Source organism: Pelobates fuscus, chromosome 5 (assembly GCF_036172605.1).
Source record: "Pelobates fuscus isolate aPelFus1 chromosome 5, aPelFus1.pri, whole genome shotgun sequence".
In the NCBI taxonomy this organism is placed as follows: domain Eukaryota; kingdom Metazoa; phylum Chordata; class Amphibia; order Anura; family Pelobatidae; genus Pelobates; species Pelobates fuscus.
The window spans coordinates 195,631,743-195,703,831 of NC_086321.1; the positions used below are offsets into that span (position 1 = coordinate 195,631,743).

The 72,089-nt window shown below is 40.5% G+C and overlaps 1 protein-coding gene across 2 annotated transcripts; it reads left to right on the forward strand.

Annotated features, from left to right (window-relative positions):
* Nucleotides 1–18,292: 18,292 nt before the first annotated feature.
* On the forward strand, nt 18,293–38,256 carry NFIL3 (nuclear factor, interleukin 3 regulated). Of its 2 annotated transcripts, none has more exons than XM_063457162.1 (2): nt 18,293–18,785; nt 36,405–38,256. In XM_063457162.1, the coding sequence occupies exon 2, from the start codon at nt 36,563–36,565 to the stop codon at nt 37,946–37,948; it is 1,386 nt and encodes a 461-aa protein (XP_063313232.1). In that variant the 5' UTR covers nt 18,293–18,785; nt 36,405–36,562; the 3' UTR covers nt 37,949–38,256. The 2 variants fall into 2 exon arrangements, with proteins under 2 accessions (XP_063313232.1, XP_063313231.1); XM_063457161.1 differs by having other exon boundaries at nt 18,293–18,740.
* The last annotated feature ends 33,833 nt before the right edge of the window (nt 38,257–72,089 follow it).

The following is a 72,089-nucleotide window of genomic DNA, read 5'->3' on the forward strand; positions in this document are numbered from 1 at the left end:
TTTGAACCACAGAAATTGGAGAATTTGCGATGGTTCTAGCGCTGATTTGTCAAGATTTACCATGAACCCTGAGGACTCAAGGAAGTCTACTACTTTGTTAGTTTGAGAACGTAGTCTTCAAAAACCGTGTTGCAAAAGAGTAGTAAGTCATCCAAATAGATTATGCATCGGATCCATAGAGATCGTAGTCATGCCATGACCGGCTTCAGCAGTTTTGTGAAGCACCAAGGAGCCAAGCTGAGTCCGAAAGGTAGGCAGGTGAACTGGCATGCCTAATCGTGCAAACGGAATCATACGAATCCTCGGCCTGTCTACGCTATCAGTACCAACAGGTAGGCATCCTTGAGGTCCAGTTGAGTGGACCAATCGTCTTTGACGAGCAAATCTCGAAGTAGGTGTATCCCTTCCATCTTGAAATGGTGGTATACAACGAATGTGTGATGGACCGCCTGGCACCCCGAGTGGGTACCTCCACCAATCGCTGCTTCCTTGTAATCCTTGAGCACCATAAGCACCACACCAGTTACCATAACCACCGTAAACCCCACAAACTGCCGCAGCTTGGTTAGGGTCTTGCTGTCCTCCACCCACCCTGGACCCAAGACCAGGATCCAGCTTCCAGTGGGTAGACCTCTCCTAGTCCAGAGAGTATAGTGATTGTTGCAATCCCCAGAGTGAATATAGCTCTCCAATCCCCATCCCTCATGAGCCTAGACTTCATGAAGTGGTAAAGTGTTCTGTTTAATGGGAACCACACACCGCATTTTATGTCAGTCCCCATTTAAGGGGTTTCCTCAAACATATTCCAGGGGCATTCCCCACTGGACCTAACAGCAAAAACATACACATGATTACATTGGCTCTCAGGTCCAGGACACTCCCACATAAAACAAGATAAACCCTCCTCTGTGCCTGGGAGATAATTGAGTCAGGAACTGTACTAAACTCAATTATCTCCAGGCACAGAAAACACACATTTTACAACCTCCCGAAAGTACCCCCAAAACACATGAAAACCCCACAACAGTCACATCCCTTGATAGCCCCGATCTGGGGGACCAACATATCCAAAAATCACCCAGATCAGTTCAGGGGTTTGGGATTTCCATGGAGGTCATAATTTGACCGACCACACACAAGGCTCCTGCCCAAAAGAGTTCCATGAAATCAGACTATGCGGCCGGTCTCTTTCGGGAGTACAAAATACAACAATACACCAAACAGAACTGTGCGTACGTGTGCTTGCCTTGTGTCCCTCGTTCGGGAGTTTGCTCCCACCGAACGCCGCTCTTCTCATACGAACGTTACCGAACATACTTGGAGATGGAAGTCCCAGCGGTGTTCGCACCATCGAGTGTCCGATTTAGGTTCCATACACTCAACGACCAAACACCGCTATACGCGTTTGCGGGAACAAGATGGCCACCACCTCGTGTTCGTCAAAAAGAATGGCGGCCCCTCAGCCGACCATTTAGAATGCTGCAGTTAACAAGCTCAATAAGGTTAATAAGCAGCACACGTCTCCCATGGGTGGTCCAAGAGTTCAGGAGTTGGTATACGAACAGAATACTCCTGATCCATTCGGTAAGTCCTATATACCGAATCAGACAAGGGAAAAGGCACAAACAAAGCCTTTCCACGGTCTTGAACCAAAGTCTAATATATGGGCCATAGTCCTGGAGCAAGAGGCTGGCAAGCAGGCACCTCCAAGAGCCCGCAACGAGGTTCAGTTCTTAACAGAATGAATTGAGCTGTCGTAGGTTGATGACCAAACGGAAGTCTCCTGTTTTCTTTTGCACCAGGAAAATGTTGCTGAAGAAACTGTCTTCGTCTTGAGCGTATTGAATCGCACCTTTTGTGAAAAGAGTTTGGATTGCGTAATCGATCAGGTCCTCGTGGTCCGTGGAGGTCCGCAGCGGAGGTGGTGTCTGCATCTGGTGTGGTAGAGTGTGGAACTCGATGATGTTACCCTGAACGCTTTGTAGGATCCATGCGTTGGATGATTTCCCAGTCTTGTAATTGAAGGGATAACCTGCTTGCAGTTAGTGTAGAGACATTTGAATGGAATGGTGGACTCTGTGGTAGGGCATCCTTGACCACTGCCTTGGTAGCCTCTGGTTCTATTAGTGCCCCAGTAGTAGGAGGAGGTCTGGTAGGTGGACTTAGAGTAGAAGGCAGAAGATGGTGGGTAGGGTCTGGAGCCTACATTCCAAAATCAGCTCGTGGCTCGGCCCTGCTGCCGACCAGCCCCCCCAAAATGCCTGTCTCTTCCCCTCTGTTAGTATCCAGATTTATTAAATTGAAAAAGCCTGAATTATAAAAGGGATTTTCAGTCAAAATGACAAGACCAGCAGCCATTATAAAATACAGTGGGAAAGGAGCAAGTGTGATGCTGCCAATGAGAAATGATGTGAACATGTGTTGGTGAGGATCCCTAACACTTTCCTGTGTTGTATCACTTACCCGGTGTTATTTAGTTGGCTTATCCAGTTTGGCTATTTTAACTTTCAATATGAAATTAATGTTGAATTCTCACCTTAATAAGAATTCAAAGCTAATTCAAATGGAATTTTGCATTTAAGGCCAGAGTAGCCAAATTGAAAGCTTAGATGACTTGATTTTTCCATTTCAGCTATTTTGATCTTAAATGTTAAATTCTATGTGTTCAAAGACCAGTTGAACTGGTTTTAACTTACATTAATGTAAGCATTACTTTGATATATATTTTTTGTGTGTAATATTCATGTACATTATAATGAGTGAGTTTAAAGAGATATTTTCTAATGCATGCCATTCTATTAAAAAAAATCAATATTAAATGTTTTCAAATTGTAAAACTTTTTGTCTCTTAATAAATAATTTTTGAGCTTACAACTTGATTTTTCATCTTAACATTAATAATAATATTATCCATTAAAGTAGATGGGAAAATCGTTATGATATGCAAAGTATCCTTTTAGCCACAAGAGGGATCAGCCAGTGCTAACTCTATTCTTGGTGAACAGTGCAGATCAGGCAATGTATGTTTACCTCTTTCACTGCAGAGAATAAAACAAAGAGGGCTTTATACAAGTGTAGTAAAAAACTAAACAAAGGTAGAAAGTTTGAACAAAGCTAAACAAAGGTGGAAACCTAGAACAAAGCTAAAGTGGAACAATTGAACTAGTTTTACAGCAAATCTTGCAAAAAGAAGGGAGATTTTACTTAAATGAATGACGGTGTCAGTGCAATGGCAGGCTTCAAGGGCTGTGCTAGGCAGGAAACACAAGTCACAATGCTTATGTCAATCTCCAGTCTTTGTCACACAAAATTAAGGCAGATCAGCTCTAATTTTAAGGATCATTCACACCTTTTTATGTTATTATTTTTTTATTAGAAAGAAAAAGAGAAAATGGAGAGGGTAACCTGAAAAATTCTATATAGGGTTAAAATGTAATTGTTTAATAGGTAATAATTAAAAGTCCAAGTGGACAAAAAAAACTAGACAAACACCACTCTTATGGATCAATAATATGTGGAAAGTAAGAGTGACAAGAACATACACACACATACATAAAAATATATATATAATAGAATAAATATATATATATATATATATATATATAAATATATCCAGTTGCAATATATATATATATGTAATAGTATATATAGATGAATATAGGCTACGGTCTGCCCACACTTATATCCTGATCAATGGAAACAGTTGGTTCAAAAAGTGTCAATATTAAAGGTTAGTATAAAAGTCTACTCGGATATCCAAAGGATAAATATTGTTCAATAATTTATTAGTTCGGTGATAAGAAACTAGGAGTGAGGAGTTATTCTATTATATATATTTATATATATATATTGTTTATGTGTGTGTATGTTCTTGTCACTCTTACTTTTGACATATTATTGATCCATATCCATTGAGTGTTGTTTGTCTTGTTTTTTGTCCACTTGGACTTTTAATTATTACCTATTAAACGATTTAATTTTATCACTATATAGAACCACTTTGAATGCAGTCTCCCAAGCCATCTTTCTCGCATATCTTAATGCTAGCTCCAACTCGTTTTATTAGACCTTATGATACCCAGCTGCCTCTCTCCACATCAGCCCCATAAATTGGTGAAACATAGAAATTGCTGAGCATGCACTGTAGGCCCACAATGCTTCTCTTTGGGAAGCATTCCAATGGACCAGAGATCATCAGTACTTGTTGATCTCATGGTGGGAAGTGGCTCCACTGAGAAGACTGCACCAGAACTGGATTACAGGTACGTTTAATGGCATTCATGACATTTTTATTTTAAATCTAAAGTAAAAAAAATAATAATCTAACTTTAAAAAGAAGCCTCCCTTAATATTGATTGTCTCTTTACTTGATTGTTTGGTCATGTTTAACCTGAGTATATCTTACTGAATGCAGTTTCATGGCATAGTGTATACTGTTTATTTTCTCCCAGAAATATTTTATACAATAGAGACTGTTTAATGGGAAATACAAATTCCTTAGTGTATGACTATCCTGTTCAATAAGCTATACGTCACTATAACAGTGAATGGCTGCTCTCAGTTCCATATTTGGCAAGTAGTTTGTACATCTACTCTACCTAGAAAATGACTAATAAATTTAATTCAGATGATTTTGCAAAATTTATATATTTTTTGTGATGTATGTATTTTCAGATTACTGTTTAAATCATTGCAAATGGATCATGTTTAAAAAGATCCTGGAAATGATCTGCTAGTATCATAGTAGAAAAATCAAGGTAATATACAGGTTCTGGAAGAACTTTGACAGACATTTAGAATGAAATGAGTACACATCACAATGTATTTTTTTCATAGGATTCATCTTTACAGGGAGTGCAGAATTATTAGGCAAATGAGTATTTTGACCACATCATCCTCTTTATGCATGTTGTCTTACTCCAAGCTGTATAGGCTCGAAAGCCTACTACCAATTAAGCATATTAGGTGATGTGCATCTCTGCAATGAGAAGGGGTGTGGTCTAATGACATCAACACCCTATATCAGGTGTGCATAATTATTAGGCAACTTCCTTTCCTTTGGCAAAATGGGTCAAAAGAAGGACTTGACAGGCTCAGAAAAGTCAAAAATAGTGAGATATCTTGCAGAGGGATGCAGCACTCTTAAAATTGCAAAGCTTCTGAAGCGTGATCATCGAACAATCAAGCGTTTCATTCAAAATAGTCAACAGGGTCGCAAGAAGCGTGTGGAAAAACCAAGGCGCAAAATAACTGCCCATGAACTGAGAAAAGTCAAGCGTGCAGCTGCCAAGATGCCACTTGCCACCAGTTTGGCCATATTTCAGAGCTGCAACATCATTGGAGTGCCCAAAAGCACAAGGTGTGCAATACTCAGAGACATGGGCAAGGTAAGAAAGGCTGAAAGACGACCACCACTGAACAAGACACACAAGCTGAAACGTCAAGACTGGGCCAAGAAATATCTCAAGACTGATTTTTCTAAGGTTTTATGGACTGATGAAATGAGAGTGAGTCTTGATGGGCCAGATGGATGGGCCCGTGGCTGGATTGGTAAAGGGCAGAGAGCTCCAGTCCGACTCAGACGCCAGCAAGGTGGAGGGGGAGTACTGGTTTGGGCTGGTATCATCAAAGATGAGCTTGTGGGGCCTTTTCGGGTTGAGGATGGAGTCAAGCTCAACTCCCAGTCCTACTGCCAGTTTCTGGAAGACACCTTCTTCAAGCAGTGGTACAGGAAGAAGTCTGCATCCTTCAAGAAAAACATGATTTTCATGCAGGACAATGCTCCATCACACGCGTCCAAGTACTCCACAGCGTGGCTGGCAAGAAAGGGTATAAAAGAAAAAAATCTAATGATATGGCCTCCTTGTTCACCTGATCTGAACCCCATTGAGAACCTGTGGTCCATCATCAAATGTGAGATTTACAAGGAGGGAAAACAGTACACCTCTCTGAACAGTGTCTGGGAGGCTGTGGTTGCTTCTGCACGCAATGTTGATGGTGAACAGATCAAAACACTGACAGAATCCATGGATGGCAGGCTTTTGAGTGTCCTTGCAAAGAAAGGTGGCTATATTGGTCACTGATTTGTTTTTGTTTTGTTTTTGAATGTCAGAAATGTATATTTGTGAATGTTGAGATGTTATATTGGTTTCACTGGTAAAAATAAATAATTGAAATGGGTATATATTTGTTTTTTGTTAAGTTGCCTAATAATTATGCACAGTAATAGTCACCTGCACACACAGATATCCCCCTAAAATAGCTAAAACTAAAAACAAACTAAAAACTACTTCCAAAAATATTCAGCTTTGATATTAATGAGTTTTTTGGGTTCATTGAGAACATGGTTGTTGTTCAATAATAAAATTAATCCTCAAAAATACAACTTGCCTAATAATTCTGCACTCCCTGTAAAGATTGAAAATAAAAAGGTTCCAGGTTTCCCACTTTACACACATAGGTTTCAGGGAGTCTCTTTTTACATGTTAGCTAGCAGACCTTTCGGAAAAATGTTCTCTTTGTTAGTTGGTGAGAAGATACTTTTTTGTCTGTTGTTACCTCAGTAATATTTTTCTAAGGAATGTAGAAAACCTCCAGGAAGGCACAGATCTGAATCACAATTTAACACTGCTACCCTTTACCCTCCTATCAAATTTAACAAAAAAATCTGAAGAGCAATTTATTGATTACTGACTAATGAAATCAAGACATTGACCTTGAATAGACAGCATATATGATTAAAAATAAAGAAAAATCTTTCATTTAGATGAATGGTAAAGCTCCCCTAAAAGGATTTAAAAACGGATTCAATAAAAAGGTTCAGTTAAAACAACAGTAAGAGGACAGTAAAATAAAACTTAAGGAAAGTACAGCGCTGCGGAATTTATTGGCGTTAGATAAATAATAAGGAAAGAGCAAAATGATAAATTTCTTACATTCCAGCCCAAACAAGGAGATATGCGTAACATCACATTAGACTGCTGATGACCTTCTGATCTTAGACCTTAGACATTTGTCAATTGATTTAAAAAGTGATTATTATTTTTTACAAGCCCACAGGTCACACTGTGCTTTATCAGCCATCAAGCAGTCATGTAATGGATATGTAACATCTACTCCAGATTGTGTAGAACTGATGAAATATGCTCTAATTGACTAGCTTAATTAGTAATCCAGCCACCACATTCTGAGCTTGCTGGATGTTTCTGCACGAACAATCCAGAGAGATATCTATATCAAAAGGAGTGTTGGGGACTTTACTTCCATGCCTGCTGCTCCAAGAATTCCATTTTCTTCCATCCTTTTGAAAATCTTATACAATATTTTCTTTTTCTGAGCCTTAAGCTCTCCAGGTATTCCTCTGACACCCTGAACATGCATATCTTTATGTGACTGAACCTCAATATATTACGTTGCAATCTGTATCTCTCTGATATGCAAAATTCCTGTACCTAATTCTGCGAGGATGCATTGTGCATCTGTCTGAACTCCAGAAAACCTTATCCTTTATTTAACTCTCTGAACTTATTCAAGTGCATTGAGGAAAATGGATGATCCATAGTTTCCATGCCTGGTGTCACCAACAAAAGATGCCTTCCTAGTAGGGCCTTAAAGTATTGATAACATGATTTGACTTCAACAGAAAACCACGCTCACATGAAAAACTTAAAAATGACTTACACACATTTGACAAGGTCAATAAAAGGGTAATGAGCAAACATGGCTACATGTTCAGCCAGCATTTAGAACATGCACTATATAATAGCAATCCCAATTCAAGATATGTCTAGACATCATAATAAACCAAAATACCTGAGCAATGAAGTGACAGTGTTGTCTGTTTATATAAGAAATTATATGTGAAACTGTTGGACATTCACCTAATTGCGCAATTCACTTGTGTGCTCTAATCAGCAGTGTTAGTCATCAGGCTCCGTAACCTACAAATCGTGACCCAGTCCTCAAATGGCTGCAGAACAAAACAGGAAATTGCAAAGTGAAATGCAAACAGTGAAAGGATAAATTACTAAATTAAAAATGATCAGAAATTCAAAGAACATTAAAAGTGAATTTAAAATTTAAGGCCAACATAGCCAAAGTGTAAGCATAGTTGATTTTCCAGTTTACCTATTTTGTCCTTAAATCTAAAATTCACTTGGAATGTTCTTTTGATTTCCAATAAAAAATCGTGGCCTGTGGGCCGCATGCGGTCCACAATGAATATCTTTGCAGTCCAGTGAGCTGTAAGTTTGACATGTTAAAGGGACTCTCCAGGGAGGACATTTTACTCACCTCGTTCCAGCACCGGGAGCCTCGTGAAGCCGCGCCACCTATTTCGTCAAAATTACGAAATAGGCGGGCGCGAGCAGGGAGCAATCAGACGCTTCCATTTGGAAGCGTCATTGGTCCCTTGTGCGCATGCGCGGCTTCGCCGCACATGCGCACATACTTCAGAGGGCGGCATTCATGCCGCCCTCTGAAGTGCTGAGCGCACTATCGCGCATGCGCGCGGTGTGCGCGGCCGAGATGCTGAACTGAGTGACAGCTCAGCTCGCGGTCTTTGCCCGCCCCCTTCCTCCGCTGACAGGCTGGAGCGAGAAGGCGCGCACACAGTGCCTTCTCTCTCCTGAACATGTCAGATGTATTTTAATACGTCTGATGTGTACAGGGCCTTTTTAGGGCCCTGCGTGATAGGAAGTCCCTCTAGTGGCCGTCTGAGTGACGGCCACTGGAGGTATTCCTATCAATCAATGTAAACACTGTATTTTCTCTGAAAATACAGTGTTTACATTAGATTGCCTGCAGGGAGCTATAGATAATACCTGAACAACTACATTAAGCTGTAGTTGTTCAGGTAACTATAGTGTCCCTTTAAGGCATAGTAGGCACCTGCTTTCCCCACATTGCAGGCGCCTACTCTGCTAAAATTTACCCAGCCAGGAGGAGAGGACGCTGGTGGCAGCGCGGGAGCTCAGTCTGTTCTTCCTGATCCATCGCGAGCGCCCTCTGTAATGATGCCGGGTGCTGGAATATGATGTAATTCCGGCCCGGCATCACTAAACTGTGCGCAAAAGGGAGCAGTGAGGAGCAGGAGGGGAGACGCCAGGGAGATGCCCCACACCAGCTCCCAAAGGTAAGCAGCAATAAAAAAAATGATTTGTGAGTGTGTGCAAGAATGTGTAAATGTGTGTGTGTGTGTGTGTCTGTCTGTCTGTCAGTGAGTGTGTGTCTTTCAGTGAGTGTGTGTGTGCCTGTCAGTGACTGTGTGTCTGTCAGTGAGTGAGTGTGTCTGTCAGTGTGTGTGTATGTCTGTGTCTGTCAGTGTGTGTGTGTGTGTCTGTGTCTGTCAGTGAGTGTGTTTGTCTGTCAGTGAGTGTGTGTCTGTCAGTGAGTTTGTCTGTCAGTGTGTGTGTGTTTTGTGTTTGTGGGTGAGTGAGTGTGTCTGTCAGTGTGTGTGTGTCTGTGTCTGTCAGTGAGTGTGTGTCTGTCAGTGCATTAGTGTGTGTGTCTGTGAGTGTGTGTGTGTGTGTCAGTGAGTCGCATACTGGCAGCGGCAATATGAATGGAGCCTGCCTGCTGGCCAGTGGTGTATCCCGGTTTTGTGCTGCCCTAGGCAGGACAAAACTCAGGTGCCCCCCCGCGCCCCCCCACCCAACCTTTCCCCCCGCCCCTCATTCTAAATACACACACACACACACATTCACTGACAGATACGCATACACTAGCTAACAGAAACACACACTCGCTAACAGAAACACACACACACTAACAGACACACTCACACTCAGTAACAGACAAACACACTCACTAACAGACACACACTAACAGACACACACTCACTCACTAGCAGACACAAACTAGCAGACACACACACTCACTAACATACACACACACACACACTCACAGGCAAACACACTAACAGAAACACACTAACAGACACACACACTAACAGACACACACTAACAGACACAGAAACACACTAACAGACACAGACACACACTAACAGACACACACACACACACACACACACTAACAGACACACACTAACAGACACAGACACACACACTAACAGACACACACACACACTTACCCACCCACATTAACACATTTTTTTATATGTATTTAAACACCCCCCCCCCCCAGCCTCCTTACCTTTGGGAATGCTGGGGGGGGTGTCTCTTCCTCCCTGGTGGTCCAGTGGCTGCTGGGTGAGCGGCACTGCCTGGCGGGCGGGCGGCTGGCGAGGGAGCACTTCCTCTGAGCTGTCTGCTCAGCTCCCTCGCGCGCCTCAGAGTGAGGGAGCTGAGCAGACAGCTCAGAGGAAGTGCTCCCTCGCCGGCCGCCCACCAGCGCCGCCCGACCGCCCAGCAGCCCGCCGGCAGCCCAGCATGTCTGTTAGCCGCAAGGCTAACAAGACATTTTCCTTGGGCATTTGGGGGCGGCTTTTTTTGCCAACCCCTGGAAAAAGCCGCCCAAGGCAAATGCCTTGTTTGCCTCGCGGCTAATACGCCCCTGCTGCTGGCTAATATTTTTTTTTAAACAGGGACAGGGGTTTAGTAGAGGGGGGGACTGGAATTTAGTAAAGTGGGGGGGACTGGAATTTAGTATAATGGGGGGACTGGGATTTACTATAGAGGGGGGACTGGGTTTAGTAGAGGGGGGTTAAGGTTTAGAAGAGGGGAGCTAAGGTTTAGAAGAGGGGGATGCTTTTTTTTTATACTGTACTTTTCAAAATTAACCTACGTTGCTATGAAAATTTAAGTTTTGTTTTTCTTGCGGCCCAGATAAACTTAAACCTTGTTTATTTGGCCCGTACTAGCCTTTGAGTTTGACATTCTTGTATTACACTATGTCTTAATTTATTTAACAAAAATATAGCTATATTATTTATATATATATATTTATATGTAAAAAAAACTGATACAATTCGTATCTTGTAATACCTTTTTTATTGGACTAACAGAATGTTTTAATGACAAGCTTTCGGAAGAACCTCCCTTTCTCAAGTCTGAAGCATTTCTGAGCAAGACGACACTTAGAATTCAAAGTTATATATATATACATGTTGCTTATTCAGCTGTTAGGTTTCATATTGTATACTCATCCAAAATGAATGTACCATCCAATTTTAATTAAATTGTTTTAGTCAAATAATATGCATTATTGCATAGTAAAGTGCAGTGCTGCCCAACATGTATAAGCAAGGCTGGAGATGAAGGTTGAATACAAGATGGAGCAATGGTTCTTTGACAGGGACTCAAGATATGTGCATAGCATTATCTCATATCATATGAAACAGTCTTCAAGTATCATTAACACGATGAATGATTACTATTAATATTAGTGAACACTCCCACCCCAAAATAAAAAAGTGACCAAAAAGTAGATCTCCATCTGTCATACAACTCCCACAATGTTTTGCCAGCCAGGAATCTACTATTTGCCCTTCCTTGGAGGGTTGTATTTGTGAGCTGTGTTTGTGCGTTTGAATGTAAGCATGTTTTTGAATGAAGTGTGTGTATTTGGAATGGGATGTATTTGTATGTAGTTGCCACTGGAATGTAGTGGAGCGCTTTGATGTAATGTTTGTAATTTTATAGAATGTTTGTGTTTGATTGCGGGCTGTGTTTGTATGTAGTGTTGGTGTTTGATTGCTGAGATGTATGCAAATACACTGCCACATACATTCCTCTCTACACAGATACACATACACATTGACACATACACTGATACACACTGACACATATACACACACACACTCAGATACACATTAAAACATACACTGACACACAGATACAAAGATATACACATACTGACATATACACACACCGACATACAGATACACAGTATACCCACACTGACACATACACACACGCTGTCACACAGATAAACACATATACACACACAGATACAAACATATGCACCGCCCCCCAATCTAAATTTGCCCAACCCCTTCTTGTCAAGGCAGAGCCTCTTCTGTTTAAGACCAACACACACTTTGAGTGAAAGACACACACTGACACACCCACTCAGTGACAGGCATACACTCTCAGATAAACATACACTGACATACACACACTCACTGACTTGATACACACATCATGACTAATATGATACACTGACAGACACACACAATCACTCAGACACACTCACTGACTGACAGACACACGCACAGTCACAGACAATACACTGACAGACACACTCACTCACTGAGATACACTAACACACACAGCTTGATACTGACTCATACTCACATACATTGCCTCACACACATTTACAAATTGATATTTATTTTTTAAAATGTAATTTAAATCCACCATGCCTCATGACCCTTGGGAGAGCTAGAGTGGATTCTTTCCCTAGGGTCCTGTGGAGCTGATGAACGGGCTGCTGCTTGATCTAATCCGCTGCTGGGTTGTTGCTGGGTGTGCAAATGGACGATCAATGGAGACAACTTGGGCTCTGTAATCTTCCTCCTCAGCTCCCTTGCATGCCGCTTAGTGGTGCTGGGAACAGGAGTGGCATCTTATTCCAGTTCCGGCATCACTGCTGGGTGTGTGAGGGAGCTGAGCAGGAAGAGCTCAGAGGGTAGGTTTCCCTCACTGCCCGCCAGCATTAGTAGCGCCTGCCTCGGGGGGAGAGGGCCCTAGGAAGGCCAGCCAGCTCTTGGGCCCCCATGAAAGAGGCTATCAATCAAGGCATCTGCCAGGGCACTTGGGGAGCGGCATTTCTTTTTGCCCCCTGGAAGTGCCACCCAAGGCAAATGTCTTGTTAGCCTCGTGTAAGATACAACATGCATATACACAAACTGACACATGCACAGATACACACACTGACACATATATACACACATACATATCATATTTTTTATATATGTAGCCTGCCGGCCATCTGCAAGAGGGTGACTTTCCTGGGGAATTTGCTGCTGGATGAGGTTGATGGAAGTGCCATGTTGGAGAAGGCTTCTCAGCCCCCCTTTTTGTCTCATCCACCTCCCCTCTGCTTCCTACGCAGCTCTCTATGTGTGTGGCTGGAAGTGACCTGCACTCACCTTCTCCCAGCATCCCCAATATTACAGGGGTGCAGTCACGCTGTTAACGCACAGTGGCATCCCTGTTCAGCAATACCCATTGGGTAGCCCCATTTATATCCATATTCCTCAGTTAACCCTCTCCTTTACAATAAATATCACCATCTAACAATTAACCTTCTCACTCACCAATTTGTATAGCCATTTTATATATGCACATTGCCCAGTTAACTTTTTCTCTCTCTCCAATCTAGATATCTACATTCCTCTGCACACAAACATGCTACATACCATATATTCACACACTATGCACTCAAACACTCATATCTCATATACATCACTGTAAAGGGGGGACTTTGCATAATTTGCAAATAACCCGACAGTGACATTGCCGCTGGAGTTCCGGTGACCGTCAGGCAGGCAAAGGTGAGTTTAACTTACCTGAATCTGGCCAGGAGCCTACCTCACTGCTGTATTCAGCCATGAAAGGTGTGGCTAGGGCTGCAAAAACAAAGTGATTTAACTCCTAAATGGCAGAGAATTGAGTAGTAGGACTTCATTGACATGATCTATACACCAAAACATCTTCATTAAGTTAAAATTGTTTTGTTCCATTGAGTTTCCATTTCATATTATAGAAACAATTAAATTTTAGGGTACGTAGTGACCATACAAATGACAAAAAGGAAAATATCCATATACAATAACTATACCAATTGTCAATTGCATATTGTTTTTATGAGCCCTATTTTAGCTTTCCTTACAAAGTTTTCTATTAGGGTATGATGCGTAACTATGAAAATCTCTACCTGCTAAGTGCGAGGTGTCTTGGGATGACAAGATGCATGTAGTATTTTTTATTATCAACTATATTGAGGCCACTAAATTATGTATGTCACATGATGAAGAGAACAGTGCGTGACATAAATTTTCTTTTGGAATTAAATTACATCTAGTGAGTTAAAATAATTCAATTTTGTATGTGACTTCCAGAATACTGTATTAGACAATATTATTACTGATTTAAATTGAAAGGCATCATATTGATTAATACAATATATCTCCTTGATTCCTGTACTGTTCATTGATATGTTTTGATAAATAAAAGAATAAATAAGATTTGAATCTTATCTTTCAGCAAAACAGCTGCAAGTCAACAGTTTAAAATACTCTGTTAGAAAAAGCCTTTGTTCTGGCAACCAGCAGCTTGTTTTGGCTGATGAATATGCCTTACTCTTTTATACACAGGGATTATATTGAGCAATCAATTTCTTTGTGATGAAATATCAATGTGCATTAATGCTGATAACAGTGCAATAGCTATACCAGGATGTAGATATGAGTGTACACAATTTATGTGCACATTGATAAATGATATATATTGCAAAAGGGAGAAAGCAGAAGAACCTGACATCATATTTGATAGCTATATCTTATTAAATATTATATACAATTATTATTATTATTTTATTATTTAAATATTATATACAATTATTATTATTATTATTTATATAGCGCCAGCAAATTCCGTAGTGCTGTACAATGGGTGAACTAACAGACGCGTAATTGTAACCAGACAAAGGGACGCACAGGAACAGAGGGGTTGAGGGCCCCGCTCAATGAGCTTACATGCTAGAGGGAGTGGGTTATAGTGACACAAAGGGTATAAGTAGGGGTAATGAAATAAGTTGCTAGAAAAGTATTCACTGAGAACTTAGTAGGTTATTTTTGACAGTTGCAGGAAAGAAGTCATGGGGGGGAATGGGGGATGAAAACCTGCTAACAGTTTAGACCAGAGGTAGGCAACCTACGGCACTAGTGCCATGCACGGCACTCGAGGTGCCTTTGCACGGCACTCAAGGCTGCTAGAGCCAAACAGGCTCTGGCCTATCAGGAGTCCCAGTAAAACTTCAGATATCTGCTAATCCGAAAAGGTGATGAAGGACAATCCTCAATTTATGCATTGCAGCACGTACAGGAAGTGATCTCAGATCACTTCCTCCCAGCACTTATGAATGGGAATCCACACAGTAGTAGAGCAGCACGCAGTTGCAGCTCCTGTCTTTGACATGTACCTGGCCGGCCTGGTCCCCACTGGAACCCAGGGAAGTCACCCACACTGCTAGATATACACAGAAATGCAGAATAACCCTTCCCACCATACAAATAATACGGACAGCCCACACACAAACATACACACAATCCGAACAAACGCAACACCACTAACAATCCACATACATGCACACAACCCCACATGCAGCCTCTCACATGCAATACCCCAAACAGCCCCCACACACTACCAAACACACAATGTGACATATCCATCCACACACACAATTCCACAAGCAGCCCCCATACACAGCTTACATTCATATGTATCATACACAATACCATAAACTACGCATGAACATATACAATATAATAGCTCATATACGCAGGGCCGTCTTTAACGCGGGGCAAGTGGGGCAGCTGCACCGTGAGCCCCGCTGGCCTCAACTATTTCTCATCCCCCGGCCGGTAATCCGCACACTAAGGAGGCCCACCGGCTGGCCCATGCACAAGGGGCCACCCGGTGGGCTTCTGTCAGCAGGGGTCTGGTCGCGCGTTGAGGCGCTTTAACAGCGCGAGTGGACCCCTTCATTTTCAGCAGCAGGCTGGAAGGAAGGGACGGCCATGCATCACTTCCTCCCACAAAGAGAGGAGCGCGCGGGAAAGAAGAGTAGGCAGAGTGGAGGGGGGCTGGCCAAGAGAGCCAGACTCCCAACTCCCAACACCTTCAGCCACCAGCAGGAAAGGTAGGAAACTGGAGGGTGGGTTTTAAAGTGTAAATTTTGTGTGTGGGTGTGTCAGTATTTGTATGTCTGTGTGTCTGTGTCTGTCAGTATATCGGTGTGGGTGTGTGTGTGTGTGTCAGTATATCGGTGTGTGTGTGTGTCAGTATATCGGGGTGTGTGTGTGTGTCAGTATATCGGTATGTGTCAGTATATCGGGGTGTCTGTGTGTGTCAGTATATCGGTGTGTGTGTGTGTGTGTGTCAGTATATCGGTGTGTGTGTGTGTGTCAGCATGTCTGTGTGTGTGTGTGTGTGTGTCAGCATGTCTGTGTGTGTCAGCGTTGGGGTGGAGGACGTGATTGCACGCCTGGGGAGGAGGGAGGGGGGACAGGGTCCAGGGGGCCCCAACCAAATGCTTTGCCCAGGGTCCAGTCAATATTAAAGACGGCCCTGCATATACGCACATATACAACGATATACAACGTACAAGCAGAATACGGCAGCATACATACCTCAATTTAAAAAAAAAAAAATAGGACCGCACGCTACGGGACATCACAATCCTATATCGGCATGGTGCTGCTAAAAGGTTGCCTACCCCTGGTTTAGATGATATGATTTCCTGAAGAAGATTGTTTCCAAAGATTTTTTAAAAGAGTGGAGACTGTTTGAAAGTCTAACAGAGAAGGGAAGGGAGTTCCACAGAAAAGGTATAATAATAGCATTTAAAGCACGAGATGTGTTTCGCTGTGAAATAACTATGTTTCCTAGACACTGAAATTAAATCCATGACAAAAGCCAGGTAGACACAGCATTTAGCAAAGCAATGAATTGCTCAACCTCTGGGCACTCAAATACGTGGGCATGTCTTTCACTAATATTTATCAAATGACTTTATGTTTCCTTATAACTCAAAGTGATTAACAGGAATTGTACTCTTATGACACTTTCCCGTGAACAAAAAGTGAGTGTATCTGCATTACATCACCGCAGCTTCCCATAAACAATAGGAACCGGTGTTGTATGAAAAACTGCATGCCATGAAAAGGGGATTGCCTGACTTCTGTTTCTGTGACTTAACCCTCTGCCATCCCAGTGCCATCTCTTATTACCCTCCCTCTCTCCACCTAGCAGTGAAAGGAAAAAATAAATATATTTACTGCACATATCATCAAATACTTTACCTTTCCCCTGCTTTCACTCTGCTTCCTCCGCTTATCTGCTGTCCTAGGGGATTATCCACTAAACAATGCAATGTGTCTGCATAGTATCATGAAAAGAGTAAATTCATGAAGCATTACATTATGTATTCATACATGGAAAGCGTTAATTATCTAAACAGTGCATTAAGCCAACCTGAAAATAGTTTTTTTTTACTAAGACGTACATTATGTTGACTTCAAAAGGCTTATTCACTAAACAGTGCATTAAGGCAGTTTTCAGAATGGTTTATTCACTATATGTTATATTAGGTAGTCATGAGGTACATTTCCTGCAGAGAGGAGTGGCTCAGCCCCCGCATGTACAGAAAGACACATGCCCATGTGGCGGTGTATCCATTTATTGTATCCATCCCCATGAAAATGTGAACTTCGTAACATCATATGCAAAGCAGTATGGAAAAGTGTGTTACGTTCATTGTTTAGTGTGTTAAGCCTGTCCATGTTGACTTAATGTACTCATTAATGTAGTAACCCTTGTGGTGTCACTGTACATACATAATGCACAGTTTAGTGGATAGCCCCCTAAGACAATAGCGAAGCGGTGGGAAAAGCATAGAAATGGAGAAGATGAAAGTATAGCTGATTTTATAGAGAGAGAGGGGGCCAAGTAATATCATGACACTACTTAGCTGGTGATGGGGGGATTACAGAAATAGGACCAAGTTAGTCACCTTTTCACAGCATGCAGTGTTTAACACAACACCAGTTTATAGGCTATTACTTTCCATACAGCGTGTCACTCAGAGCAGCGCTGAGTATAGCTTACATTCATACCATGTAGGTAACGTTAAACAGCCATTTAAAGTGAAGCCAGCACTGAAAGGTATATATGGGGGGATAGATATAAGATCATCTGACTCTTAATTTTTTGTTTGTTTCTGCCTCACATTAAACATTAAAATGTGAGCGGCCGGGCTTGGAAATCAATGTTTAGCCAGGCCTTATCTACAGCAAACTGCCATACTACCATTTATACAAGCTTACATGGAAACAAAAGACTTTCATGGGGGAAATGCCTGGACTTGACTGGAATGCTACAGGGGGTTGAAAGGGGTCATGGATAACATTAGTGTGCTAGAAGTGACAGGGATGTGATGTTTTCTGTATGTTATGTATTGTATGTTTTCTAGTTTTCCGCTGGCTGACTACAAGGGGTTAATCTATCGCCTCTGTATCCCTGTCGGGCAGTTACGTAAATCCCCCTCCCCCTTCCCTCCTCCCTGTGACTCTGGTTATGCAATATACACAAGACAAGAGCTCCACGTTCTACAGTAACACAGTGTTCGCAAGCAGACTTCTCCATTCTATCCACACAACCGAATCCGCCTCGCCAGGCTCCCACTGCTGCCTTCCTATTGGCGACCGCTGACAGCCCCGGCTCTGTGATTGGCTGCCAAGAACTCCTGTTTGAGTCAGAGCGAGCCTGGAAGTGCAGAGAGTAACGCTGAGGAGTATTGACCTACTAACACAGATCTGTAGAGGAGCAGCAGGCTGGAGCAGGGACACATAGACACTGCACGGGAGGCGCTGCATCCCAGGGCTCAAGCACTCTGTGTGTGTGTGTGTCTGTGTCTTTTATTGTGTTTGTATTGTTCCTTCATTGATACAATGAACTCGGCTCATTGATACCCTGGCTGGACAGTGGATAAGTGAAGTGTTTCATTCAAACATCACCAGCTGCAAGGATACCTCCGCTCTGAAGCTTCCAATGAAGGTAATAGTAATAGTTGGCAGTGCCATCCTCAGTTCACTTTGTGCAGTGGGCATGCATGCTCTGTGTAAGTGTTGGTACCTGGCAGTGATTTATACACACACTCACTGGAAGTCCCTGGGAAGCTTTCCTTTGATACACTGCTTTGTTGCTAAAATCCTGCATTATTTGAATGGGAATGGATGTGGTAGACAATGAATGACGAGGCAACTCCCCCATCAGTGAGGTTTGTAGCAAGCATCCCATTCATCACTATGTTTTACAATGTGTCTTTAAGGGATGGCTTGTATGGGTTTGTAGCAATAATCCAATTCCTCACTGTATATTTTATAATGTGTGTGTGTGTGTATAAGTGATGGCTGGTATGGATTTGTAGCAAACACCCCATTTCTCTCTCACACACACAGACACACACACACACACATATTATTATTATTATTTTTTTATAATGTGTATATAAGGGATGGCGTGTATGTATTTTTTTTTAGCAAGCACCCCATTCCTCACTATAGATGTTAGTTTGTATGTAAGGGATGGCTGGGATGGGTGTAGAAATAATGTCTTGGACACATTGATTGACAGCCAGGTGTGTATAACCGTTAAGTGTGTATTTAGGCAGATGATAATGCATGGGTGTTTGTATTAAGCAATGTATCTGTAAGCGTACAACTGGGGAATACGCGATGACCCGTTAAAAGATCTGCATGGGTTTTTGTGAAATGATTGCCCTCCTTTTGTTGTCTGGGAGCCTGAGCAAGATTTGTATGACTTGTTCTTTCACATTGCATAATAATCCTACGAGGCGGCGGCAGGGGCTCCGGGCTGTGTGTTATTGTGTGTATTGATTGACTGCTTTGGTGCAGGGGATCCATCAGATCTTTAATGAAGTCCACATCCGCCATAGAAAATATTACTGATCACCTGGAGCACGTCTGCACTGCATCTCCCACTAATACCCCAAGTACTACCTCCTATAGAATGCACAGGACGCAATAGCATTACTGAGTATTTACACACAGAACGCGAGGAATAACGTGGAAAGCAGTGCAGGCTGATAGTGGAATAATGTAACACGCTGTGTCTATGAATTAGCTATTTATAGATACACATAGAAAGACATACATAAATGTGTGTGTGTGTGTGTGTGTGTGTTCATACACACACTCACACACACACACACACACACACACATATTATTGATATATAATATATAAAATGTGTTATTTTTTTTGTGATAGTATATTAAACATCGCAAAATAACCCAGGTTAATAGGGAATACATGTGTAAAGATATAGATAGATCGATAGATATATGCACAGGTAGACAGATTACTGTTGTTCAGTAATGGTGAAGCTGTCATTCCCCTGATTAGCCATGAGAGAGGTCCCTCTATCCAGCTGGGAGGCTGATCACGCACATGTTCCTGGAAATGTTGCATTATGTAACCTCAGATATTAGCTGGCTGTCTGGGCTCTGGGTAACAGGGGAGCTGATTGTGCGCTTTTTCAAGTTGCCTACAATAGAAACTAGGACGGCGCTCGATGCTAAAATCAAGTGGTCTGTGTTACAGAATTTTCTGCCTTTTCCATTAATACTCTCCGTACAGTTTAGACAATGGCTGGATGAGGTCATGTTTCTGACTGCAGAGTAAAAATAAAATAATGTGTGTCTATATTTAGCTCAGGCTTACATTGCACGGAGGGTACATTAATCTTGTGCCTTCATTGTTTAACCCTTGCTGTCTCCAGAGGGGTGTGGTAATCAACGAGTTAAGCTGTTGATGTACAATGTAACCAGAGACCCATTTCTGTTTGACCGATTTTATGCAATGTATCAGCATCATGTAAGGTGACACACAGCACAGAAGGGCTATTGCAGTGAAACACAGGCACGTGTCATTGTATAAGATGGACATTGACTACCAATCTGAAGGCTTTTTTTGGTGTATTTAATTATTCATACATTTCTCTGCTATCCCCTGGCTGACCTGATCACATGGTTAATATTTGTGGCTCACTCCTATCTTGTGATTGCCTAATTCAGAAAATGCTGGTGAAAACAGCTGGCTGTAAGAACATCTGTCCTTGGGCAATCCAGCTGAGGTTGAACTACAACTCCCAGCTTCTGATTGGCTTAGGCAAGGGGTTACAACAGCTGGATTGCCAGAGGTGGGCTTTGTAACCTGCCTGAGCGCACCAGCTGTGAATGTACCACCCTGCGTGTGACATTAGCCTGATCAATTCTTGTGCTATAAGAAAAAGATTAAAGACTATACCTAGATTGTAAGCTTGTTTGAGCAGGGCCTTCTTCACTTCTTGTGTCTGTCAACATTATTTTTATCGGTCAGATAACCACACTATATAATTGTACAGTGCTGCGGAATATGTTGGCGCTTTATAAAAGCTAATAACAATAATGATCTAATTAGTGATGCAGTCCTGGCAATGCTTCCCCGCCTGTGCCCATAATTCTGTAGATCGGGTTTGATTTCTGCTTGTTGTGATTGAAAGGGAACACGTGAGTTTAGGGAGGTAAGGGCGGCGCTGTGCTGGCCGAGCTCTTGGAATTCCTTTGTTCTCCTGCAGGGAAACAGACGGTCAGCATTGCCATGACTTTAATGTGTATCCGTGCAGTTAAGGACTGGGGTGGTCTGCCTTTTTGGATCTTTAGCATGTGGTGCAAAGTAGCATTTATGCAGAGATGTACTTGTTCATATAGATTTGTGTAAATTTAATTTGAATATAACTAAGCCAGTCTGTAAAAAAAATAGGTCATATTTTTTTCTTTTGGCTTCCCAGTCCATAGAGTTTATAATCTAAATAAAACAAATAAATGATTTCTAGCGCAAACGGGAGTATTGGTAGGCAGCTAAAACAACCCAAACCAGCGTCTCTTCTTAACTGTACTTTATAATCTAAAGCAAGGTTTCCACAAGGTAGATCCCCCTTTTGATAGAACTATAACTCCCATGATACTTTGGTTGCAGTAAGGCTGTCGGAGCATCAAGTGAGTTGTAGCTTTAACCCCTTAAGGACCAAACTTCTGGAATAAAAGGGAATCATGACATGTCACACATGTCATGTGTCCTTAAGGGGTTAAAGCAGTTGGGGCTCTGCCCTTTTGGCTGCCCTGATGTAAAGAATATTTTCTTAAAATTAGGATAATAGAATTGCTAAAAAAACAAACAAACAAACAACAACGCACCTTGTAAACGCAAAACAAAATTTTATCTCTGACGCTCAGATTTGTGAAAATTATCTATGTCCCAGACATACTTGAAAACAAAAGAAATCATTTACATTGTTAATTCTTCACATTTTCTAGTTTAGTACATATACCCATTTATTCTAAATAACATAATAGATGTATACATTTTATTATGACAATTCTTCCATTTGATCTGCTATTACTTCGTGTCTTCATGCTGTTATTTTAAATGTTTACGAAATGTCAAATTGTTATGTCTTTTTATTCACTGACAACAACCTCTCTACATAAAATTCTGTTGCAATTCCATGTGCATGATGAGTGTATTCTTGTCTGTATGTCACTTATGGGGTTAAATAAATGTCCACAAGTAGAAATTGTTTTACTGGGTCAAACAGGTTTTTAACATTATGTTCTCAAGACTGAAACCTGGATCCCTAGAACTCAATGGTCAACAGTCACTGACACAAATATGGTTTTAAGGATAGTATATAGCATATTGTGGCAATTACATGGTATTTAATAATGTAGATTTATTAAGAACTCTGGCCTTAGAAGTCAATATCTGATGTCCGTGCATTGAAGAATTATGAGTCGTATACTACATTCAGATTACAAATAAATGGCATCTAGCTGTAAAAAAATTGGAAAGGATGTGCGATAATATTATGACAAAGCAAATGCTGGCAGGCTAATATGTAAATTAACATCAGCAACTTAACACGCCGCAATGTAATATTATGTAACTGTGACAAATGCTACACGGTAGAATCTTTTATGGAACCTATTCATGTGTTCAAGCAAATTCACTCAGACACATGTGCTTTTATGTCTCATATTATTTTTAGTGTTTGATATCATTCCCTTTTTATCTGCGTGCAGATGCTCATAAATGCTGCCAGCATCCACGTTGTAGAACCACAGATTCTCTCTCTAGTGCTATTACAAGAAAATTCTCCTGTTGTCTATTAGCCAATATGCCTGTCAAGGATATCAAACTGTCTCTTGCGTGAATGTTAAGATGGAAGGTACAGTTTGTTTTCATTTGGCTCTGATTATGGTATGTAGTGAATGGTTGCTATAAACCTGCTAAAAGCTAGCACAAAAGCAACTCTTGGTTCTTAAACATGGAGAATTGACAAGGGAGTTTAACATTTTGGGACAAAATGGCTGAATTATTAACATTCTTCAATATAGCTCTTTTCCAGACCAGCTATTTTGGTATAATATTTGCAATTCCTTTGTAAGTTCACAATCACAACTATGTGAATAACCCAATTTTTAGCCATATTTAGGAGCTTCATATTCGTAGGGAATATAATGACATATTCCAATGTGCTAATTTAGATTTTATTATATATATATATATATATATATATATATATATATATATATATATTGCCATTAGTTAATTAGTTAATGCCCACATTTCTAGGAATACATGTTTTGTAATGTTTATTGTGGGATAACCTCGTTACTTGCACATGTAACTGATTTTCTAGAATTAATAAAACGTAATAATGATTTATTTCTAATTAAGCTAATCAGTGTTACTGTAATGATTTTTATTCTACAGTTTTCCTAACAACTAACTGAATTGTATTTACATCCTAAAAAAAGCAAAGAAAAGAGATATCCATCACTTTGTTAATATTAACCTTTCCATGCGTGCAGTTGACATGTCCACATGCATGGTTCTCCTGACATCTTCATCTACCATGAGTTGCATGACTGATGTACTCCAGTTCATGCATACTTATGAGACCCTCTTCAGGATTTCTCACGCATGGGTAATGCCATAAACTGCGACAGGATATGTATGTTCCCATCTGTCTTTGCTAGTGATATGATAGGCAGAAGATGTTCGAAGCTCCACCTTTTGACACATTATACCACAAGTCAGTTTATGCATAAGACAAAAGTAGTTCCTACTTTGTCTCATATATTTAAATAGCAATGGGATTTCAATGAAATTGGAATGTAGTTAAAATTAGTTTTTCCTACATGCCTTGTCTCTTGAGAAACTAAAATGTGATAGTGCCTCCAATTAATGTTGAAATCAATCCTTACATTTTTGGAATGTTAACAAACCTGTTTGAGTACAGGGGCTTGCAGTGCCAATTTGGCTGTCAAGGCATTATCTGAAACAGATGCCATAGATTGAAATGTTACAGTATTGCTATTTTATATATTAATAGTTCACTCATGACTAACCTGACCAAGTGTCGTAGCTGCTAATAGTGCATGCATGGTTTCAAAATTAGTTTAGACCTTTGGTAATTACCACTTTGATAGTGAAGTACTAGGTATAACTACAAATCGCACACTAACAGGCAGTTACAACCATTCTCCCTCCCCCAATCGACATTGTTACAACCTACAATTCCTGGCATACATACTCATATCTGACACCATCATAGTGAAGGAGGAAGCAGTTTTCAGGCAGGTAAATCTTTAAAGCTGTACATTTTGACAGCACAATGTGTAGATTAAATCTATACATATCTCTCATTAACACATCTTGTAGATGACTTGTACACTTTAAAGAATAAGATAATGCATCAAAAGAATGCTATGGATCTGTTCTGTTTTTTCACTTAGCATCAAACAGTAATGATCCGAAGAGCAACATATAGGAAAATAATCGAGGATAAAATAGCCAAAATGTTGACTACAGTTAAGTTGGAGAATTTTTCCAAATCAAATATTTTGGCCTAAACTTTGCAGTTTGATTTCTTTCTGTGAGTTGTGTTCAGTTGTTCAACAAGGCAGCCAGATCACATCACATAATACCTAATCATCAGAACAAGTAATAACATAAGTACATAGACTTGCATAACACGTATATATATAACCACCATCTATCCAATACAATTCATTGTTTACCATGTCTAGTGAATAAACGTCATCTGTTTGTATTTTTTTGCATTCAACAAAATTCCAATTTGTTATGAAAATCTGCTGTTCCCATTGCTGAAATAGTTGTTTTTCTGCCACATTTCTAACAAGTTTGTCACGGGTTTCATTTTTCTTTCAAAACTCACAGTGCACATATCATACATACCCAGAATATTTCTGTATAAATAACATATAACATAATATAAAGTAATGGTTCCCTGTTGCAGTTGCAAACAAAACATATGTAGAAAGTATGCAATTCTGTTTGTCTGAATGTTCAGTTAAATATACATAATTCAAAGACTGCAAGCAAGCTTGACCTTTCTTCCACATAGACGTTGATACTTTGCTCTCAATAATGGAACAAAACTATAACAAACCACATGACATTTAATTAGACAGTTTTGGATATAGTTGCTGTAGTAACGGTAGTTCAGTTTAAAAAGGTCCTTACGGTAAATATACTACATGGGTGGGAAATAGACCTGAAGTTGACATAAACATATAAAATACATACAGTAATGCATATAGACCTGTAGTTAGCAAAATCCTGACAACATTAACTTCATAAAAGTATGGATTGTCAAGAATTCAAAGTGAATTTAACATTTTAAATCACAGAACTGTCAATTTAGCTGGTTTGGGGAATGTTTCCAATGTGACTAAAATAGCAAGTTTGAATCCACTTTGAGTCCCTGACACTGTTAGATAATATTTTATTTAATTATGATTTTCATCAAAAGAAAGCATATGAATAAAACACAAATTCTTATACACGGCACAGACAAACCCCTACAAAATGTTACGCATGCCTAATTTTAGCGAATGTTTTTGAGATTTTGAAAAGGAGTAGGAACTGTTGCATCAAATAATTCTTATATCGTGTTTTATAAGTGTTTCACACATTTTAAACAGTGAACATTGTCACTCATTGCTTGAATGTATTAATTTGGGGACATGTAGACAGAGGTCTGCAACACTTTGCACTACACATGTTTACTAAAACACCAATAAATGAATGAATGGGTAAACAGAATAGTTGATAAATGTAGGCCTTTGCTTCATATAGTTGTCTGCATAAAGAGGGTGTTAGGTAACTCCAGTTCTAAGTGCCATATAACTAGTTGTGACATAACAGGCTTTGTTGCTTTTCAGAATCCGTTTTCCATTACAGACTGTTGGTTAGTGCTCAGGATCACCCTGTGCTAATCAGTTCTGAAATATGATCTTGGAGACAGGATAACACTGTTTGTTTGCATAGAGCGGGCAAGGCAGCCCTGGAGGAGGAAGCGATGCCTTGCCAGTCACGTATTCCCAGTGTTTGTGTGTAGTCATTCATTAACATTGCAATCCACCGATGAAGAGAGAGGAGAGAGCTCTATGTCTCCCCTATCGTCACAAAAGAAAACAGTTGAAAAACAAATTTGCTAACAATGCACACTTTAAAAAAAATAAATAAAATACAACCTTAAGTGAAGCATCCAAACTCGTATTAGTCATTAACTGTCAATAATTGTTTAGTTTTTTTTTTTTTTATGTAGAATAGGCCCAGCTGCTGCCTTTCAATCATTTTTGCACTGTAATGCTTAGCTTAGCTCAGCTAAGGGGTTGAGGAAGTTACAGTTTAATCAGAGCAGGTATACCACAGCTTGCTCAATCCGTGAATATTGTTTTATCCACCCAAAAAGCTAAAATGAGGGGAAAAGTTTTATTTTTGTATGTTTCACATCTGTTTTAGCACTTTGTTCAAGGTAATGGGAGAATTAACAATGTCGAGTCCTTTTTATAGGGAACAAAGGGATTTTTAAAACCAGAACAAAGTTGGAACATGAGTGTGTATTTTTCTTTGCTATTCAAAATAAATAAATATTAAAAATATATAAAAAAGAACAAAGAACATTGATTAGTATAGCCAGAACTGGCTTAAATTCAGGTACTAGTGGGCGAAACGAAATTTGCTTTATATTGTGCGAAATCTATGGGAAATAGTAGCCCTTGTCACGATGCAGATTTATAATAGAGAGAGAGATGTCTTAGTGTGAACGCATTATTGCCACTTCAAGCATACTGATACTTTTGCTGTTGATTCTATTTCCAAGAAGGGACATGAGGCCACGGCTGTAAACATCTCTGTTCCAGAACATCCAGTCCGGTATCAAAGAAAGTTTAAGTATTGCAAAACTACAGTCATCATAATTATAAGGCATTGGACACACAATGGCCTTGTTACAGCTCATGCAGTAAATGCTTTGAGCTGAAGATATTTAATAACAACTTGAGTACACTAATAACAATAATAGCAAAAATACAAGTTATGAGATCAGACAAGGCTGCTTCTTTTTTTTTTTCCATTATCTAATCTATGAGGACAAAAATGCTCCAGTGACCTATTAATAGAGGACTCTATCAATCAGATCTGACAGTTCAATAAACACAACACAAGTGTTCAGCACATTCCACAGTTTTCCTCTGAATAGATCTATTTACATGAGGAAAAAAATATTGTAAACTCAGGTTTTATCCTGCAGACCACATCCGTTTAGTTAAACCAGTAGTTGAATCACAATCATTAAAAGTTCTTTTTTTTTATTGTTTGTTTATTTCATTTACTTAGCAATGATTGCAAGCTGTAGCTAATGTAATTTTCCCAGAGATCATTTCATGACGCCGGCTACTAAACCTTTTTTAGAGGCCATTCTGGTATAAGTGGTTATGGTACACACATTTACACCCTAATTGTTTAGCTAATAGGACATTTTTTTTTACTGAGGTGTGTTGTAATGGGCATACAATGTTGCTGCATGATGAAAATTTGATAATGACTGAAATGTTAGTTTCTCTAAAATCTGAACTATCTGTCATGTAGAGGGAACAGGGGGATTTTCACCACATTAATACATGTAATCACATCTTCATTATGAATTACATCATTTCCTGTGATCATTTGTTGGCTAATTATAAGCTAACTCGGCTAGCCTGCATATTCTGCTGCCACTGGAGCAAATGGTTTCTAGCTCTCAGCATTTAAAAACAGGGTTTTTGTTTTATTATATGTAGGAGACATAGTGAGAGGGTAGGGGAATAATTTTAAGATAACTCCATGCCTTTTGGTAGCCCGTTATGTAAATGGTCAGTTAGATAAAATATTTTGTTAACACAAGATCATTTATAAAAATATTTCTGCAGTTTTAGCACTTAACCTGTGAGCTCGGTGATGCTCTGTTATATATCAATGGGTCGATTTACTAGTTACCATAAAAACTGAAGTAGCTCATAAAATTAGTTACTTTTGTAAGTGCTATTCACAGCTCTGCTCATGGGGTGATTTCTGTGTGTAGCTCACCACTTAAAATGTAAATTTTACCAGTATAAATACTGAGTTAGCACAATTCACGTAAAATACAAAAATAAAAACACATTGTGCAAGTGGTTAATTATAGCCTCAAATAGTAAAACATCATGACTGTTTGCGGTCATAATGCCATAACTAAAAAACATGAAATAAAATGATAGGTGTCTGGGGGAGCTCTCTTACCAATACTTGCTGAATGGCCAGTAGGGGATTTAGAAAAAAAATAAAACAATTAAGTATCCCCAAACATGAAGATTAAGCATTGGGTCCAGGCTTCTTCTCCCTCCACCCTGTGTGGACAATTGCAAATGGCCCTTGTACCTTCCTTTAAGTGGGGTTATAAATGGTCATGGACTGAATCTAAAGTCTATTTCCATTCTTCTTTCAATGTTTGGTGGGATGGAGGGTAGTAATGTCAAGGCTAGGTGATCCCAATAACAGTAACTCAATAATAAGTAAACCAAGAGATGCTTAGGAAAAAAACACCACACCTAAGCATTAGATGGTGGACAGTATAACATATAAGCAATTGCCCCATGGCTGAAGGGTTTGAAAAAGAAGAGCTCTTCAAATCTCTCTCACTGATGATGTCATCAAATCACATGTACGACAAGTTACAAATTAACTTCAGCCCACCAGATGCTGCAGGTTAAGTGGACTCTCAAGGTACCAGATGAGCAAGAATACATCTTACAATTTTACTAAATTATTTGCATGGTGTTAAAGTAACACTATAGTCACCTAAATTACTTTAGCTAAATAAAGCAGTTTTAGTGTATAGATAATTCCCCTGCAATTTCACTGTCATTTAGGAGTTAAATCACTTTGTTTCTGTTTATGCAGCCCTAGCCACACCTCCCCTGGCTATGATTGACAGAGCCTGCATGAAAAAAAAACTGGTTTCACTTTCAAACAGATGTAATTTACCTTAAATAATTGTATCTCAATCTCGAAATTGAACTTTAATCACATACAGGAGGCTCTTGCAGTGTCTAGCAAGCTATTAACATAGCAGGGGATAAGACAATCTTAATTAAACAGAACTTGCAATAAAGAAAGCATAGTAGGGCTCTCTATACAGGAAGTGTTTATGGAAGGCTGTGCAAGTCACATGCAGGGAGGTGTGACTAGGGTTCATAAACAAAGGGATTTAACTCCTAAATGGCAGAGGATTGAGCAGTGAGGCTGCAGGGGCATGTTCTATACACCAAAACTGCTTCATTAAGCTAAAGTTGTTCAGGTGACTATAGTGTCCCTTTAAATATGTATATATTTTTTTACAGACAGCAAAAAGCTTCTCCTTGTCTCCAGGGTTCAAAAGGAAGTGGTGATACACCTATTGGGAAATCTTTTATTTGTATCATAAATTCCTGCTTAGCAGCTGCCACTAACGTTAACTAACACAATAAAATCATTTTCAAGTGACTGAACAAGCCCGTTTCCTTCACTTGAATGAGAAATTACTATGTATTTGCATTATTGCATCATACAAGCGCCCCCTCACTAATTCTTCCAATAGTAGACTATGCTAGAACATGATTCATCGAAAGTTCTCAGACACTTCCCTGTGATTTCTGTGTAAAAGAATGTCATGGTAAAGTGTTTTGATGGTTCTTTTTTCAGTGCATTGAAAATAAATAGTCCTCTTAAAGAAATCTTTAAAGTTTCCTTTTATAGTTTGTCAAATCCTGCAGTCTAGTTCAGTGGTAGGAAAGTGGACGTGTGTGTGTAAAATATTTTATTTCTATATTTAATTTAAACAAAGGCAAGAAAAAAAAAACCATCATATATATATATATATATATATATATATATATATATATATATATATATATATATATATATATATATATATCTTTTTCATCAGGAAGTATTCGCCATTTCCCACCACAAAACCCATCTGACAAATTTGAGGTTTTGTATATATGTATCTAGTTAGTTACATGAAAAAAGAAATGACTGTTCAAATGTCATCAATGTCAATAAAACCTAAAATATTAACTACATCTCTTGTTTGTGCGCTTTTTAATGTCAGAAACTGCATTACAACCTTAGTGAGCAGTAGTTAAACCTGGCACCCCATCTAACTGTGATTTATCTGGGGAGCCAATAACAGCCATCACTACTCTAAGTGCTATTGGGATGTACTAAATATCATTGTTGGTGTCAAGGAGCAGTAGCATATGTAGAAAACTTGCTGATGTAATAGAAAAAACAGGGATGGACAAATTTTCTTGGAATCAGTTAAAACAGTTAGGAGGCAGGTTTTTTTTTTTTTTAACTAACAAAGCTTAATTTTCAGAGCAGAAAATAAAATTCTTAAAGTGACACTATAGTCACCAGAACCACTACAGCTCAATGTAGTAGTTCTGATGTCTATAGCCTGTCCCTGCAGGCTTTTCAATGTAAAAACTATCTTTTCAGAGAACAGGCAGTGTTTACATTGCTGCCTAATAACTCCTGTAGTGGTAGTCACTCAGACGGCCACTAAAGGTGCTTCTTAGTCCAGTGCTGTATAGTGTGCAGCAACTACATTCAGTACATCTCCATGCTCTAATGTTCCCCATAGAGATGCAGTGATTAGACGTGTGCAATAGCCTCCAAGTGCTTTCCTATGGGAAAGCATTGGCTTGGCTGAGATAATCAAGATTGATAATCTCAGCCATAGAGGCGGGGCCACCCATGGCGAGACCGACATGGTGTGGACATGGTGTGGAGAAAAAAGGTGAGTAAAATCACCTAAACAGACACACTCACTGAAAGACATATATGGACATTCTCACTGACAGACACTCACTGAAAGACACACACATTTAGAAATTATGTATTTCCCCTACATTTGTGAGAGTTGGAATGCATCGGCTTTCCCTGGGGTCCAGTGGGGATACTGTCATCTTCACTGCAGGGCGCACTATGGAGCAGAGCAGGAAGAGCACAGCTCTAAATTATACTTTCATGATTAGAATATTTTTCACTTAATTCCATGGTTCAGTAGTAATTGATTATAAAATGAAATTTCAAGTTGGGCTGTGGAGATATTGGCTGATCATTTGGTTGTTGGACTACACAGCTAATATCAATGTAATTTGACATCATCCCCTTTCACTTCATGTTAGAAAAATGTTATGTAAACCTGGGAGATGAAATAGGCAGTGCAAGCTCACCAAATCTTCAATGTAATACTACTTATGACCTCCTCTAGAACATTCTGCCATTTTGACACCACCCTACACACACTTCCCACTGCATATCACCCAATTTATTATTGCCATAAAACTTCTCTTCCCATTTTAGAACTCCCAAGATCATTTTGTCCGCATCGTGTATATCACTTCCAAGTTAAAGGACCTCTATAGGCACCCAGACAACTTCAGCTCAATGAAGTGGTCTGGGTGCCAGGCCCCCCTAGTTTTAACCCTGCAACTGAAAACATAGCAGTTTCAGAGAAACTGTCTTCCTGACAGCCTGGCTTTGGCCCCGCATGCGAATTCGGCTCCACTTGGGAGCTGACGTCGGCAGGGGAGGAGAGGTCACCAGCGCCGAGGGAGCCTGGCGCTGGATTAAGGTAAGTGGCTGAAGGGGATTTAACCATTCAGCCCAGTGGGAGAGGGGCCATGAGGGAGGGGGGGGGGGACACCTAATAACCCAATAGTGCCGGGAAAATGGGTTTGTTTTCCTGGGACTATAGTGCTCTTTAAGCACTTCCCACATATATGGCAGCAATGGATATCTGTTCTAAGAATATATCTTGAGCATTCCAGTAAACAATGTATTTTGGTTTAGTTGTGATGTTTGTGCTAATCTTTGGGCTTCCACATTCCCAAAGCTGGATGTCTCCTCCCTATTACCATTGAAATGTTTTCCATATCTGTGAATAGATGTTCAAATTTCTGCCTTCAAGATGGCAACTGAAAAGGTGGGCCCTTGTTCTTTCATAATAGCCCTTTTACCATGAAAAATGAGAATACTCATAGAAGCACGGAAAGCCAGCTTAGCTTTGCAGGAAAATATCCCACAATTTACTTTATTCGTTCAGTAACTTAGGGCTATTGTGATAAAGCATAATGATAGTAGTTTAAAAAAAAAAAATGCTATTATACTGTTTGAACTGCACTTACAGTCATTACCATAAACTAAATAAAAAGAGCATTCAACGATGACTCATGCATAGAGGGATTAGAATGTGTTTTAGGATGACTAGCTGGAGTAAATGATATTCATTGATTTGCATGGTGAATCAGTTTCTGGGATTTTTAAATATATTTTTTTTCTAGCAGGAATGAAAAATACGTTTGTATGTGTATGTGTTCCGAATGTAAATAATTTCTGCAACGATGAATTACCATAGAGGGATTACCATAGAGAGAAAACATTGAGCTTGGCAGAAGATACAGCATGGTGTATCCTGTGTTAGGCTCGAGGAATGAAGAGAAAGTAAAATCTTTACGGTTACGGTTCTTTTTGAGCGTGTTCCTCGTCTCTTTGGCACTCAAAGAGTTAATCCCACTTTTATATCACGGCAAGCGACGGCGCTTTTGCTTTAGTGCTCAACCCTGAGCGCTTTCAAAATGATGAAGGCTTGTCAGCTGCCTACGAATAGTTACATATTAGTCTCTGGATAAATGTGCCAGCCGTTCATAAAATAATCCTGTAATTGCCCATTTAGTCGCTCAGTCTTTCTTCCATGTCTGGGAATAGATTTTACAAGCACTGCCTGTTGTCTGGGTCAGAGGTTCTTTTATAGGCTGTAAATGGAGCTGGAATCCAAAAGCGAAGTATCGTCTTCCACCAGGAGCTTTCCATAAACGCATGTGAACCTTAGCCTGCCTTGAAAAGGCTCTGTTCTGCTCTTTATGTAAGAAGTTTAAATCAGGACTGAATCGGAACAGCTTGTGTCCTCTAAGAAAGATAGAAGGCTATGTCTGGGTTGCTTCCATTAAACAATATCAAATCAGAAAATATATCAAGTCAGAAAAGCGAATTGAGTGGATGGATGGATGGATGATATTTACTAAGAGGTTAAATGCCTATGTTATCATGTGACGCCTCATTTTCAAGCTGAAACCTGGACTGTCATAAGAATTATATTAGATGCATGTGCGAAGTGCTGGGCCTGGTTTGTAGCGTAATGTTAAAAGAAGCAGTCTGTATCTTATGTTATCCAAACAAAGGAAAAACAAGCCCTCGATGTTACTTGTAACAGGCTTCCAGCGCTGTTATTCCGAGGAGAGAAATAAAATTAGATTAATGAGGCATTGTAAAAGAGTGAAATGGTAACCTTGTTGGCTCGCTTTGTGTACCTTGGCAGGATGTGCTGTGAGCATTAGCTGAGTATTTATATTTGTATGAACAGTTGTTCTTTTACTATTTTTTGATCACTGAAAACCAAACCATGGAGAGTCAGTCAGAAAAACAAAAACATGATTTTTCTACCAGTGAAGTATGACGTCAGGCCGCCAACCATTTCCCATCCTTGATGATCCCTTGTTTGCAGACAGCTTTCCATTTCTGAAATTATGCAAATGTTTATCTTATCTTTAAAGTGCATCATAGAGAATTCGCCGACATGGATCAACATTTAGAAGGCAAAACAAAATGCAATTTGTTTCACTTATTTTTCTTACATTTAGTAGATTTTTTTTTCTGATTTCTTTTTCTTTCTTATTTTTTAAAATCAAAATAAATACAAGAGAAATATCAAATTATACTAAAGACATTTCTTCCAAAAGGCTTTAGAGATGAGGAAGTAGCATTTTTTATGGCCCCAGTAAAGATCCTTACTTGATATAGTATGAAATTAGTAAACCTACCACTTTTGACCTCTGACTTAAGCCCAGCGCCGCTGCAATCATCACAGGCAGATTTGTGCTGATGTTGTCAAAAGTAGAGTTGTGCTGATTTTAGCAAACCCTGTTTGTAACTTTTACTGCCACTCTGAGCCTCTCTACCAGCAAAGGCCATTTTCAACTGTACATTTTCTGGTCACTGACCATGAATGCTAATTTTATTATAGTTGTCAGAATGTGGGTTCATTTACAAAAGGTTAACTTGAGTGAGTGGGTATGTTTTCTAGACTTGTGCTCGACAGGAAAATTAGGTTTAACCTAATCATTTAAATCAGAGGAAAAACAATTTGGTAATGCAGTGGTTCCGCTCACACCAAATATCATCTATGCAAACTATTCACAAAAAGGATTCGGGCAGACATGAAAGTGTACTGACAAATAAATACAATATATATATAGGAAGGAAGTATTTCCCAAGTAAGTGGATTAATCTCATAAGGGCAAGCATTAGGTGGTAGTGTAGGACCTGCCAAGAATGGGGTACTTTGATGCAGTTGGCAGGCTTATGCAATGTATGATCATATAATGTAACCAAACCCCCATTATTTTTTATCTAGGTGAGGTGTTTTTAAGTAGTACTATTTAGAATGTGAAATCACTGTTTAGTTGATGCAGTTGACAGGCTTATGCCGTGTGTGATCGTGTAATGTAACCATCCTCCCATTATTTTTCAGGTGTTTAAATAGTGCTATTTAGGATTTAAAATCTCTGTTTAGTTAATAAGCGAGTGCACTGGTTTGTATATTTTTTACCACAGGTGAATATTGAATCACGAACAACCAAACCAGCTCATCTAGGGTCCATTTCGGATGCATCGTGTTTTGGTCATATGGCTATTCAGAGTTATGAAATTTGGATGACCTGCCAATTGCCCAAAACCTGGATGAAATTACAATTCTACCAAAAAAGGAGTAGAGAATTCTTGTGTTTTCTGACTTTCCATGTCAGTATTATCACTCCTTCTATAGCAGAAAAACACAAAACTGTGTTCAATATATATTGTCCATTTAAAGAAAACTTAAACGTGTTTTTTTAGACAATCAGAACATATCACTTATCACTGTCATATATAATATGTAGTATAAAAAGTTTATAGTATATAGAACATATGAAACAAACATATATTGTTATATTATTGAATTTTACATCTTGTTAACGAGATGGAATTCTTTGTAAGCGTTATTATAACACAATCTGAACCCCATAAGAGTGCATTATAGCACCTGCTGGGTAATGCTTTATTGTTGTAGCTTAGACAGCAGTTGTGATCTGGAACAGCTGTGAATTTTCCATTAGGAGTAATATAGGCTGTGTGTGTGTGTGTGTGTGTGTATGCCATAATACACGTGGCAAAATAATGTTCAAAAAAGTAAGATGCTTTTTTTTACTAAAGCGCAATAAAGTGCAAATATTGCTGAAACACTGCACATGCACAGACTTTTTGCTTCATTACCACTTCCAAAAGCAGAAGTGGTAATGGAGGTTGGAGGAGCCCTTTAATATGGAAAACAGCCTTGTGTAAATGGTAGAGATTTACTCTTAATGCATTACAGGCCAGCCCAGGTTCTGGTATCAGCATCAGAACAATATGCAGTTCCATGATATATATAGAATACCACGTGGGAATTCCAAATAGCGCTTTCAAAATAATAGAAAATCCAAATCTTTTATTATTTTTTTCTTTCAATTTTTTTTCTTTTAAGAACCAAATTTTGCCAATAGTTGTCTAGATTTTCATACAATCACACGTGATTTATTGCAATAGACATTTTAGTCTTACATTGTGCTGAGTTATTATTATCTGAGCTCATTTTAAAGAGTTGTGTTTGTTTGGTTTAAAATAGTGTGGGTCTTTCATTATTCATAGGGCACTTTTATATATACCAATTTAAATCATAGGGGCTTTACTAATTGTCATGCCAGTTCACTTTTTCCACTTCTCTTTGCATTTCAAGTGCTTGTTAGTCATTAAATTTAGTATTTGTTCCTCATGCTGTCAGAATATCCAGACAAATGTCATGTGAATCTCCAACCAACAACTACGACAGCATCACATAGCATTTATAGTACGTGAATATGGAGATCTTTGTTCATTTGAATATACCAGATTGGTATTTTATAAGCAACCACAAATATACATTTTACAAGATGTTTCAAACATTTGCAGAAGTACATGTGATTGTGGTTGTTGTAACAAACCCATAGTTCTTTAAAATGCCTAGTGTAATCTTAATACATTCCGTGCTTCAGACACTTAAAATGGTCTTTTGAAGACGTGGTAACTGGAGTGGGTTGAGGTTTTCTTAATGATATTTTGTTATGTTACTATTTCTATTTTTAACACAGTTGTTTTTCTTTTGCAGGTGGATTAGAACATAACCAAGTCTAATACTGAGATGGCCACAAATTCATTACTTCAAGGTCTTGAAGAAAACATTAATAGCAGATGGATTTTCTTATAAATAATATCGTCATCTGGTCTGAGGAAAACAGTGAAACTGCGGGAGGGTTCTAGTTACACATGGTTCTCATGCAGTTGAGAAAAATGCCAACAATTAAAAAAGAGGATTGTGTCGATAGCAGAAGTACCATGGAAAATGCCCTCATTCTTAGTCCCAGTATACTGGACATGTCTGAATCAATGGATTCCAGCAATGATATGTTGTACAGTGATGGGGGTAGTGTTAAGAACAAGTCGTCATCCTGTCGGAGGAAACGGGAATTTATCCCAGATGAAAAGAAAGACGCTATGTACTGGGAAAAAAGAAGAAAAAACAATGAAGCCGCAAAAAGGTCGCGTGAAAAACGGAGGCTGAATGACATGGTTTTGGAAAATAAGTTAATTGCATTAGGAGAGGAAAATGCCAACTTGAAAACCGAGCTACTTTCTTTAAAACTTAAATTTGGTTTGATAAGCTCTACCTTATATGCCCAAGAAATCCAGAAGGTCACCAGCTCCACAGCTGTATACTTTCAGGAGTATGCACCTTCCAAATCTGGTGCCAGGTCTTTTTCTGGTGACCACGAACATTCGCTAATAAACAGCAGTTGTATTTCTGTCATTAAGCACTCTCCACAAAGCTCTCTGTCAGATGCATCAGAAACATCATCAGGAGAGCATGTTCAGTCGAACCCCATCCAGAGCACTTGCAGAACTTCAGACCTGCAGTTTCAAAGGATAAAACAGGAACCTGCTGACAATTTTAATAGAGATCCACGGGATGCAAGTTCTTCTTACACAACATCTATATATCAGAACTTCATTGGAAACACCTTTCCTGTCTACTCACATTCTCCACCGCTGCATATTAATAGTTCATCTAGTAATTCCCCAAGAACATCGGAAGCTGATGAGTGTGTAGTAGGAAAGACCTCTGATGCCGAAGATGAACAGCAGGTTCCAAAAGGTCCCATACATTCCCCTGTTGAACTTAAAAATGGTCACACCACAGTCATAAAAGTTCCAGAGGTGAACTCCTCTGCCCTGCCTCACAAGCTGCGAATTAAAGCCAAGGCTATGCAGATAAAAGTAGAAACACTGGATAATAACCATATTGCCACACAGAAACTGCCTTTGCCAATTGACATGTCATCAAAAAGGCATTTTCAGCTTGAAAAACACAGCACTGAAACCGTGGTACATTCTGCTCTATCACCATTGTCTGTTCAAGTGACTAATATTCACGACTGGCCGATTAAGCCAGGACAGTGGCTCCATAAGGAACTTGACCAAATTCCCACTGTTTGCAAAACGGTTGGGGTTGTTGAAATAAAAGACAGTGTGTACAAAACTGCTGCATCTGAGAGCTTGTATCTAAAGCAAGGTATTGCTAATTTATCTGCTGAGGTTGCCACACTTAAGAGACTCATAGTTAACCAAGAAATCTGTGCTTCAAATTCCAGCTAAATTACTACTGAATGGAATAAAATGCTTCTTGTAAAGCGTGTAGTTTGCAGTAAATTGGTATGTTTTGTATAATGCAACATTTTCACTGGACCTGTGACGTCATTTCACTGTACTGTTCGTGTGATGATGTCTGATGAATATTGTCTTTTTGTGCACAGTGAATCTGAAGACTAAATTGTGTTATGATCATTATGCCTTGTGTACAGTTAGGTAGTAAATTTAAGGTTGTAAATATTTCAAATATTATTTTTTGCTGGTCTGTTATAAACTGTGCAAGTAAACAGTTGTAATAAAGTATTGGTTACAAACATGGGGCTTTGGTTTGTTTCAAGTACAATTTGATGCATTGTTTTATGTTAGATTCATCAAGAAATACAGCATGTCAGATGAGTTGAAATAGGAAATAGTTCAGGGATATATATATATATATATATATATATATATATATATATATATATATATATTCTAACAGTGTTTTTTGACTTTTTACATAGAAGTTCCCCTGCAGGTCAAAAAAAATTCAATGTACCTCTGCCTTGTGAAAGTAATATCTTTTTATTTAAATCCCAAATGAAATGTGTAGAAATTGATATTTAAAGGCATAGTAGAGGCATCAAAACATATTTAGCTTAATGAAGCAGTTGTAGTATATAGATCATGCCCCTGCAGTCTCACTGCACAATTCTCTGCCTTTTAGGAGTTAAATCACCCCTGTTTCTGTCCATGCAGCCCTAGTCACACCTCCCTGTAGTTCTTAAAGAGGAACTGTCACATCTCCTGAAATTACACATTTATATAAAACATTGAAAATCACCTGTAACATTTGTTAACCTTTTGTTTCGTGAGATGCTCCATTTTCTTTTAAATGTATAGCAAAGATTTAGCAAATTACATCATAATACAGTTTATAAAACCAGGTAAAACATTGCAAATGAGGAGGAGAAACCGAAATATGCCCTCATTTTATCTCATATTTATCTGAATTTTCCTCAATGCTGACTGCAATGGCTAGGTGCAAGGTGTGAGAACCTGTAACAATCATTGACAAGGAACTAAGATGGAGGTACCCAGTTACTGAATAAAGAGATGTGGATTCCAAATTTAATAAAAATTGTCACACTTCATATTTATTAAATATAGGGATAAGTAAATAAAAAATACAAAAAGTCTTGGAAGGTGATAATTCACATTTAAAGATGAGCTTTGTTACCAATACGTTGCGTAGCCAATGTTTGTTTCACTACATTCTGAAATGAAAACCTAAAGTTTTGTATCATAAAATAAATCAAAGACAACTCTTAGTTCTTAAGCCAAAGTTTGGAACACGCAACATTTAGTTGTATATGGTAATATACAATATTTAAGACAGTATCTAAAGAGACAGACTTGTTACCTTTGTAGGAAATGCAATAATCTGGGACCATTGACATACTGACTCAATACTAGAATTTACATTTAGATTTTTTCATAATATTATTATTCCTCTCCTCTTTGTTATTACTTTGTCAGCTCCATGGCCATAGGTCTATAGATAGGTAAAAGCATTGGGCACACCTCTTAAAATCAATAACCTAGCCATGCAGCCTGAATTAACAAACATGTTGGAAAAAAATGGGTCATTCTTAAGAGCTCAGTAAATTTAAGCGTGGTACTGCATTAGGATGCCATCTTTGCAACAAGTCAGTTCATGAACGTTTATCCTTGTTAGATATTCCATGGTCATCTGTAAGTAGTATTATTGGAAGAGTGAAGCATTTAGGAACAGCAACTAAACCAGGAATTCGAAGACCATGGAAAATCACAGAGTACTCGGTCATCAAGTGCAGGAGCTTGATGGAATGGACTTCCATGGCCTCACATCTGCATGCAAGCCTCACATCACCAAGTACAATGCCAAGCATTGGATAAAGTGGTACAAAGCACATTGCCACTGGAGAAGTGGAAACGTGTTCTGTGGGGTGATCACGCTTCTCTGTTGTCTGACAGCCTGATGGGCGAGTCTGGGTTTGGCCGATGCTAGGAGAACGTTACTTGCCTGACAGCATTGTGCCAACTGTAAAGTTTGGTGGAAGAGAGATAATAGTATGGTGCTTTTTTGGGGGAGTTGGGATAGGCCCCTTACTTCCTGTGAAGGAAATCTTAATGCTTCAGCATACCAAGACATTTTGGACAATGCCAGGCTTTGTGGGAACAGTTAAGAGTATTTTAAATCCATAATGACATGGTTGGATGAGTTCGGTGTGGAAGAACTTGAATGACCCACACAGAGTCCTGACCTCAACCCCATTGAACACCTTTCGAATAAACTGAAACTGAGATTGCGAGCCAGGCATTCTCATCCAACATCAATGCCTGACCTCATAAATGCTCTACTGGATGAATGGGCAAAAAATACCACAGAAACACACCAAAATCTCGTGGAAAGCCTTCCCATAAGAGTGGAACTGTTATAGCTGCATAAGGGGACCATCTACATATTAATATCTTAATATCATAAAAGTCCCTGTTGGTGTAATGGTCACCTGTCCCAATATTTTTGTCCATATAGTATAAATATAGGTTGTATTTACTGCAAAACCATTGAAATATATAACCAAAAGTAAAGTTGCTGCTGGCATTTCTGATGCTCCATAATTAAGGCACAGTCATCAGGCATGAGGTTGCTATAGTAAAATAAAATAAGTGACATCTCTACATCACATAGGACGATGTGAAGAAACCAGACCAAACTTCGTAACAATGACCATGAGCCACAACATCTATGTATCTAATTCAGAAATGAGTAGTTGGACTTACAGATAAGCCATTACTACCTGTAAATATTATAACACTCCTTCAGAATGGCCTGGAAAGACTGAAATAATGTTCTCTAACTTTCTTCCATGTGTTTAACTACCAGGGTCTTCCGCCCCAAGGTAAATTTTATAGCCCCTCCCACATATATTGACTAACCACAACCCCATCATATGTCCAACCCACTAATCTCATAAAGTGCAGTTTGTTCATAGCCCTGGGCAAAATTAGACCCTGTATCCCTTAAGACCAAAATATACAATTTTAATGGTAGTCCAGGCTCAGGTTCTCTCCCAATTGTTATTGCACTGCTTATTGCATTAAGCATATACATTTATTTTTCTAATATATATTAATGTGTGGACGTGTTTGTGTGTAGTGTAGTGGCTGCTTTGTCTGTGTGAGCATAGCAGTATTTTGTTAGCAATGTGAAAGCATGGGTGTATATGTTTTGAGAACATTTGGTGTATCTATGCGTCCAGGTGACATATGTGTGTGCAGTGCCAGAACATGTTTATATGCAATGTCCATGCAGAGTCCCCCTTCCAAATGCTACATATTTCTCCCAGAATCCCACATGACACATACCACCCACAGCCCATCATGCCATATATCCCCATAACCTTTGCTATCCTCTCCACATACCCTTTTGCCTCATATCCCCAGGGCAACACATGCCACATGCCACATATCTTTCTCTCCAAGCCCCTTAGGCTGCATATTCTTCTCTACATGCCCTTCATACCGCACATTCTTACCCTAATGTCACATATCTGTTCAAACCAAAGCCCCTCATGCCTTATTCCCGCCCCCCCTAAGCCACATATTTTATTCTATTCTCACCCCCTGGCCACTCATGCCTCATATTCTATCCTCCACAGCTCCATATGCCTCCCTAGCTGCAGACCTGGTCTTATTTCACTTATAGACTGAACATCTGCCTCTGTAAGAGATAGAGAGCAAGATTGACCACACCATCTCCGTAGAGCCACTGCACACCAGAATTTTAGTGCAGCTAGGTTCAGTCTTCCCAGTACTCAATAAAGGTTCAGGATCCCTGCTTAACGTATCAATATAGAGATTCACGCACACAGGTTATTACATACCATGAGGATTCCCAGTCCCTTAAGTTAGTTAGCTTGCAAATAAACAAGCCTGTAGGAAACAGGCTGATCGAGAGGAGAGTTTTAAAACGAGCTGGGTATACGAGGGTTATAGGATATGGATATAAACGTGAGGTCATTGCCACTGCCACTTCCCACCCATATCCTCAATGTTTAGGGATGGGGATAACATAATTTATTTCCAAGTTTAGATTTTTATTGATTGATTTTCATCACAGGAAGTAAGGACATACAAAAATATAGATAATATCAATTGGGAAATTACATCATTTAATATAGGATGACCAGGTGCAGAGTGTTTTAAAAACTAGGGTGAGCAGGGGCTAGACAAATACCACGCCCCTCCCCATTATAAGGAGTGAGAGGGTTGCATGCCCTCTCACTCATAACCATGAAGCTGGATTTGGGAATTTACATTTTAAAAGGACCATTGTGGCATTAGGTCCACTACATATAGTGTAATCCCCCATCCCAAACCACAGTCGATGGGGGTGAATAGCACAACAGGCACAGCTATTGCCCTTTTAAATTTAAATGACCACATCAAGCTAGCAAAGGACTCTAATTAATATTTTGGATAAGCTTTTCAAATTGTCACAATCTAGGGGTGTGCGAGCACTGGAGCTGACAAATGGTGCCACAAGTGAGCTCTGGCTTACAGCTTTCCAAAAGCCTATTCTGAAGTACTATACACTTTATTTATAAAATCGGATACTTGCCATCATGGAGCTCCAATACTCTGACCGAGTATCTCTGCCAAGTCCATTTCCTTGCTGCCACAGGGGAATCTGGAACACTTCAGACCCAGTCGCCAAAGCTTGAATGGGTTCTCTCCAGAGCTCTTTGATCTGACCACGCTGCAGCTCTCTCCTTCATTGTCCTCGGAGGAGCAGGTGTTGGATGCACCCAATGTCTTTTCTACATCAGATTTATACCACCCTTTCTTGGATACGTAAGATACAATCCCCTCTATGAAGGAAGCCATGAAAGCTTTTCTTAGGGAGCTGAAGCTCCTATTAGTGACAGAGGTGGGGAAGTCCCGTGAAAAGCTACACAACCTTAGAGGCCATGTGACAGCAGTTGGGAAGGAAGTGGGGGATTTCAGTTGGTAGCACATTAAAACAATAGACACCTTATCAGGCTTTCAGGGGACTTGTGAGGGTATGCAAGCCAGAATGGCAGGCTTTGAGGATGACAGTAGCTGCAAACACATTAAGTTCGAAGGTGTTCCTGATCACTGTGGCCCACTTACCAGCTTATAACAACCATTTATTCACTGTCATGCTGTTGCGCAAGGCTACTGCCACCATTCCATTGGATGAGCTCTTCAGAATCTCCAAGTTACCTTGAGCAAGGTAAGGTCCAAGGGCTCCTGTGATCACCCAGCTGTCCTGCGTGTAAGATAAATTAGCCATAATGAAAGCTGTCAGAAGCACTGCCTAATAACTTTAAATGACACTCCTTATCTTTTTATCAGAACCTCTTTTAAGTCACCCTGAGATGGAGGGTCTCTCTAAGTCCCTGATAGTGGAACATAACGGAGTGATACTGAAGATGGTCAATGCAGCAGAAGGACCAGAGTTGAGGTTCTCTTTTTATCCTACCATGGCAAACACTGATCCAATTTGGATGACCTGGGATGCAGCCAGGGATGGTAAAAGGATTTTTGGGTACACAGGCGATGATGATTTGGGTTCTTATCCCCTTTTTTAAATGTCTTACCCCCTGTAGTGTATTATAATATTATTATTTTTTTCCCATTTCGTGTCTTACACCTCCCTTGTGTATCTCTTACCCCCACTTTGTGTGTCTTACTTCCCCCAGCCCCTTTGTGTGTCTCCTTCTCTCCGAGCTCCTTTGTGTGTTTTACTCTTTCCAGCTCTTTTGTGTGTTTCTCTTTCACCCCAGCCCGTCTATTTCCCTCCAGCCCCTCTGTGTCTCTTTTTCCTCTTCTCTAGCCCCTCTGTGTCTCTTTCACCACCAGCCCCTTTGTATTTCCACCCCCAGGCCCTTCTGTATGTCGCTTTTATCCCCAGCCCCTCTGTGCATCTTTCTCACTCCAGGCCCCTCTGTGTTTCTTACTCCCCCCTCATGTCCCTCTGTGTGTATTTCCCCCCACTCAGGCCCCCCTGTGTGCCACTCTCACCTCCATGTCCCTTAGTGTTCCTCTCCACTCCATGTTCATTAGTGAGCACTTCCTGGCAGTCCGGCCTGGCAGAGGAAACAGATCCTCTTGTACCGCAGTCTGCTCTGGTCGGCCACGCTACACTGAGTGACTGGCAGGATGGAGCGGTGTGCACCCACCTCCTGCAAACCACTCTAATCTAGCGCCCCCCGGACCGGTGCACCCTAAAGTGGCTGCTTGAGCCGCCTTATGGACGTGCCGGCCCTGGATGCAGACACAGTCCCTACCTTTGTGCCACCTGGCACTTGATCTCTAACTTCAGGGTCAGCTACCTGAACTTTGCAAGACATGCCACCTACCATGTTGCCATTTGTGATGGCCTTCTAGAGCCTCACTTATTTTTCACTATTGTTCTTGTTGAAGTTAGCTGTTACCTAACAGCTTCTTCTTTTCTTTATTTGCTTTTCTAGTATCGCCCCATAACTTAAATGTTACATTAAGCTCTTACAACTGAGCTATACTGTTTGAGCAATACCTTTATTTACTCATTGCTTCATATAGAAGACCCTATCCATGGTCGTTGAATTATGAATATTTTTATATAGAGCCCAAACACCAGTATCAGCTAAAATTACTTTCTTAGTGCACCGTTTTGTTTTCTTTCATCCTGTTATAACAGCGTGCAACGGCCATGTGAATTCCTGTAAATTACATACTACTGAACCAGACAAACTGAATTTTTCTGTGATGTACAATTCAAGGTTATACTGCTATGGATGTGTTATAAATTTTGAATTTGTATTCCACCAAGGAAGATGAGAAAATAAAAAAACTAAACTAGAGGCATATACCAGATGTAAAATTGTAGTGAGCAGGATGTGAGTGATGTGAGCCCAAAGAAGGAAATACTTGTCTATGTTAGACAGAGGACAAAACAATATGCACAAGCAAACACCAAAACAGAATAATGATAGTTGTGAGTGATGTTAAAGGAACACTATAGGCTCAGGAACACAAACATGTATTCCTGACCCTATAGTGTGTAACCCACCATTTTGGTGGATTCCCCCACCATTAGCCTCCGTATAAAAGTTTAAAACTCACTTTATTTCTGCCCCCTTTGTGACATCATCAAAATGGCCAATTTTTAGCCAATCCAATGCTTTCCCATAGGCTAAATTCGGCACGGGGCAGGGCCAAATGCCATTCTGGCCAGTCGGGACCTCCTCATAGAGATGCATTAAATCAATGCATCTCTATGAGGAAAATTCATCATCTCCATGCATAGCGTAGGGACTCTGAACGTCAGTGCTGCTTTTTCGGCAGCACTGAGCCAGGAAGCAACTCCAGTGGCCATCTAAGGAGTGGCCACTTGGAGGTGTCCCTAGAGGCAATGTAAACACTGCCTTTTCTCTAAAAAGGCAGTGTTTACATGAAAAAAGCCTTAAGGGAACTATTATACTTACCAGAACAACTACATTAAGCTGTAGTTGTTATGGTGACTATAGTGTCCCTTTAAATAATCAGAAGAACAGAGAAAAGTAAAACAGTGCAAAATGAATGTGTGAACAGAGCAACACCAACAAAAAAGCCATAGAGCAAATAAAGACAGGAAGGATACGTTAGCAAGACAAGATAGAAAAGGACATAGTGCTGTAAAATGGTGACAATTTAAATAGCTAAACAAACACATACCACAGATAGAAACAACACATTTAGCACAAATCATTCATTAGGTCACAGGGTTCTCCTTTCCAGCTGTTGTCTATTCTAGATCACAATCACAGACATTTTTACATAATTTAATCTTTATATTAATTTTCAGGGGGGCGGAGCCAGCACCCGAGCGAGAGAGACGTTTCCCACAGCAGCTCCGCTGAAACGACTCACACAAACGCAAAAAATCAACGATTAAAGCAAAATTAACCGGCTACCCAACGCCCTTCCAGTGCCTAACAACATGGGCAAGAAGGCAAAAAAGTACAAGACCGATCCGGGCTCGGGATCCAGAGATATAGGAGACTTTATGCGCACGGCCACGAGGCCTGATTTCGGCAAGATGGCGCCGGCAGAGGCCTCCACCTCGCCTTCATCAGAGGACGAGAGCCCGACGGCATACTTACCTCCACCGAGGGGGCCTGTCAAGCCAGGGGCACCCCCGGAACCAGGAGACTCAGCCCCCGCCACGAAAGCCGACATTAAGGCGTTAGCCAAAGAAATACAAGCGATGTTTCACGCCGATATGGTGCAGGTTAAGGAGGAGGTCTCGACACTTACAAGCCGGGTAGTAACGGTGGAAGAGGGTCTCAAAGGTGCAGGAGTTGCCCAAACCGCCACAGACGCAGCACTGGGAGCGCTGCAAAGGCATTGCAGTGCCTTATCCAATCAACTAGCCCACATGGAGGACAGGGCAAAAGCAAGAAATGTGAGGACCCGAGGTGTGCCAGAAACAGTCACCGACGCTGAACTACCACATTACTGCCGACGGCTTTTGGCTACGCTGCTGCCGCCCAAACAATTAAAGCAGATGGGCATGGATTCCGTTTTTCGGCTCCCCAAAGCACCCAAAGCACCACAGGAGGCACCCAGGGACATACTTATTAAATTTAACCGGGAATCCGACCGGGGAGCACTCATGAGTGCCACCAAGGACACTCCCACGGTCCCCTTTGAGGGAGCACACCTCACCTTTTTCAGGGACATATCCAGACACACCTTGACATGGAGGAGGTCACTGGGTCAGATCACACAACAATTAAGGGATAAATCCATCAAGTACAAGTGGGGTCAGCAACGACTGATGGTAGAGAAAGACGGCAAGCAACACATTCTGACGCACAAGACGGAAGCAACGACCTTCCTCCGAGCCCTGGGCCTGCCGGCAGCCGCGACCCCAGCGGACACCAGCCCCTCATGGACTGTAGCCACTATAAGCCCATTCGTGCCTCGAGGAACCAGAGCGCGTACAGACACTCTCCCTACCTGAAACCGACAACGCCTGATGAAAATGCTACCACGCAAGGCTATGTCTTATGTTATATGTTTTCTGCTTTACGTTTTCCGTTTTATGCTGCATAAGTTTTTCTGTTGCATATTGTATTATCTGGGATGAGTAACCCCACCACCTTTGTCTCCATTATATATATGCACATTTGCTACATTTACCCGGCTCCGTAAGCTAATAACCGGACACTAAGACCAGCCACTTACCCCCCCTCACCTTACACTACATCGAGTAAGCATGCCCCTTCCTAATATATGCGCACGGGCAATATCAGGCACATTACACAACACTGCTCACTGCTCCATGCCCACACGCTTAAGCTCCACCAACCCCAGATATAGCTATACGTCAAGAAAGGAGCATAAGCTAATCTCCAGCTCCCTCCGACCCAGGTTTGAGCTAACTAAATGCCCAGACAGGAGAAATCCACGCTAGACAATACTTTCCATATAAAAATATGGGTGAATACTATGTAGGTGTTGCTGTTTATTATCGCCATTTGTAACATCTGCTGACTGTCTTTAATGCACGCATTGTAACGTGATGTTCGAATGTACCCGCAAAAATAAAGAATTATAAAAAAAAAAAAAAAAAAAAAAAATTTTCAGAGTTCAAACTTTCCACTCAGGAACATTCTTTCTATTCTATTTATCATCAAAGCTGCTTTTCAAAAGACGTATATTTGCAAATATAGGTATTTAGTACAACAACAAAAAATACTAAAAAGATATGGGCATAGGAAAAGTGCCAAACTTAGAAGAAAGATGAGCTGTTATGTTCATCGGGAACAAGACAAAAAAAAATTAACAGAACATAATAAATAAACTAAAGTAAACTCACTGTAATAAACTATGGTCCTTATATAGGTCTTTATATATGTCCCCATGAAAACAAACAGGCCATGATTTAAAGGACCACTCTAGTGCCAGGAAAACATACTCGTTTTCCTGGCACTAGAGTGCCCTGAGGGTGCCCCCACCCTCAGGGTCCCCCTCCCGCCCGGTTCTGGAAAGGGGAAAAGGGGTAAAACGTACCTTTTTCCAGCGCTGGGCAGGGGGGAGCTCTCCTCTCCGCCCTGTCGGCTGAATGTGCACGCGTGGCAAGAGCTGCGTGCGCATTCAGCCGGTCGCATAGGAAAGCATTTACAATGCTTTCCTATGGACGCTTGCGTGCTCTCACTGTGATTTTCACAGTGAGAATCACGCAAGCGCCTCTAGCGGCTGTCAATGAGACAGCCACTAGAGGATTAGGGGGAAGGCTTAACCAATTTATAAACATAGCAGTTTATAAAAAAAATGGGTTAACCCTAGCTGGACCTGGCAGCCAGACCACTTCATTAAGCTGAAGTGGTCTGGGTGCCTAGAGTGGTCCTTTAAGGATATCCTCTCCAATGCACAGTTGTCTCTTTGAGAATGACTGCGTCCCAAACTCACATGTGCTAAAGCCGGTGTGATATAAAAGTGTTTTCTGTTAGCTCTAGTATGTTCAAGAATTTTAAACAGTGTTTTTTTATTCATGAATTTTGGTAACTTTGGATAGAAGGACCATAAACCACCATCTCATCTACCTGTTATTCATTTCTATTCAATGACAACTGATGATTAATTTCCTACAGTAAAACTTAACTACCTTTCTTCTCTGTTTTAGGGATAGTAAATAGTTAATTAACTTTTCAATGGTAGGATTTAAGGTTGGGTGAAAAATCTAAATGTATTATCAACGGTTGCTAGACTATTGTTGCCGTTCCTTCACTCCTCTGCTAGTCCTTGTTCTAGATGTGCTTAGTAGTGTTATAGCTCCTTTGACCCATGTAGAAATTCCCCCAATATAGTGGACCCAACAAGTCGCATTGGGTTCAAGAAGTCTTTTTATTCAGCAAAAAGTACACACATTTATACCCAGAACCCCAGCATTGGGTCGCTGTTCACAAACGCTTATGCTCGCCAAGGCGCCTCTGTGTCTGGGAAATAATAGAGTTGATACTCAGTAAACCAATTATCTCCCGGATACAGAGAGTGCCATACTGAAATATCCCCAAAACATATAGAAAACAACAAGGTATCCCCACATTTCATACATAGAATAGGTCTGATCCGAGTGCCCATGTTGTGAAAATAGCGCTTGGATCCATGGTGTATTGTTTGAGCGCAATCACCTCAAAGTTTTAGCCGACCGTTGTGGAAACGATGATCGAAAAGAGTTCCACGCAGACAGAGCCTTTTGTTGGTAAATTGACAGGGTTTAATATGCTGGAGGGGGAGCTCGCTGGTGGTAATAGGGAGTGATTGCGGGGCTTAAGTGGTAAATGCTTCCATCCAAAAAGCGCCGTCTTGTTGCAAAATGACCGGGACAAAGGGGTTGTGTGTGGCCGAGCTAGAGTTCCAAAGCTACTACCGCTAATGGCATCTGGACACTTTGGCTCTCAGATAATATTTCCTGGGTAGCAAACAAGGGGCAGTGGGGTGAAGGAAGTACAGGGGAGCCCACGGAACACATATATATATATATGAGGATAAGTCATGACTTCCGTGACATGTATTCTCTCTGGAAATCCAATGAATATCATTCTATACTGCCAATTTTAATGGCAGCTCCCTATGGAGGTCTTGTAGTTACATTCTCTATTTAAATATTTACAGAAATATCCCTATGGGGACATTATCAGTTCTGCTTGAATGGGAATGTTTAAATAATTGCCAAATTATTATTGTTTAACTTACTTGAGAGATATAATTTTTGTAAAAAAATATATATCATATTTGAACAAAAAAGTGGAATCTTAAAGGATCACTATAGTGTCAGGAAAACAAACTTGTTTTCCTGACACTATATAAGCCTTAGATCCCCCTCACCCTCAGGGTTAAAACCCCCTCAGCCACTTACCTTAATCCAGCTCCGGGCTCCCTCGGCGCTGGTGACGTCTCCACCCTGCCGACATCAGCTCCCAAGTGGAGCGGAATGCACATGCATGGCAAGAGCCGCGCGCCCATTCAAACAGTCCATAGGAAATTATTTCTTAATGCTTTACTATGGACTTACTGCACGCTGAATGCGATTTTCGCATCCAGCGTCGCAGAAGCGCCTCTAGCAGCTGTCAGGAAGACAGTCACTAGAGGCTGGATTAACCCTGCAATGTAAACATAGCAGTTTCCCTGAAACTGCTATGTTTACATCTGAAGGGTTAAAACCTGGGGGACCTGGCACCCAGACCACTTCATTGAGCTGAAGTGGTCTGGGTGACTATAGTGTCCCTTTAACGTTAAAATTAGTCATAAATTGCATAGTAGAATGGACAGTGATTAGAGTTTAGAAGACAAAAGTGTATAATTATCGTAGCCAGCTGGCAAGGTATAACCTGAGTCCACTGCGTCACTGTTTAATTATTGCTGATGATGGAGGTGAGATATACATATATACTCAAACATATACACATAGACCCACACAGACACTCAAACACACAGACACACACATACTCAAACACATACACAAGCACAGATACACACACTGTTTTCCCAGGCACTATATGGGAATTACAAAAAGAGAAGTCCTGCGCTCACTCTCACTACTACTGGGCCGGCAGCAAGGACTACAGTACACATCAGCCCCAATATATAGTAAAAACCAAAGAAAAGAAAAAGTTACCTGCGCTCTCTCCTTAATCCCTATGTGTATTTAGACAAATGGAGGTCATTTAGTTGCTCCAATGGCCATTGGAGGGAATGCCCGCCTGCCAATGTCAAGGCAGACCCCCCCTAAGCGGGTCCTAACACCTCTGCAAATATGACACCTTTATCTCCTTGATATCAGTCTTAACTTCCTGATGAAAATAAGGTTTAACTCTGTATATATAAAAAATACCCCTCTCTGTCTCATCAGAGATATCTTTGCCAGAAGCTCAAGGAAGCAGGCTGAAGGGTCAGTGTTAGGATCCGCTTAGGGGGGTCTGCCTTGACGTTGGCAGACGGGCATTCCCTCCAATGGCCATTGGAGCAACTAAATTACCTCCATTTGTCTAAATATACATAGGGATTAAGGAGAGAGCGCAGGTAACTTTTTCTTTTCTTTGGTTTTTACTATATATTGGGGCTGATGTGTATTGTAGTCCTTGCTGCCGGCCCAGTGGTAATGGGAGTGAGCGCAGGACTTCTCTTTTTGTATTTGTATTTACTTTGTATCACACAGCCTGGTTACATTGGCCATTGGAGCAACTAAATGACCTCCATGTGTCTAAATATACATAGGGATTAAGGAGAGAGCCCAGGTAACTTTTTCTTTTCTTTGGTTTTTACTATATGAGAATTAGCAAACAAATAGCTAAATTATATAGTGCATATAGTGTGTCTTTTATTTATTTTTTTGCAAAGCAGTATGATTTACTTTAATTATAGTTACCAGTTGTAAATTATGTTGTTTTTGAATGCTGTTTTTTTTGTTGTAAATATGATATTTATTTGTGTTGTCAAAGTTAAGTAATAGTGGGACTCACAGGTCTCAGAAGGCATGTTGCGTTTGATAACAGTTTGAACATGCATTAGCGTTGGTAGCAGAGCATGCGGGTATACGCTCGGGCTCGCAGGCCCACAATGTTGACGGACACGCAGGTCCCTTATAATATTTAGTTGTGTACATATGATTTTTAACTTCGCCAATTCCTACTGTTTACATAGACTTAGACTTAATCGTGGGCGTCGGAGCGGGAGACTCACCAGTCTCTGTTCAGTACCTCTGGTGCTGTTTATGTGTCAAGCTTTTTCGGAAGTGTGTGGGCGTTCAGTTACCCTTTTGTTTGGTGCGTTTTTTAGGCTCGCAGGTCACTTGCGAGTTATTACTTTTTCCTATTGGTTATGGACCTTAGCCTAAGTGAGGCCCGTGGTGTATTACAGTGTTATGCCGATGTCTGGGGGTGCTTGGGTTATTGTTTTGTGTGGCCTATGCCATCCTCTCAGTATGTTGCTATGTTTTGTCTGGCACACCAGTGGTCGTTATTATGGATGTGATCATTCTGTCCCTCTATTTATTTTTTTCCCCCCATAGTGTCGATCCCTGTTCAGTCCATGGTGTGCCTATGCTTCCCCTTTTAGTTTAGGTTCTTGTGTGCGTCCTCCCGTGTCACCTATGCCATAGTGTCGATCCCTGTTCAGTCCATGGTGTGCCTATGTTTCCCCTTTTGGTTTAGGTTCTTGTGTGCGTCCTCCCGTGTCGCTTAGGCCCTTTACCATGGAAGGGGTGGAATATCCCCTGGTGTTTTTCTCCCTGTTTCGCTTTTAGTGATCCCCGTCTCCTTGGCCCAGTCTTCTGCCAAGCCATGTGCCCATTTGCTGGTGTCCGTCGGTTTATGTTAGCATTAGTGTAAGTGGGTCTGATGTCGTGTTTTGACGTGTGTTCGTAGTCCTATCGTGTGGTGACGTGTCTGCTCTGTCTTTATATCTTGTCGCTTATTTCGAGTCTCCTTACTGCATATCCTTTTCCCTCAATCTGTTGTGTGGTTTGGTAAGAGCTTTTTTGCGTGTCTGTAGTTGTTCATTTTTTTAAAAAAAAAATATTTATTTTTTGCTATGTTTCCGTTGGTTGCCCAGTATGTGTTTCTTGTGAGTGTTTCTTGTGAGTGTTTTTTTTTTGTTTTGTTTTTTTTTTTATTTGTTTTTTCTTTTATATTTTTTTATTATTTCCTTTAAAATAATGTACAGTGATTCCATATATTAGTAATATCTACGGATTATTTTAGGACGATCATAATAACATACCTTGCAGAAAGAGACCGTACACAGTAAACAAGTGTTTCATTTATCTAACGAGTATACACAGAGGAGTTGAAAAGGCATTTTCATTGTTCTTGAAAACACTCACTTAAAGGGGAACCATCACTTCTGTGGAAATTACACAATTGAATAAAACATTGGAAATCACCTATAACTGGTGTTAACTATTTTGTGGGGAGGATGCTCTGTTTCTTACATTAATGATGTAGGAAACGAAGTATAAAATTCAGACTGACAGGCGGATGCATATTAGGGACTTTAACCTATGGCTTGGTACATGGTGTCGGGAGCAAGGATTTGGCTTTGTTTCTCATGGTAGCTCTAGTTGTAATAGAAATGTACTGTACAAAAAATATGGTTTGTATCTTTACAAGAAAAAAAAAAAAAAAGCTAAACATTGCAAGTTGGGGGTATATCTCAGTGGTAGAGCATTTGACTGCAGATCAAGAGGTCTCAGGATCAAATCCTGGTGCCCTCATTAAAAAATTATGAATGTTAAGCTATTTTCCGAATCCTTACTTGGCTATCATTGACTCATCAATTTGAAAATTTTATTTTTTTTACAAGGAAAGGTTAAAGGATTTTAATGTCAGGTTTACATGTTGATCCAGCACGCAGAACTGTGTCAAACCTGGGATTAAGGATAACGTATAACCGGACCTTAGAATGGCCGGACTTAACATATCCAAGAATAGTCAAAATACTTGCCAAGGTCAGGAACACAGAATCAGACACAACGATGAGGAAAAGCCAAAAGTCAAGGATACCAGAATTCAGGGAAGTCAAAACAAAGCCAAAGTCAAATACCAGAAAATCAAAATCAGGAACGCACTTTCGGATTACCATCAGGATGAAACCACGACAGTGCAATGAGCAAAAGGAGAATTGGGTTTAAATATCCCTCCTGTGGATCCGATTGGTCGTAACCGTCTTTGACCCCAAAAGCAATTACCAGGTTTCCATGTGCATGATTGCTGCTCAGCACAAACCCTCTTGTGGATCTGATTGTCTGTAACCAGCCTTTGACCCCAAAAGCAATTACCAGGTTTCCATGTGCATGATTGCTGCTTGGCACAACTTTTCCTGTCAGGACGGTAATGTTGCTCGGCACAACTTTTCAGTTTGGGTTACATTAGAATTTGGTTATCGCACAGTAACTCGTGTAGGTGTGATTTACAGGCCCCCTGGAGAAATAGAAGCGTTAAATAATCTACCAGTTGAGGAAATAGCTAAAATGACCATGAAGGGGGACGTTACCATCATGGGTGACTTTAATCTTCCTGATGTGAACTGGAAAATCAAAATAGCTGATTGTGCCAGGAGCACATGAATTCTAAACTCCCTACTGGGGTTGTCTCTAAAACAAGTCATTGAGGAGACAACTCATAAGGTGGCCATATTAGATTTAGTGTTAACAAATGGAGATTTGGTATCAGATTTTACTGTAGGTGAAGGTTTAGGATCCAGTGATCAACAGTCAGTGTGATTTTAATATAAGAACAGTGACTAAGTCACACCACACAAAAACAAAAGTTTTAGATTGTAGAAAAACAGACTTTTCTAAAATTAGAATATGCGTAAAGGAGTCATTATCAGACTGGAGCGGCCTAAATGGAGTCTAGGTGTGGCAAAACCAACCTCGCCACTGGGCATTGGAGAAGCCTGTTTGCCCGCCTCCTGCCTGCTGACTATGGCCCCTGGGAGATTTGACCCTTTTAATAAGGGATTTGGGCATGTTGTATTGTAATATGCTGCTACTGGTCCTTTAAGAACCATCTGGGGACATACTGTGGAGTTACTGGGTGGCCACCATTTCATGTATCAGAGGCACATGGTGAGAAAAATGGATGAAGCACATGGTGAGAACAATGGATGGCGGCCATTTTAACTCACAGACACTGTTTGGACTTTTCTACACGGTGCCATCTCGCCGGTATTTGGTGCACAAAGACATCGTGCAGCATTTTTAAACTATACAACAGGGGACACATTATACAGTAATTATTTTTATATAATCTGTATATGTTCTGCGGAATCTGCATTAAACTGTATCTTCCAAACTACTGAACGGATCTGGGTGCATTTTGGATATGTGGTTCACCCAGATCCACCGGTTCTGAGGATATACTTATATGGGGTTATTGCATGTTTTGGGGTCCTTGTGATATGTTTTATAAAACTGTATTTCTCTGTCTGTGATAATTATATTTCCCATTATGTTCAGTAATCATATCACAGGCAGAGGGGAGGATTTTGTGTGGGAGTGTCTGTGTGTATTGTACGTATTGATTGGTTGTTCTGTAAAACCCTGTGGGCTCTACTATGTTTGTGGATTAGGAATAAAAGAGGCTGTATGTGCCAGTACAGTTAGTTCTGCTTGACACTCAAACAAAGTGTCGTCTCGTTATTGGGGGAATTGGATTGTATGCTGATTGCCAGGAGTGTAAGCTGATTGTATGCCTTTCCTGTTCAGCTGTTTCCAGCATTCATATGCTTGAGAGCATTGGTATGCTTCTCCGGTTCGGTGGTTGTGGTGTCTGCTGCAGTGCTTGGAGTCCTCAGGAAGCGCTAGGAGCATCCTTCAACAGAGGTACCCAGTCGGGGTGCCCGTTGATCCGTTACACTAGGAAACATGGAATTATTTAAAAGTTTAACTATTGAAGGCAACAGAAAATTGTATTAGGCTTGTCATTAAGAGCAAAACATTTAAGAAACCACTGTGGTACTCGGTAGAAGAGGCCAAAACAGTAAAAAACAAAAAGTTAACATATAGTAATTATAGAAAAAAAACAAAGTGAGGAAGATAGGCAGATCTAGAAGATTAAGCAGAAAGATGCAAAGCAAGTTATAAGAGCTTCCAGAGCAAACACAGAAGAGAAAATAGCCCAGTCAGTAAAAAAAAGTGGGATAAAACACTTTTTAGATATATAAATGAGAAAAGGAAACTAAAACAAGGATATTTAGACTCAAAATAAAAGATGGAATGTATGTAGAAGAGGATAAAGGTCTAGCTTACTGTCTCAATTATAATTTGTGTTCAGTATTTACAGATGTAAAATGAAAATGAAGGAAAGGGACCTCAGTTAGGAAAAAAAGTTGTTCTATGTGAGTTAGTGTTTGCTTTGCCTTGGCATGCAGGAACCGATACAGAACACATCCATCCCTGTCTTCTGGAACTTTTAGTCATAGAACATTCCTACTTAATCAGTTCTCTATTTAGGTACTTACATTTATTTTTTGGGGATGGTATGTAGATTAGCTTTTCTTTTGAATTTCTATTTTCATTTTCCATTTGAACTAAACTGATTTCCCCAGTGAAGGTTTTTTTGTTTTGTTCTTTTTTGAATTCCTTGTATGATAGCAATTTCTCTTTTTATCCTAAATTACTTTTCCATTTTCAACTGTGCTTCTTGAGCACATTATGTGGTCGCTTTCATCACTATTTTATAATGCTTACCTTGAGTTGTAAATTCAATCCACAAAGCTTAATTTGATTACTGATTGCCTCATTAATATCTTCCCATGCACTAGTCATAAATTCTCCTTTCACATTGATGTTATGTTGTGTAGGTGTCATATTGATGAATTCTTATTGGTTAATAGTACTGAACAAGAACATGCTATTTACAGAGCACTGGGACCTTGTTACATTCTCTGCTTATAATGTTTGTATTTTACCTGCCGAGTTTTATGAATAAACTACTTTCCACAAATATTAATTCCATACAGTACAAATCAGAGACAGATTCTCACAGGTAATGCATACAGTAGAAAATAGACTTGTGTAAGGTAAAAACATTTGGAAATTTGCTTCATCTGAATCAATTCAGGTAAAATTTTCTTTAAATTCAATTGACTGAAGTTCATTGATACAGTGTTTTGTTGGTCAGAATTGCATCCAACAAACAATTTAGGGAAAACAATTTGTGAAAGAAAAATAAAGAAATGTATATATTGCAGTATAGAGAATTCAATTTGAATAGAATGGTATTGTATCATACAAAACCGATCCACATTTAGTTAATATTAACGATTTAACGTTGGGCGGCTTTTAAACAATCGGTTGCATATTTATTTATTTTTTTACAATTCTTTATTTTTCTTTGTGCAAGGAATGACAGTACGTTTGTTTTTGCCACAACAGCATATTTAAAAGGTTTAGCACAGTAGTCGTACATTTATGGCATGAAAGTATCGGCACATTTTTTAAATGTTATGAAATGTTATGAACACGCTATTCTGCTAACTATGTCTTTCTAGGTAGATTTTTGTATGAGAGTTCATTAGACTACATAGCAGAGGTTCCAACACAAGATAACAGCATGCTTAGTTATAAGATAGATTAGCAATATACGTGTACCAGTAGTGTGGTTGACAACATGGCATCTCTTATATATCAATAACGCTAAACAAGCCACTGATGTATAGAAAGTGAAGTGTTTTAACAATGAAGTGGTATACTGCGTAGATGCTTTTATAAATTATGGCGGGAAGATACAGGAAAATGCCGCCTGGGGGTCATGTGGTTTAAGTTAAGTATGCAGCCCAGGGATAACATGGTTGGGGAAGCTAAGGCCCCTGCCAACTACAAAGTTAACTGGTAAAAACTTAGATGGGGTTATTGTAAACACAAAATATGATGGTTAAACATATCTTTCAGACAGTTCGCTTGGTTAGTGTTGTGTCAGGCAGATAGTGTCCGTCAGCTTGTGGTTTAGCCTTTTGTGTCTAGTGTCCTTTTCGGCGGTCAGCCGATCCCCATCGGCGGTAGGGTTGGTGTTGGATGGAGGGATAGTCTGCAGCCCTTGTCCGGTCGGCAGACCCTGGTTGCCCTCTAGTCCCGGGGGGTTCAGAGAGTCAGTCCTCGTGTTCCACTGACCTGGAGACCTTGTGGAGCCAAGTCTATCCCCTGCCTGGGGTAGCTGTGATAACGGATTGTAGGCGTTCGCCTTCTGTGGGGGCCTTTCAGCCTGCGCGGTCGGTGCGTGGAGGCTATGCCTCGGAGTGTTCTTGGCCCTGGTAGGGTGGTCGCATAGCGAGCCGTCGCTTGTGGCTTCGGTTTCTCCGAAGAGAGTCCGCTCTGTCCCTTCTTTTGCGGGTAAGGTGGGTGGGCTGTGGTGCGGTCCTGTAGTTTGCGCCAAAAGGCTTGGAGGATGTCGTCCAGCTGCTGCAGGATATTTGGGATGGTGCTGTGTGAAGTTTGCCCTGGTGGGCCTGGGCCACTTGTGCTGGTTTAGCGTTCGCCCGCCATTTTGGGATGTCGCAGTAGCTTGGCCCCGAGGGGGGGGAACAGGGCTGTATGGCAGGCTTGAGAGGTCACTAGGTCGCACGGAACAGGGGATCGGCCGCCTCACCCGTCCGGCGATACTGCTAGGCCTCACTCCCGGCACCCTCGACAGACGCTCCGTGCACCCACGGGCGACAGACCCGGGGCACCTCGGCTGGCTTCTGAGGTAGGTATGTCCTGGTTACAGGCTTTTGTGACAGTCCTGGCTGGCTGGTGTGCGGTTAATCAGGCTTGGTGGGTAGATTGAGCTCGGAGCTCATACGAGGCACGTCTAGCCGCCATGATGTCCAGGCCCCGCCCCCCTCGGTTGCAAATTTTAACCATTCAGTCAGGCTAATCATTGGTTATTTGTATTTATTTATTTATTTGATTTCTTTCTCAGTTTATTTGATTTAATGGCTGTGTCCTATAAATCCCACCAATCAACTTTTTTTTAAACTCGCAAATCAAATGAAACTGTTCGTCCCATGTCTTTGTTCTTTGTTTTGCTATATGTCCATATGGCCCTTGAGAGTTACAGAATTCAGATAATTTGCCTATCAGCCAAAATTCAATAGAATGCACAAGTCAAGTACTAAATAATGCAATTAATAGCAATCAGTTGAATGAAACTATAGTAAAATGTAGAACAATATTGAATTTAATGAATGGATCATTGGCATGATTTTAGATTTTTTTTTAAATAGTTTTTTAGGGATCAGTCTGAAAATGTAGATCAATAATTTCAAAAGGAAGAGACAAATAAAGTTCAACATTTTATTCCAGGAGCTCCAGGACGAATGCTAATGTCAGCATTCTTTGCTAAAATTGACCTTGTGTTTTATAGTTGCCCTTTTGTCAGTAATAGAATCTATTCTACATCCGCATCAGCATGTAAAGTATGCTGACACTGGATGCTGGGTGTACATACAATGCTTCTCTATGAGAAGCACTAGATTCCATGCTTCTTATGGAAAAGCATTAAACTGGTAGATCATAGTACAAAATAAAATACACCTCCTTTTGGGAGGGATGTGACTACAACAAAGTGCTAAAATAGATAAACAACAGCAGCTCTGTGGATCAATATATGTCCTCGCTGCATATCTATGAGAAACATCTGATTGGAAAAAAGTCTTCAAACATTATCAGACAGACAGAGGTCTGTCCCAGGTCTGGACTAAATATAAGTTTAAAATTGTTTTTTTATTGAATGATTGATTTTTTTTTTAATTAAGTGTTTATTTATTTTTAAAGTTTTCAAATAGTATCCCAACAAAGTCAAAGCAAATCAACAAATCAGTAACATGGTGATCCCCCTGTGAATCCAGAAAATCAATAGTTTCCAGGTTGACAAAATGAACATTTAAAAATAGTAATAACTGCAAAGAAATATTGTTAATAGAGCAACAATGTGATTCTTCTGGGCAAGCGGAACCTGCATTTATGTGCAGAGAAGGAAGAGCCTGTCCATTGCTAAATGTATTGCTGGTACCAGTGGGGGGCCCTGAAAAGGAGTGGTAAGGCACTCCTTTACGTTTTGGCACCCCTGAACCAAAGATGTGATACATTTTTGATGAAGGTACCAAAATCACAAACATTTTAACATCACTGCTTGATGTTTTCTCTTGAAATGAAATACTTCTTATATTCAACAGCTGCCTATTATATTTAAGCACTTAGAGATCCATGTTGACACCTTATTTATCATTTAGAGTACTTTTACATTTATGATTTTAATGCACAATGCTGCATTTTATATATTCAATAACATCATAATTTGCTTCTCCATTAGTGGGATTTTTTTCTCTGAAACTAGGAAGTTCATATTTTCTAAGTACTTATGGTAATCAGAATTTGTTCCCCTTTTTATACAAAAAGAGACACATTTACATAATTTCTCCATTGCCTTTTTAATGATGCAGCTACTGTACCTGGAAATTTTGGAAACCATGTAAAAAGAAACAAGCCTACATTAGCCAAAATAAAACACAAGTTTTTTCTTTTTTTTATCTGGGAGTTTAATGGCCAAACTGGCTTGATTGCAAGTTTAATGACACACCTTATTAATTGTACTAGGTGGTGAAGCATACGGTTGGACATCTGTCTACAAGATTAATGATTCAGTAATACCTCTTGGAGATTGTTTTCAGACTCTAGCTGACCACTTCCATCATATGGTATTCCTGCTGTTAGGGTTAGGACGATGCCTGAAAAAAATGTCAGTGAAGAAGCCATAAAAGCAAAACATTTTCATAATAACATAGAGGGCTCCTGCTTTTGCCTCACCCGTTGTCAGAAGCTCCTGCTACTGACGTTATCATGGTCATGAAGGACCAAGCTTGTTGGATGAGAGAGCTTCACTAGTGTTCTTTATTAGTGGGTGAACTTTGCTTAATGGAAACCACTTGTAGGAGTTTTTGGCAGATTCACTGTGGCAGTAGGGGAGGCCAGGGTGGCACCCAGAAGGACCCAGTTGTCAAACCAATTTCAAACAGGGCAACAGGGCACTCCAGGTACCAGTACCGCTACAGCATGCTGTCATGGTGTTGGTGCTTGGAGTGTTTATTTAATGTTTGGTTTTGCACCCGTCATAGTGTAAAACACTCAAAAAAAAATTAAAATACAAAAATGTTTACAATTGTTTTCAAGTGGTTTAACTTGGGCTCTGTCAGCACTCAAAGGCCTGCACTTGCCACCCAATATGTTTATTCTTGGACAGTAATGATAATTTGTGGAATGGGTTAGTGTAACACCTGCAGTCTATTACTTGGGTGTAAAATGCAGAAATTGAACTTCCTCAATAACTTAGCAGCAGGGGTGATGTTGAAGTTTGGATTCTGGTGTTTTCTTTGTCAAAACACTTAGAAATAGTTTGACTGAAGTGAGGGATGCCTTGCAGGATCCACTCTAATCCACTGCAATGGTTATGGTTCCTATAGTGCAACGTTATGTCAAGCATTGGCATATATATATATTTGTGGTCAGAACTACGTATGGAAATAAAGAACAGGGGGATAGTTGGTAGTGGTGTGCCGAAACCAACATACGGTTAGGCTTGTAATAAAGAGGGCCCACCAGAGGTAATGTGATAATAATAGTAAGTTATTAGAGGGAGTGGTGGGTGGGTTCGCTCAAACAGGAAACGGCATAGGTATGGAAATAGAGGACAAAAAGAAAGTTGGTAGTGGTGTGCCAAAACCAACATACGGGTGGGTATGTAATAAAGAGGGCAAAAAGATATAGCAGAAAACACACTTTATTGCAAACTCATAATGCAAAACATTTAAAAGCTTTCCTGAGGTCTTTCTCAAGTTGCGGTATATAAATGTTGCAGACGAAGGATTTCCATCTGCCCATTCTTTTAATGATATGGACTGGTGTGTCCGTACTGGAGGCTGTGGAGGCTGCACCAATTCTGAAGGAGTGAAAACGAGGCAAGGTTATGTCCCAGTCTGAGTAGCAATGTTCTAACGTGAACTTGGAGGTTGTAAGTGGGTGTCCGTGAAGAAGTAGTAAGGGAGAGTTAGCCGGGAGGCTGTTGCGTGTGGAGAGAAATGAGTATTTTTATGGGACACCAGAGGTTATCTGTTGGAAAGAGAGGGATTGTAGTAGGATAGTTTGTGTGCTTAGTTTTAGATGTATGTAATGACATAACATAATGGCCACCGTGTTTGACCATGTCTGAGAATTTTAAACTTGTGCTGATATCGGATTGACGGATCACAGTGAACTCTCGGGGTCTAAGGAAGCCATGGAAGACAATGTAAATAGCTACTTTGATGATAGAGTTAGCCTGGGCGTTAAATCGGTTTGTGTCCAATAGATCCAAGATATTCCTGAATATGGGTACGTCTGTGGGTAGTCTGTAGGTTATAGGAGGTCGATCTATTTTGCTGATACTTTTAAGAATAGTTTTTGTTTTTTTTCAATTTGACAATTTTTATTTTGTCATAAAAAGCAGTATAGGGGGTACAGATAGAAAGAGGGGGAGGGATAAACAGTATATCTGTACAAAGGTGGAACACACATCCTCCGTCAAGTTTATCATTATACAGTAGTTTTATACACATGGGAGGAGCACATTACTTTTCACACATGGATTAAGTTACGAGTCGTTACCTCTCTTTGTATTATGTGCAGATCGTGTTAGGATGGGGTTCCCTGAGTTAGGTACTGGAGGGCAAGGGCATGTGGTTGGGGGGGGGAGGGCGGGGACAACCTGGGTGGATAAGGAGGGGGAGAAAAGTTTGCATCCAGCCAGCTCTTTGCAAGGAGGTTATAAGGCTTCCGATATCAATGCCATGCTCTAGGCACACGATTTGTGGGCATGCCCCATAGTGTTCGGTTAGTGTTGGTGCGGTCAACTGTATTTAGTGTTGGTGAAGTACTCGTGTCAACCTGAAGTCGGGTGTTTCAGCTCCCAACTTTCCCATACTTCGTGTCTCCAACTTTTATTGGGTGGAACCCGGGATAGATTTGATTAATATTTCCCAATTTGGGAGAGATGTCGAATCAACTCTTGAATTGTTGCATTGGTGGGTGACAGCCAATTTGTTGCGGTAAAGTTTTGGACCGCTACAAGTACATGGAGTATTAGATATTTAATCGGCTTGGGGTATTCAGCTTTGAACATGAGTAGGAGTAGAGAGGTCGGGGAGTTTAGTATCATGATTGAAGTGTGTTGGTGTATTAAAGAAATAACCGCTTTCCAGTACGGTTGACGTTTCGAGCATTTCCACCAAGTGTGTAGGAACGTGCCCGATTCCTCTTTGCAGCACCAGCAAATGCTGGACGCCTTCGGGTCTATAGTGGCTAGACGTGTTGGGACCATATACCACCGGTAAAAGAGTTTGCGGGTGATCTCTAAATGAGAAGCGCAAAATGTCAGGCCCCTGGTTGCGTTTACCGAGGTCAGCCAGGTCTGTTCTGGCAGTGCTCGATTCAGGTCCTTTTCCCAGGAGCGTACACAAGGAAGGGATTTAATTTCCTTTCGGGGCATTAATAACATGTATATGGTGGAGATGGGCTTTTTCGCCGGCGCGTCAGCCATTATAATCTTTTCAAAGGGCGTTGGGGCAATAGTAGTGGGCGGTATGGGGAGTGGAAGAATAGTTTTAATGGGGTATGAAGAAAGAAAAGGTGTGTGATTGGAAAGGTAGTGAGGACGTGGTGCTGTATACCTGTAAGATATAATTTGATAGTGTTGTGTGCTAATTTTAGGTGTAAGTGACAAAAAGAGGCAAAATTACTCGATAGAGTAATTAGCCAAAACACGAAACTCCCCAACAAATCTGCAGAAAACAGTCAACGCCCTATCGTATGCTGTCTTAGTGTTGTCTGACAGGGTGTTGCATGAGAGTGATCATGCGTGGGTCAATGGGGGCCTCAAGACAGTGAAATGCCTGCAGAACAGCTCTGTGTCCAACTGGCTCCAATCTATACGCGTGTTGAACTGGGCCAGAGCTGCTGCTGCTTTAGTCGACATTGACTTGTGATAATCGTAGAAAGCAAAGCCCCCATACTTGTGCCCCAGGTTCCCCACCTTGTGTAAATAGATCTCAAATTCCTCACGCCTCTGGGGATATACAGAGCAGATGACATCTCTGGATAATTTTTTATTGAGTCGTGCATCCCTGGTTTTAAGGATCACGGATAATTAAAGGCTCTATTCTCTAGTATGTCCTGCGAAGCAATGAGTAGGGAGACTAGACTGACGTCCTTGCCATCAAGGATGTCTTTCTTAATGGAGGAGGGGATGGAGTGAGCTGGGGCAATAACACATGAAGTGGTGGGTGCGGGTGTGAAAGCAATGGCACTACCCTGGCAGTTTGCAGGTGCAGACGTGGAGGCTAAAACATCAGGTGCACTGCTAGTGATAGGGATGATGGTCCCTATCTTGGTCATCCTCTCGTTAAGCAAATTGAGGGTAGACAAGATAGATGACAAGGTGTCTTGAAATTGTCCACAACTTCTGACCTGGAACTCTTGTGAACTTGTGCCAGGCCCGGGTTCACTGGACTGAGCTGCTAACAACTTATAAAGATCTGCTTTCCTAGCAGTGGCTGGGTTGTTTCTGCGTCGTAGTTCTGTGGCTAGTTTGGTTACCAGGAGTAGCGGGAACGATAGAGTCAGTGGGTGAGCCTGGTATAATAGGAGTGCTGGGCCCGGCAGGAGTGCCCTGGAGAGATAAGTCGTCTCCTTGAATAGAATCTTGCGACATCCTATAAAGAAATTAGTAAAAAGGCTAATTGAAAGCCCTTGATGGAACTCCGTATATAGAACTGGCTGGCTAGCTAGTGTCAGAGGCGAAGAACTTAACTACTCTGTGACAGTTGGATCCCTGCTAGTTGCCAAGTGACGATGAGAGGCTCTATCTATGGTTTAGCCCGTAGGTGATTGTAGACACAAGTCGGTGTGGCAGGGTGTTGGCCTCTCGATGACAGTAAAGAGAAAATATGTGTGGACGTGGCATGTGGCACCCTGCAAAACCCCTGCAGAAGGGGAAACAAAAAAAATATACATATATAATGCAGGGCCGTGTGGGCAGCACCTCCGCGAGAGGTGGGTGGGTAGGCCTAGTGGGGACATGAGAGTAAGTAAACAGTAAGGCCAGCTCTTAACCCTTGCATCCAGTTCTCTATCCCTAGCAGGGCTTGTCTTATAGGAATAAACATGATAGTGACCGTACGTACCTAAATAGAGTGAAACAAGGAACAGAAGGAGGAGAGAGCTGTAGAAAGAGTAACTGAAAAGACACCTATCTGAAAATAAAGAGTAATAATTAAACCTGCGACATGTGACGTACTGGAGAACGTACCTTTAGAAAGCTGATGAGAGCTTACTTAAATTAGTGCGGTGTCAGTTAAGTGCACCTATAAATAATAACAGACATGTGTGGGTAAAGGAGGTAGACACAAATAGGGAGAGAAGATTAAGGAGACATGTTTAAAATTACCTGATAGTTGTAGGAACGTAACTTGTGATTCCTAATAAGTTTAGAGGAGAGATGTGAACAAGCTGGAAGACAGATAGTACAGTAGATGTCACTGTATGCCGTAACGTAATGAGGACCAAACACGTGGGACTGATGCAAAGACAAGCCCCTACGTGGGACACTACGTGGGACACGTAAAAGGAACTTTGATGCCTTAATATGGGTGTTTAAATTAAGCAAAAAGAGTGTAAGGTGGCCAATACCTCAACAAGGTTGCTGGAAGAACACTGTTGTACTTGGTTTACCGGAAGGTTGCTATAGTTGATATAGTGCCTAAATATGTGAAATAGGAGAAAAAGGTTAGTACCGATTGGGGGAATCATATGTATATGCACTGGAGAAAATTAACCATGTAGTATGTAGAAATACTGTATATGTACCGAACAGTGCATAGTAGTGTAAGGCGACGTACTGTATTGAACGGGAAAATGCTAAGCGTAATTTTATGTGACAAAATCATATATCTACTAATATGTGCAGGAACTAACCTCCCCAGGCATGTACTGCATGAATGGTAAGATTTTTTATTACATGAAATCCTGAGTGAAATGTAACAGAGTAGAATTTAACTGAAATTACAATTTTAATATAACCGAATACTGTGGCCGGAAGTCAGCGTCTGCGGCATGGAGATACTAGGGAGGTCCTGAGTCCGGGTCGAGGAAGTTGCAGGCCGGGTCCGTGGAGCTTCTGGTCCAGTAGCCGTTGCAGGCTCGGTTGGGGGAGCTGCAGGCCGGGAGGCAGAAACCGTCAGTTCTGCTGGAACAACTGGCATTAAAGACCGATACCTGAAGTTCTGGTTGCGGGGGCAACAGATCGCTCTAACAGGAAACAGCATAGGTAAGCAGGGGGGTAGAGTTTATATAGGGAATACTTCTCCTACAAATTCAGGCCTATGGCCTTTTACCTATCAAGCTATGTTAAGCTGGATAAATACCTCACTTGGAAGTCAAAATATTGCTAATATTCATCAAATCTGCCTTATGAATCTCCCCGAGTACCTGGACCATTTCTGTTATTGTTCAGTAATATTAATTTACCCTTAACACACTCTGGTAAGAATTTGGGGCAGTTTGTAGATCTGTCAAGATACATAGAGAATGAGAACACCAGAAGAATTCTATATTGGTTCTCTATAGCACTGCAGCTCTTCTAGTGTAACAGTGTTCCCTTGTAACCCCATGATCTCAAATTGGGTAAAAGAAGAATAATCTGATCCTTTCTGGTCATTACATTATGAAGTACCCCCTGCTTTTTTAAAACAAATTTGTTTATAATAAGAATGTGCTCCCTGGAAGCATACATATCCACTGGGGCTATTTATTGATGTAATTAGTGGCTAATTTGGGAATTATTTCCAAATTACTTTCTATTTCCTGAGCCATTAACCATCTAATGGGATATAATTCAGGTCCATTTATGGGTAATTTAGGTCAGTTAAAAATCAGTCTAATGTGTTTTTTTTGTTTCTTAAGTTTGTGAAATTAATGTAAAATTAATGTAAATTTGCACTTTAGCAGAGTATAGTATAGTATCACAATATATATTGTATCAAAAACAGACGGATAGACAGGCAGGATAGCTAGATAGATAGATAGACAATCTATCAGTGTTGCCGATGTAATTTACAGTTCACCACCAAAATATTTCTCCCTGTAGCTATGTTTTATAGCGCCTGGGTCAGCACCAACACTGAAACTCCTTTAAACCCTAAATGTGGGATGAAAGCTAGTAATTCTGAGTAATTCAGTCACTAGCCTTTGCATTTCCCATTTAAATGTCTCCCAAGCTGTTGGATATTGGGATGATTTAAGGAAGACGAGGATTCATTATTAACCATGGGAGGGTTTGTGCAATGTCCTCATCCCCCTGTTCCATATGAGACTTGGGGAATATCTGAGAGGAAATGGCTTCCTTTATCTCTTTAGCCACATTTTTGTCCCCAGGTGACTGGTGATAGGCAAAGAATGTCAGCTGACACTTACAGCCTATCGCTTGCCACCTGGCAAAACATTTTTCATACTGCGTAGAGGCAATTATGACAATTGCATGAAGTCCTGGAGGATCAATATTGGGGTTAAACCACTGGAAAATTATTTCATCCCCCGATGGTAAAAGCCACCTGAACACTACAGCCTCCATATCAACTTCAATGAGCTTGTTGTGGTTGTGTAAATGTTATTTTGACCTCCAACACCATTTCCTCACTCTATCCCAAACAACTTATTTTTACACCTGTAACATTCATGCCTATCCCAACCTCCTATTTCTAACCTCTAATAGTACATCGAAATTATCATACAACTCAATGGTCCTCCATTTCCCCAAAATTACTTTGTTGATACTCATTTGTTTTTTTAGTAAACTAGATCCCTATATTTTGCGGGTTCTACCACAGTTGTGTTGATTTCTTTATACCTCATACATTATGCCATAACACATTACAACCTTTATTCAATCTTCTTGTTTCTCTAATATATGTATGTAAACAATGAAAAAAAAAAAACATTTTTCAAAATGGCCATGAACACATATATGCCTTGTTTTTTCCCAATTTTTTTTTTTAAATATTTTATATTTTAATATTTTTATTGTGCATATTTGATTGTATCACATAAGCTTGTGGTGCCCTGACGGCAGTCCTCAAGCGCATTTTGTACAGCAATAGGAGCATAGATATAACTTGCACATTTTTCTTTTAAGTGAGTGAGTACAGACATGAAGCTTAAATGTTATGATGTCTAAGTGGTCAGGCTATAGTTGCATGAGTGTGTAATCGCTTTATGGATGTCTGTGTGTCGGATTTTGTCTGAAGGCTAAAATTGCCACGGGTTCCAGGGCCTAATGTGTTCTAAGATTTGGTGCTGTTTCCCGAGTCTGGTAGGCCCTCAGGTGGCGTGCGTGCTCGTGTGCAGTCGGAGCCGTGTGGGTGGCTGTGCCAGGTGTATGTGGAGTGTGTATCTGCCTTATGGTGCGTCGTGCTGGATGTGCCTGCAAGTGGGGTTGCCATGTTGTCAGGTGTGTGTGTAGTCGCTTGCGGGGCTGTGTGTGCTAGCAGGTGCATGAACAGTCCCGCATATCAGGTTGGTGTGGGAGTCCCCGAACCGCTTGCCTCGGCTTGACAGTAGGTCTGGAGGGCAGAGTGTGGTCGGAAAGGCAGGGCTCAGGCTAGCTCTCCCCAAAGCCCTGGGTCGCCTTGAAAGCCTGCATCGTCTGGCCACGGACCGGGTATCTCCTGTGGGAGGCCGGGTCTTGTCCTTGCGGAAGGCTGCAGTGTGTCCTGGTGGGAAGCCGCCGTTCTTGGCGTTGGGTCCACCGCGCTGGTGGCCGATGCTTCGGGAGTATGTCCCAGGTGGCCTTCAGCCCTGGTGGGCCCATCGTGTGGGTATTAGCTCTGCAATGTAGGGGGTGCCCAGGGGAGATCCGCTCTCCGCCCGCCACCCACCCACCCGCTCTCGTCTGTGGTAGAACTGAGGGCTGCTCGGGGGGTTCCGCTGTTTTGTCCTGGGGGGAGCTCAGGGACTTGTTCAGGGTCTATGGCGTGGGCCCCCGGTTGTTCTTGGTCGTCTCGCCCTGTAGTTGTAGTGTGCGTTGTCGGCCATCTTGTCTTGTGCTGCTTTGTTTGCCTTTCACTGCTGGGTTGGTAGTTGGGCTTTGTAGCAGTTCAGGCTGTCACCCGTAGGGACCGGGATATCCCCCCCGGTCCAGAGGGGGGGGGGGTAACAGGACCAGATCCGCCCGATCAAGAGTGTCTGTCGAGCCACGTTAGGCAGCATAGTGGGGCAGCGGCCATCTGCCCCACTCACCGCCGGAGATGGACCCGCCGGAGTCAGCAGTGATCTCTCCTTCGAGGGACTAAAACTCCGGGAGCAAGCCTCTCCTCGGATCCGGCAGCCCGTGTTCATTGAGGGTCGCAGCTACAGGTAGGTAGATTTGTCAGAAGGCATGGAATATTGGCTTCATAGATTATGATTTGCAGGAGCTGATCGTTCCTGCGACCTTCCATCTTGGCGGTCCAGCCCCGCCCCCATATGCCTTGTTTTTTATTGGTAAACATTTAACATTTAATTTATGCAACACAAAAATAAACACATTTTCTTTTACCTTACTGTGCATGAGGAAACAATTTGTGGTTATATTAAAGAATTTGTCATGGAAAATAGATCATTAACAATAAGTGCTCCCAGTCATAACTAGTCACCACTCATCTTTCCTAATCTGGAAACATTAAAGTTCAAACAACATCTGGTAGAATTGTTTATTTAAAAAAAATAAAGTTAATTAAAGTAAAACTTTTGATTTACATTGTTCTAGTTTGGTGGTTCCCAACCCAGTCCTCAAGTACCCCCTACCAACCCAGGATTTAGGGATTACCCAGTTGTGTCTAAGGTGTTTTTAGAAAGGAAAGAAAAAAAACACTTTAGACACAACAGGGTAATCCCTAAATCCTGGACCTTTAGAGGGTACTTAAGGTCTGGGTTGGGAACCCCTGTTCTAGATTGATCTATGAATATATACTATTACAGAGTCTATCAAAGGAACACTCCAAGCCCCATAACCACTACAGTGCTTTGAGCGGCCCTCAGTTAACCTCAGTAAGAAATCAAACTGTTCTAAAATGTTTTGTCTGCTTACAATCGAGTGGAGGAAATGAGGGGGGTAACAGGAGGCAGTCCTGGCACCATAATCACTACAGTGTGCTACAGTGGTTATGCTGCCTGAAGTGTCCCTTTAAGGGATGTCACAGAACTAAGTGAGAATGGACTTATGTACTCCTATGCTCCAATTGATACATTTTAACTGCATATTCAGTTTATTTTTGTGATTCATGAAGTGAAGAGGATGCAGTAACAGGTGTTCCTAAAATGAACTTGCTCACATCCCCATCAGATACTACCAAGCGACAGGCATAGTTATTCAATAAACACTGGCAATCCTCATATTTACTAAAGTCGAATGCAGCCAAAATTCAGTCGGCTATAGAAAATCTGCATCAATCACTCGGATGCATTCGGTGTCCAGATTAAAATCTGTGCTTTCACATCCAAATGCTATAAAAAGTATAGGATTCAAAAGATTCACAAATCACCGGTTTTAATACAATTTGGGACTGAATGTACCTGGCAGGATGCATGTTCGCAAATTATCATTCACTTGGTTTCATGCAAGTGAATGAAAATTGTAAGTACTATTTGCCGCCAGCATCCCGAGTGTTAATTATAAGGCTGCTGGCTAGCCACATTAAAAAATAAATGAAATATCCTATAATGGTCAATAAGACCACCATGTTATTGTAAGGAATGTTTTAAACCCTCCTATGCACCCTCTGCCATATAGCAGCTGGGGCATGTATACTAAACTATACTGTTAAAACTAGTGACTGGGCAGCCATTATCAGTAATGAATTCTTACTAAGCACCATTAACTGAATAATACTAATCTGTAATAAAGTAACACTCCAGGCTTGCTGTAGTGATTATGGTGCCTGGAGTACCCTGGCATCCCTTATTGTTAAGGAGTCAAACCATTTTCATATGGTTTGACTTCTTACAATCTGGAGGAAAAAAAAGTGATGAATAAAAGAATCCATTATGTCACATTCAAGTGAAGTGCAGATTAAAAAAGGGGTTTTCTTTTAGGTGTAGTAGCTACCTGGTATTTTATATTTTATATTAGTAAGCATCATTTCACATTTTATTGACATGTTTGTTTCTTATAGTTTGGCATTGGCTGCCTTACAGGAACTTCCATTTCTACAGCAGTAGAGAGGTCCCCATTGAACAGTTTGACTTTCAAGGATGGAGTAAGAAGGGCTTGCATCCTGCAGGGTATGTACACATGGAAACTTGTGATAAACCCACTTTAACTAGATATCAACTGTATTTGATAGGACAAATTTGTATTAACATTACTTTTTGGAAAACAAAATGGGTAATTGACTGGGAATGACAAACAAACCCTGATTCTTGTGGTTTTCCGTCAAGAGGAACATTAAGAGAAACCAATGTAAACGAGTAGGGCCATGTGACTAAATGGAATCAAGTAAGTGATGAAACAGTGGTGATCTGTAATGACATATTGAGTTACCCACTGTTCTTTCACATGACCTATCTTAACTTTCCATTTTCTGTTTACTTAATACTGGTCATGTGTCAGCATTAAATGCAGTCGCCGTAAATAATTACCATATGAACCTTTATTTATAGTTACCAGGCAGTCTTTTACATCCAAAGGGAAATGTTTATATGGATAATACATGAACCAAGTCTACATATAACAAGGTTTTTAGAGTCCACAACTCCACCTAATTATTCACTATAATATCTGCAGCTTATTGGGTACTTCCTATCTGATAAAAAACACAAACTTCTATCTTCATCATTGATTGGTTATCCCTTTGCTTTACAGATGTTTGTTATAGAATACATAGGGGAGGATCGTCTGCAATTCTATTTATAGCTATGACTAATAGGGATGTTGTAAATGAATATACAAAGATTTACATACGGTAGGAAAGACAGTTCATCGGAAAACATGGCAGATTCTTGGAAATGCTTGCATGTGTGTTTGCATGCCTAGCTATCTATTTATAGAAGAATAGCTGGTCTGCAAATTCACCCCATCCTTATCATTATACATATTAATTTAAGGAACAGTTAAGCAATTAAATATAAAGCAAGCACAAGGTCTGCAAAAGGACTGTCATTTGAGAGCAGAATTTTATGTTGAAGGAGGAATGGATGACTGAATGCAAAAAGGCCTGGATACATACTTAAAGCAGGTTATATACTGCAGACTGGGCCAGAGAAATATTCATAGGTAAAAAAAAAAAAAAAAAAGGCAAAAGAGTAGCTGTAAATATACAATAACAGAGCAAAAATCTATATACAGCACACATGCTCCCAGTGGATAAAAAGTATATAAAATAAATTTACCACGTGTATGATTGTAAGAAGAACCTTCAAATCTTCTTAATACAAATATAGAAAAAATACAATCTACAAAACGAAATGAACATAGAAGAACATAGTGTATTAAATTAAAACACCAAAAATGCGCTAATTTAAATTGCA

Coding starts and splice junctions, on each gene's coding strand:
- NFIL3 (XM_063457162.1), top strand. CDS start 36,563: ATGGTTCTCATGCAGTTGAGAAAAATGCCAACAATTAAAAAAGAGGAT.